We start from the raw sequence: 72,089 nt of genomic DNA on the forward strand, positions 1-72,089 counted from the left end.
AAGGAAGGGTTTGAAGAGAGCTGGGGTAGGGATGCTTTGAAGAGCACTGGTGATGGGTAGCTTGATAAAGCACAGAGCCGATGATGAGTAAGTAAGCCCAAGGAGAAGGAGCAGGCACTGCCAGAGGTATAGGTGGGCAGGCTTAAATGTGATGGTCGGAGAGCAGAGTATGCTGAGTATGATGGTTCATTTGTGTGTCATCCTGGCTAAGCTATGGTGCCCAATTATTTGGTCAAACACTACTGGAGATGCTGCTGTCAAAGTATTTTTTTAGATACTATTTTAATCAGTAAATTTTGGGTAAAGCAGATTATGGTCCATAAAGTGGGTGACCCTCACCCAATCAACTGAGGCTTTAAGCGCAAAGACCAAAGTTTTCAGAAGAAGGGATTCTCCTCAAGACCATCACACTGACAGCCTACCAGTGTCTCCAGCCTGCTGCCCTGCAGAATTCAGACTCAAGACTGAAGCACCCACTCTTAATTACCAGCCTACCAGGCTGCCTTACAAATTTCAGACTTGCCAACTGCCCTCCCCACACTCCCATGAGCCAGTTGCTTAAAATAAATCTTTCCCTCAGTATATCCACTTAGATCCTTTTGTTTCTCTGTAGCACCCTGGCTACCACCCGGATCAGAGCCAGGCTTGCCGGAGTGATTATAGTCCAAGGGCAGTTTTGGAGAGCCAGGCTCCATTCGCCATGTATTTGAGGACTAGATACTGAGTCAGATTCTGCAACCAGGTTCCATGGCCACGAGACTCTGCCCAGAGGACCTCACACAAAGGGAATCCCAAGGACTCTAAACTGGAGCTTCCATGCAGAAATGTGACAAGGATTCTGGGTGGAGCCTGGCTCACTCCCAGTTTTTTCACTTCTTGCATGGAGTTGGTTTTAATTGACAAAACGTCCCTCTACCAGTGGATGTTTTCTTGTTAAAACCGACACTTGCATTCTGTTGTGCAGCAAAAAGATTGCTTTTTTTTTTTTTTTTGGCAAGCAGGCCTTGGATTTTTCTGAGCTAGCTGTGTGAGAGACAGCCCTCCTGAAGGCCACTGTGCAAGTGAGTCCCTGCAGAAACATGCCTACGCTGTCAGGTGTGGGGAGAAATGTCTTTAGTAAGAATAGGTCACGGAATGAGACTTCCCCACTGCAGTGTGGATGGGCAGGCGGGGTTTCCACAAGGACAAGTCTTAAGAATTTCCGTAAAAATGCATGACTCCATCTGTCTCCTCTCTCTTCTTTGGCTTCAGATGAGCTGAGCCATTTAAAAATTCCCCAACGAGAGACCCTAGACACCAGAAGAAGTGATGAACAGATTTTCAATTTGGCCCGATTTACATGATTTTTTTTTTTTTTTTTTTGGCAGTGGAAATCATTGTCTGAACTAGAGGTTGGAGACGGGGAGTTGGTCTTCCCTAGAAGAGGCATATTCTTGATTGGTCTGGACAGACTGCTGGTGCTCTGAGTGAGCTCTAACCTCAGTTTCTGAAAAGGAGGAAGATGTGGCAAAGAGGGAGATGGAGAGGAAATTGATGATCTGAGTGGTGAAGAAACTGCCTGCTAACACAGGGGACATAAGAGATGCAGGTTCAATCCCTGAGTTGGGAAGATCCTCTGGAGAAGGAAATAGCAACCAACTCCGGTATTCTTGCCTGGGAAATCCCATGGACAGAGGAGCCTGGTGGGCGATAGTCCATGGGGTCCCAAAGAGCTGGGCACATCTGAGCATGCAGGCATACACACATGCTCGTGCTGACACTGTCCCTAAGCTGCCTCTGGGCCTTGACGCTGTGTCCTTTTCTCCAGCCTAAAGTGCAGTCCAGCCCCACCCCTGCTTCCCACAGTCCTTTATATAGCAGTACAGACCTTCTAGGAGGCTGCTACAGCTCAGTGTCAAGGATCTTCCAACTCTAAGGTGTTTCCCCAGTGCCTTGTTCAAACCTTTCATCCTACCCAAGTGCCCTCCAACCTCTCTCTTCTTGCCAAGTCAGATCCTGCCTCCTGGCCACAGAGGCTCAGCTCATGTCCCCCAGACTCACCAAGATAGTGAGAGGAAGACTACCCCCTCCTAGGATAGTGCTCTTTGGGAATAAGATTCAGTTTGATCTGGAGAGGACTCTGAATTCATAGTACTCATCGCAACATAAACCTCAAGTCTAGAAGAAAAAACTATTCCAGTCCCACAAGTGGGCAGGATGTCCCTGTCCCCTGAGAAGACCTGGAAAGACACCAACTTCTGAGGGCCTGTCTTGACTCCTTCCTGCAGCCTTGTGAGGGCAAACCCACCTCTGGAGCCTCAGTTCAGTTCAGTCACTCAGTCGTGTCTGACTCGTTGCGACCCCATGGACTGAAGCACATCAGGCCTGCCTGTCCATTGCCAACTCCAGGAGTTTACTCAAACTCATGTCCATTGAATCAGTGATGCCATCCAATCATTTCATCCTCTATTGTTCCCTTCTCCTCCCACCTTCAATCTTTCCCAGCATTGGGGTCTTTTCAAATGAGTCAGTTCTTCACATCAGGTGGCCAAAGTATTGGAGTTTCCGATTCAACATCAGTCCTTCCAATGAATATTCAGGACTGATTTCCTTTAGGATGGACTGCTTGGATCTCTTTGCTGTCCAAGGGACTCTCAAGAGTCTTCTCCAACACTGCAGTTCAAAAGCATCAATTATTCAGTGCTCAGCTTTCTTTATAGTCCAACTCTCACATCCATACATGACTCCTGGAAAAACCATAGCTTTGACTAGACGGACCTTTGTTGGCAAAGTAATGTCTCTGCTTTTTAGTATGTTGTCTAGGCTGGTCATAACTTTTCTTTCAAGGAGCAAGCGTCTTTTAATTTCATGGCTGCAATCACCATCTGCAGTGATTTTGGAGCCCCCCCAAAAATAAAGTCTGACACTGTTTCCACTATTCCCCCATCTATTTGCCATGAAGAGATGGGACCAGATGCCATGATCTTAGTTTTCTGAATGTTGAGCTTTAAGCCAACTTTTTCACTCTCCTCTTTCACTTTCATCAAGAGGTTCTTTAGTTCTTCTTTGCTTTCTGCTACAAGTGTGGTGTCATCTGCATGTCTAAGGTTATTGATATTTCTCCTGGCAATCTTGATTCTAGCTTGTGCTTCATCCAGACCAGTGTTTCTTATGATGTACTCTGCATTTAAGTTAAATAAGCAGGGTGACAATAAATAGCCTTGACATACTCCTTTCCCGATTTGGAACCAGTCTGTTGTTCCATATCCAGTTCTAACTGTTGCTTCCTGACCTGCATACAGGTTTCTCAAGAGGCAGGTCAGGTGGCCCCTCTGGGGCCTAGGCATCACTTAAAGTCCCTTCAACAGGGCAGAAAAAAAAGGGCCAGCGCTCTGTTCCGGGAGAGAAGGGAGAGCCGTGGGGAGGAGTGTTGCGGGGGGTCAGGGCCAGGGCAGGAGACGGGTCAGGGTTGGAGGGGGGGTGCTCTGCTGTGTCCCTGGAGAGGCAGGGCTTCCCTGTGGTGCCATGGCCACACTGAGTACAGAACACCCCTCAGCCCTCGGGCACCGAGCCCCTGTCTCACCAGCCGTTGCCTTCTCCCTTCACAAGGTAGACTGAGAGGCTCGTCATTAAAGTGGTATTGTCCAGAGAGAATTAAATGATAGAAATGATAAGACCAGCTCTTAATTAGAGCCCGTGGGGCTCCAGGCAAGGCCTGCAGGCAGTTTTTGAGAAAGGTCTGAGGGATCTCGGCACGCGGGCAGCAGGTGCCAGGCGACAGATTGGGCCGTGGGCACCACTCGGCCCTGTCATTTTACACATGAGAAAACCAAGGTCGTGGACAGGAAAGTTGCTCCCACTGGGTCTTGCGGGACCTACGCCCCAGTCTGGGGATCCCTCCACCTCAGCTCAGACTTCTCCCAGGGCTTCACATTGCAAGGATCCACCTACAGAGGGATGCTCTGTGGTTGGTACTTATGACAGCATTCATTCACCCAGTCATTCATTTGTTCAACACATATTACAGAGTGCCTTCCATGGGCCAGAGAGTGTTCTGGACACAGGATAGAGCTGTGAACAAAACCAGAAAAACAAACCTCCCCTCACAGAGTTATTATTGGTGCATATTTCTTCAGGTAGGGGGAGGAGACATAAATTGAGCACACATTAAATACTGTGTCAGAAAGTGGTAAGGGCAGTGGAGAAATGTAGACAGGAGGGGGCAGGGGCCCCTTTGTGGGCTCTCTCTGGTCAGAGAGTGGTAGGAACTCTTGGGCAGTTGTAAGATCGGTGACAAGATTCCCCTGGGCCAACCCCTCACACCAGCCTCCCTCTGCCCCCCACCCTGCCATGAAGTGGAAGGAGGATGGAGTTGGGGGCCACAGTTCACAAGACCATGGAGAGGTACCCAAGAGGCAGGGTCCTGGGGGCCAGGCCTGGGCTGTGGCATGAGCTGGCAAGGTCAGGGTGAGCTTCCCCACAGAGGGGAGGCTGGGCTGGGCACTGAGGATGTGGCCTCAGGGAAAGGGCAGAAGGAAGGCTGAAGAAGACGGTCCTGGTTGGCTGGGGAGCAGCACGTGGGAGGGGAGGAAAAAAGGGATGAGACAGAAGGTGAAGCTGAGAAGCAGTGTTGGGGGACAATGAAGAACCCACTAAGCAGGCTTTATCTCCCAGGCATGGAGGGCTTCCTGTGTTTACTGCTGGGGGATGATATCAGGAAGAAACCACCTTTAAAAAGGTCCCTCTGAATAGGTACAGAAGATGTTGGCACATATATACAATGGAAAATTACTCAGCCATTAAAAAGAACTACTTTAGTTTGCTGTTAATGATCAGTTGTGAAGGACTCTGTGTGACTCCTTGGACTGTAGCCCACCAGGTTCCTTTATTCATGGAATTCTTCAGGCAATAATACTGGAGTGGGTAGCTATGCCCTTCTCCAGGGGATATTCCTGACCCAGGGATCAAACCTGGGTCTACTGCATTGCAAGCAGATTCTTTACTGTCTGAGCTACTTAGATTGCCCCATTAAAAAGAATGAAATAATGCCATTTGCAAAAACGTGGATGGACCTAGAGATTGTCAAACTGAGTGAAGTAAGTCAGACAGAGAAGGAGAAATATCATATGGCATCCTTTATATGTGGAATCTAAAAAGAAATGACACAAATGAGTTTACAAAACAGAAAGAGACTCACAGACTTAGAGAACAAATGTATGGTTGCTGGGAGGAAGAATGAGGGGAAGGAATAGTTAGGGAGTTTGGGAAAGTCATGTACACACTGCTACATTTAAAATGGATAAGCAACATGGACCTATTGCATAGCACATGGAACTCTGCAGCCTAGATGGGAAGGGAGTTTGGGGGAGAATGGATACATGTGTATTATGGTTGAGTCCCTTTGCTATTTGCCTAAAACTATCACAAAATTGTTAATTGGCTATACCGCAATACAAAATAAAAAATTTAAAAGAAGATGCCTATATCCACTTGTACATTTCTTTAAAAAATAAATGAAAATAAAAAGGTCCTTCTGCCAGGTACAGGAGAGTTGTGTTGGAGCAAGAAGTCATCTACGATCTAGGGCAGTGATGGTGAGATGGAGAGAGGGGGTGGATGCAGAGGGAGAGGAAGGACCACAGGACTTGATCCCTGAGCTCCAGCTTCCTCCAGGCAAGGCTGATTGTCTAGGTTTTGGTGAGACCTGCAGGATCCTGTTTCACTGCTCTGTGCAGGTGGCAACTCTCCAAGATGGGAGAAGAGACCTGAGCACCCAGGGGAATTCTCCAGATGTCAAGTCTTGTGCTCTGACTGCCATATACACCTCCCAGTCTCTGCTTCTATTTCCACCTTCACTGAGTCTGGCTCAGACTTGGACAGCTTAGATCCAGCAGACCTGGGGAGGTGGGGGGCGGTCCATTGGCAGGAAAATCTGGGGTCAGCCCAGGGCTAGAAGAGATGCATGCGATCTATTCCTAGAAAACCAGCCAAGAAAGGAGTTTGGAGGCTTTTCATGTGTGGGGTCTAGCTACAGTGCTGGAAAGAAGCCCCAGGGCAGGTCTGAGTCCCTGCCAGTCAACAGGTACAGCTTGGGTAGGCTAGGACACCAGGGACCACTCTAAGGATCTGACTAGCCTGGGTCCCTTGGCTTGTTGCAGTCTGGCATTTTATTGTCATTGTTTAGTCATTCAGTCATGTCTGATTCTAGCCAGAATTGTGTGTGACTATAGCCTGCCAGGTTCCTCTGTCCATGGGATTCTCCAGGCAAGAATACTGGGTGGGTTACCATTTTCTTCTCCAGGGGTTCTTCCCAATCCAGGGACTGAAACTATGTCTCTTGTTTGGCAGGCAGATTCTTTACCACTGGGCCACCAAGGAAGCCCCTGTACACCCCAAATTTTAGGGGCCCCTGTTACCCCCAAATTTTAGGGGCCTCTGTCATACTTCAGGGGCCCCTAAAATTTGGGAGTGTATAAGACCCAACCCAGTGCTTGGTGGTCCATCCCAAGAGTCTTTGCCTGTAGCCTGCACCAGACTCTGGGTCTGGTAGGGGAATCTTGCTTGTGATTCCAAGCTTACTTAATGCCCCTGGTGGAAAAAGACAGGTATAACCAAAGCCACCACTGAACAGAACTGGGCTGGCTGTGATGGGGGCTCTGGGGACAGCCAAAATCCTAAAGGAACATCCCAGGCCTGTTAGAGCCATGGCTGCTGTTTGAGTTGTAGCTGCTGAGGCCTCCGGACTCACCTTGGCTGGGAGAGCCCTAAGGTGGGACCTAGACTCTTGTGATGGGGAGGCTAGATGGAAAACTGGAGACTGAAAATGAAAAGTGGCCCACATTTAATGCAGCGCAGGGGATAGACTTCTGCCACTCTCTTCCAGCCCACTGCCCCTTCCTTGACTCCCTGGGGTCTTAAGTGAACTATGAGCTCACGGAGGCCAGCACGGGACTGTCCAGACTGAGAGCCAGCCATACGAGGCTGGGATTCTCCTCTGCCTCAGCCAGGCAGCTGCGCTGGGCTGTAGTTGGCTTCCCCACCCTCTCTGAGCAGACTGAGGTGGGTGTGTACTTTGTGCTTAATTATAGTGCTCATAACTAGAGAGGAGCTGCTGGGAAGCACATGTCATTTTGTTTGGGGATAATACGCACAAAGGCTGCAAAGTATCTATTAGATCGTCCCGTCCTGCCTCTGCCAGACGCGTGTCAGATCACATGTGCTTTTCTCCTGCCTGTGACTCAGGGAGGGATGGGGGCTGGGCGGACCTCCTGAAGGCTGGAAGCCCCTCTGCTTTCTCTTGAGCTCTGCTCTCCTTTTCCTCATCTATCTACTCAGGTTTTCATCCATGCATCTGGTTCTGCTGGCCTTGCTCTCATGTCCTCCCTGTGAGCCTCAATTCTTCCAGTCCCTGTTTCTGGAGACCCCACTGTGTGGCAGGCCTGCTCCAGCTCAGTTCTGGGGGTTAAGACAGTGATACCCACCCACCCATCACAGTCCAGAACGACATGAGACCTGCCCACAGATGGTTCTGATTTAAGGCTAAATATGGGTGCACTAAGCAAGGAGGGAAGGGAGAGGTCACCCTGGGCTCTGCTTGTTGGGATGCTTCATGGAAGAGACAGCCTTTGAGCTGGGAGAATGTCACCAGGTGGGGAGAAGGGAGGCGCCTCACTGGAACCTGCAGCCCCTTTCTCATCCTATTGTTAATATCCTGGTCTCCCCCACACCTTCTTGGTCACGGATTGGTTCCCTCTAAATCTAACCTTTACCATCTCAATCCTTCACATCTCCCTCTTCTCCGTCCACCTCTGGCCCATTTTAGACACAGTGGGCCAGCTGGTCAATGCTGAAGCAGAGGTGGGAATCTGGAGACGAGAGAACTTAGGGCCATAGCTGTCTCCCATCTTCAGCTTCCTCACCTGCAGAATGAGGGGTGAGGGCTCATGAGGGCCATGACCCCTTCAGGTCTGACGTTCTAGGAATTTCTAAAGCAGGGAACCACTCGGCAGAACCAGGGTCCAGAGGTGGCAGCCTTGCATCTGTTTCTTCCTCTTCTTGACTTCAGCTACCACCTCTCTCCTGGCAGCTCACAGATCTGCATCTTCAGCACAGGTTCCCTGCCTGAGCAATGGAAACACATCTCCCGCTGCTCTCTGAGTGTGTCTCCGGAGGTGCCTTAAAATCAGCACACGCAAAAGGGAAGTTGCTATATTGTACACCCTCCTGGTTCACCTGCTGCCGGATATATGTGCACCATGCATTCACACACTCACATCCTTCTGGATCCTGTTACTTTCTTAAAACCACTTCACCAGGATAAAATCTCTGGAGAGCTAGACATTGTAGGGCATAGGTCTTTTGAGACCTGATGGTAGGCACATCTATCAAGACTCCCTGACTCCCCAGACACTGGACCCCAGCCAACCCTGACTGCTGAGCATAACTTTTCTGCGTCTTTGCATGAGTCCTTTCTCTGGTCTAGAAGATCACTCTCATACCGTGGTTTCTTCCAACTCATTCCTTAAAACCCAACTTGCCTCTTACCTCTGTGATGAAGCCTTCCCAGACATCACGTGTCCCAGCTGATGAATCATCGCCACTCCTTTTCTATCCTTGATCTTGTGAAGGCAGTTTTGAGCACTTCTCAATTAGTTATTATCAGTTTACTGTGATAAACAGTGGGCACCCCAACTCCCATTCATCTTTTGGCTCCAAATTTTTCTAGCATGTTGCCCAGCACTTATTGAGTGCTAAGGATTTTGTTCTTTAAATGGACCTGAGTCCTAATGATTGCCCTGTGGTGCTCACAATCCCTTGACATCATGGATCTGCCCAGAGTCAGGAGTACAGCTGACTCTGTACACGTGACAGCCCACCCCAGAGGATGCTACAGTGGGGAGCGGCAGTAAGTCTGTTTTCAACTTGATGCCTGCCCTGAGTTAGGTGTTAGGAGTTTTTTTTTTCTCAGACTGGGGTAAGCCCTTGAGCTGACCCAGTTCTGAGCATTTATCACTGAGTATCAATGACCACATATTCCACCTCTCCACCTTGTGCCTGGAGATGAGGGAAGAAATACAAGCTCATGTTACAAAGAGTATTTCTCTGGTTTATCAGTTCTCCCTCTCTCAGCCCACGCTCAGAACGATTTCTTAGTTCTCAGCTTTTCTTCCTCTGATCAAAGTGCCCGAGGTAGTGAGCACCAGGAGGGGAGCCCAGGCATTTCTGGCTCAGTCTCGCACTCCCCTCTTCAGCATTGTTTGAAGAACCTGTAGCCCAGAGTTCTCCAATCAGGTGGGCATGGTGGCCTAGCTGCAGAAGGGTCTCCAAAGGCTTGGTGAGGGGATGGTGGCCCTGGGATACCGGGGGCTCCTGCCTTGCCTCCACCTGGATGAGATCAAGGCTGCCTGTGTCCTTCCTTGTCCATTTTTTCCCATTCTGTTCACTCAATCGCTCTTTTTCTCTCCAATGAATTCAATGCAGAAAATCCATGAGCAGGATTTCTCTCTTCAAAGGATCAAATAACCTTTCTTTTTTTTTTCTCCCTTTTAATTTTTTTTTTCCCCAAACTGCAAAAGGAAAACATGCAAACAGACTTAGAGTTAAAGGTGAGAGAAAGAAAGAAAAGTTGCTGCAAAGTAATTTCAACTTGAGAAGTAGAGCGGTTGAAACCCAGAAAAAATGTGCATTCAGCAATATGGTCCGCTCCTACAAATTAATTAACCCAGAGCGCTGTGTAATTAGTGTGTGGGGTAGGGAATTGAGCAGCTCACAATATCCCTCACCCAGTGTGGAAACGTTTGCGAAATTTCCTCTTCCTTTCCCGAGAGACTTGAGAGAGTCACCCCGTTGGTCTGGTACCAGCAGGTGCCTCACGGCTGGAGACACATTTGGGACTGGGTTTTGCCTGTGAGGAGGGGGTCTTACGGCTGCATTCCCCTGATGTCTACCTTTGTACATGGCATAGCTGGGCTGTCACAGAAAGAGGAGGCAGCCAGTCAGTTCTTCTCCTGGAGAAATGGACCCTGAGGAGACCCTTCTGCCCATGTGCTACATCTAAACTCTGAGTTCTTGCTTTTTTTTCTTTTTTCTTTTTTTAATGTTTTTGGGGGTTGATTTACAATGTTGTATTAGTTTCAAGTGTGCAGCAAAGTTAATCACTTATACATATATGTTTGTGTGCTGTGCTTAGTCGATCAGTCATGCCCAAATCTTTGCGACCCCATGGAGTGCAGGCTCCTCTGTCCATGGGGATTCTCCAGGCAAGGATATTGGAGTGGGCTGCCATGCCCTCCTCCAGTGGATCTTTCCAACCCAGGGGTCGAACCCAGGTTTCCTGCATTGCAGGTGGATTCTTTAGCAGCTGAGCTACCAGGGAAGCCCATACATATATGTATATCCACTCTTTTTTAGATTCTCATCCTGAGTAAAGTTGATGCTGGTAAAGATTGAAGGCAGGAGGAGAGGGGAATAACAGAATATGAGATGGCATCACTGACTCAATGGACTTGAGTTTGAGCAAACTCTGGGAGATAGTGAAGGACAGGGAAGCCTGGCCTGCTGCAGTCCATGGGGTCACAAAGAGTCGGACATAATTTAGCGACTAAACAACAACTGAGTGAAGTAAGTCAGACAGAGAAAGACAAATAATCATACAATATCATTTACATGTTGAATCTAAAAAAGAGGGGGAATGGAGAGTTAGTGTCTAATGGGGACAGAGTTTCAGTTTAGGAAGGTGAAAAATTCAGGCGATGGATGATGGTGAGAGTTGCAGAATAATTGAATGTACTTAGTTCCACTGAACTGTACAAATATGATTAAAATAGTCTGTTTTATATTATGTGACTTCTACCACAATAAAAAAAAATTTAAACACTTTAAAAAGGCTACTTATGAACTTATCTACAAAATAGAAATAGAGTTAAAATGTAGAAAACAAACTTACGGTTACCAGGGTATAAGGAATGAGGGAGGGATAAATTAGGAGATTGGGATTGATGTATATGTATTATTGTATATAATTAGGTAACTAATTAGGACTTACTGTATAGCACAGGGGACTCTACTCAATACTCTGTAGTGGCCTATATGGGAATAGAATTCAAAAAATCAATTTCCCAATTTTGACATGAATGTGGATATTTATCACCTCTCGAGGAACTATGTAAAGTGCTTGCAGGGCTGTATTTGAAGACTCTGTGGCTGATATTGTCACAGGAAACTTTATGGTGGGGGCATGCTTCATGGGGGTCATTGCAGGGGTTGGCTAACCACCTTTTCCCTTTTTTCTGTACACTCTTTCAGCATCTAGTAAGGCCAATGGACTTGCTATAGACTTAATGTTTTTGTCTCCCAAATTCATTAACCCTAATTCTCAGTGTAATGGCATTTGCAGACAGGCCTTTGAGAGGTAATTAGGTCATAAGGGTGGAGTCCTCACGAATGGAATTAGTGCCTTAAAAAGAAGAGATATGGGAGAGGCGATCTCTCTCTGCCATGTGAGTGTAAAACAGGAAGTTAGCTCTCTGCAAGCATTTCCTCACTAGACACTGACCTTGATCTTGAGCTTCCAGGCTGCAGAACTGTGAGAAATCTATGTCTGTTGTTTAAGCCATTCAGTCTGTGGTATTTTGTTATAACAACCCAGACTAAGACAGAACTCATCCTCAGAGTGTTTTTAAATGCACAAAATAAAATATATAGGATTACAAAGGAAACTAATAATATTGACATACAGTTATCAAAATACAAATAAAACAGATATGTGGTATAGCATATATGTGCTTCTTTGTTATTAACTCATTAAAAAGCAGGATCTACTTATGGGTTGAATAACTGACATGTCATAAATAAATAATATTTTGAGAAATCTGCAACAATCATACTAAAATAACTGATTTCTACCATTGACAAATCATGTGTATGTGTTTGTGTCCTCAGTCTGACTCTTTGTGACCCCATGGATTACAGTCTGCCAGGCTCCTCTGTCCATGGGATTTTCCAGGCAAGAGTACTGGAGTGGGTTGCCGTTTCCTTCCCCAGGGGATCTTCCTGACCCAGGGACCAAACCTGAGTCTCTTGCATCTCCTGCATTGGCAGGTGGATTTTTTACCACTAGCACCACCTGGGAAGCCTGTTCACAAATCATAGCATTGCTAAAATAACTGTGGTTTATTGCCCACTTTTGTCACTGAAGGAAATGCTATAGTTCAACTAGAGGCTAGTGGAAAAGCAGGCAGACATTTTCCCCATCTGAGTTCATTGACCTTCTGACTTCTGTCCATGGGCCTTTGGATGAGTTTCTGCTGATGAATAAATGGGTTTCTTAGGAAAATGATGGAAACATTGGTGACATCTACTGAGTCCTTCTGTAAATTCCTATGCTTGTGGGGGTTCTTTGTCTCTCTCTGAAGGGGAACTGAAGGACTGATTTCTTGGAGTCAGGTGTCACTGAGGGTTGTTACTAAGGACTTGGAGAAGCGAAAAGACAGAGATGATAAGGGAAACATCACTATGACTTGTGCATGTTAAGAATCGCTGAGTTGGTGGCCTGTGCTGTGAGCAGAGGGGTGAGAGTGGACGTGTGCATGGCCGAGGAAGGATGTAGGGCCACATGCTTCCCAGGGGGGAAGCCTGGATGCCTAAGGGGTAAATTGGCAAAAGGGAAGTAGCGTGAGGCTAGACAGGGTACAGGGAGTGGGTGCTGGGGCATCTTGGCTCTTCAAGGTAGGCTATCTCTTTGGGCTGTGGGCAACTGGGGGCTCTCTGAAGCTCATCAGCATAAGGGACACTAGACTTGTGTTGCAGGCATATGGACTCTCAGATGCACCTAATCACGTGGTTTGAAGTCCTGCTCTTCCATTAGGTCTCCATGAGCCAGGTTTCAGCATTATCACGTGTACTTAAATCATTTTCACCTACAGGTCATTGACTTCCTCCATAGCTCCTTCCAGATTCAGGCTTCATGAACAAACATTTGTAAGCTGGTTGCTCATTTGCCATCTCTTCAGTGCTATGATAACTGAAATCATCTCTGAACAGGAAAATATTTTTATCTGTCTTAGTTGCTATTCAGAGGACCTGGGGTGGGCTATTGAACTTCTGTACTTGAGAAAGATAAGTTGCTCCAGGTAATGTTTAATTTTACTAAAGAAAAAATCCCAAAATGACTTTTCCCCTTAAGTTAATAGTTTTTGTCCTTGAAAACAAAGCCGACACAATACAGGTGACTAATACCTTGAAGTCTTTGTTCTCTGGGCCGAGTCTCAGAGCTGAATGCATCAGACAGGGCACTAAAACTTGCAGGCAGAGGTATAGAATCCCAATCTCTATCTTTTAACATGAATCCGGGCTCTTCTAGATACCAGGCCAACCACGTGCCCCTCTGGAGACTTCATGGTGAGAGATGAGAATAGATGAGAATCCCTGTTGCATATTAAAAACCATTGTGACTTCCCTGGTAGTCCAGTGGTTAAGAACCGACTGCCAATGCAGGGGACAGGGGTTCGATCCCTGACCTGGGAAGGTACACGCCGCAGAGCAACCAGTGTGCTTCAACGACTTGGCCTGTGCTCCACAAGAGAGACTACTGCAATGAGAAACCCGTGCACCGCAACTAGAGGGTAGCTCCCGCTGGCTGCAACTAGAAAAGCCCTCTTGCAGCAACAAAGACCCCTGCACAGCCAGAAAAAAATGAATGTTAGTTACATTGTATTTTTTTTTTGTACAAAGTCTTCAAAATTTGGTATGCATTTTATACTGACAGCACATCCCAGTTGAGAGTTGCCTCATTTCAAGTATTTTGTGGTCACGTGTAGTGAGTGGCTGCCACACTGGATGGTGCTTCTCTCTCTCTCTCTTTCTCTCTCTGTAATAAAATGTAGTTGACACTCAATATTATGTTAGTTTCAGGTGTGCCACATAATGATTTGATGTCTGCATACATTACATAATGACCATCACAATAAGTCTAGTAATCCTACTGTCTCTGTACAAAGTTATTACACTTTTATTGACCACATAGTGAAAAGTAAAAACGTTAGTTGCTCAGTCATGTCCGACTCTTTGTGACCCTATGGACTGTAGCCTGCCAGGCTCCTCTGTCCATGGATTTCTCCAGGCAAGAATACTGGAGTGGGTAGCCATTCCCTTCTTCAGGGGATGTTCCCGACCTAGGGATTGAACCCAGGTCTCCTGCGTTGCAGGCAGATTCTTTACCATCTCAGCCACCAGGGAAGCCCGTTGGCCGCATTCCTTATGTATATTACATCCCTGTGACTTACGGGATTCCCAGGTGTCTCAGTGGTAAAGAATCCACCTGCCAAAGCAGGAGATGTAGATTTGATCCCTGGGTCGGGAAGATCCCCTGCAGGAGGAAATGGCAACCCACTCCAGTGTTCTTGCTGGGAAAATCCCATGGACAGAGGAGCCTAGCAGGCCACAGTCTGTGGGGTCGCAAAGAGTAGGACATCACCGAGCAACTGAGCATGACTTACTTTTTATATAACTGGAGGTTTGTGCCTCTAAATTCCCCTTGCCTATTTTCTGCTATTACCCACCTCCATTCTGGCATCCACCAGCGTGTCCTCTGTAGCTATGAATCTGTTTGTCTGTTCTGGGGGGAGCTCTTCTCTGGGACTTGCTTTTCACCATGAGCTGTGTGTGCCGCTCCCTGGCTAATCTGTCCATGGGTCTCAGAGGTTGATCTGCTAGAGCAATGTTGTTGGTGTTGTTGTTCAGTCGCTAAGTTGTGTCCAACTCTTCGCGACCCCATGGACTGCAGCTCACCAGGCCTCCCTGTCTCTCACTATCTCCCAGAGTTTGCCCAAGTTTTAGTCCATTGAATTGGCGATGTTATCCATCCTGTTAGAACAGTGGCTCCAGACAAAGGTGCAATGCGATGCAAGGACCCGGGAAGAAGCTCAGTGGAAGGCAGAGGCATCCATGGCATGAATCCTTTTTCACAAAAGAGAGTGACTTGAGATTACCATCCCCTTGAGAAATTGGAAGATGCTTCTCCCAGAGATGCTCAGATGCTCTGAGACCTGGAAAGGTGTCTTCCTGAAGGCTGACACACATGGAGCTGCATGGAGCAGAGGCAAGAGATTTGCTCGTTCGTAGACACTGTGGGTGAAGCAGCCACGCCTATAATGCCAAGACCTTGGCAGGAAGAGAAGGGAAAAGCCAGTGTCTCCAACTTTCTCTAATAGCTTCTGGGTCATTGCTCCTCTGGTATTGGGTTGATAATCCTGTTGTTTACCTATTTGCTTGTATTCCATTGTGTTCCTTAAGTGGACTAGACGCAGTTCACAAAGATAGTTGGATTATGGCATGATGACATAAAAATGACAAAAAACGAAGCATAATAGATGGAAGAATAGGAAAGATGAATGGAACTAGGTGTGAGGTTGGTTCAAAATATACATCCCTGAATGGCTTACCTATTTGCTAGAGATGGGCTATATTGATCTGAGTCTCAGCTGTTCAACAGCCAAGGCAAAGGGAGGCACAATAAGTGACATGAATCACAGCACAGGAAATGAAAACAAACAGGAGCTGAGTTGGCACAAAGCCACACTGTAGGGCAAGGATGCGAGGACATAGGACAGAGCACAGTGGAAACCATACCGGTGACACCAAAGTCCTTTCACATCCTCAGAGCGATGTTCCTCCTGAATTCTTGAAAACAAGCTTCATCAGGGCCAAGCTTCCAACCTCAGTAGTAGCATCTTATACTCATGGGTATTAAACCTGAGTGTTGCTCTTCTGTCTCTGTTTACACTAAGGGTGCACCTCCTTGCTTTTCTAGAGAAGCCATTCTGCAGAGCCCACCTTATGCTCTCCTGACACTGGGCTCTCAGATGGACTGCTTAATCTGGGTCCATTTAAGAGATTAGGGAGAGCCACACATTTCCACAGCAGGGAAAGATCACCAGTGACTGTTTCCTTCCCCCCTGGGTGCATGAATACTTTTCCCAGACTTCTTTGCAGCCAGGCGTGGTCTTGACCCTGAGCTTGAGCAGAAGTGATATTCGTCACTTCTGAGCTGAAATGGTTGGGAAGTGAATGCATTCTTTCCATAATCCTCATCTGCTGGCTGAAAAATGAAGGCTACAAGGACCCAGAGGAAGGTGGAGCCACAGGAAGGAAGAAGCCCAGGCTACTGAGGGTATGGTGGAAGACACCCAACCAGAACACCTTCCCTGGACTGTGATGTGCACAAGGAACCAACTCCTCTTGTGTCAAGGCATTAAGATGTCTGGATTTGTCTGTTAGAGTAGCTAGCATTATTTGAACTAATACAGTTCTCCTTGGAAAATGCTCTCTAAACACAATTCCTCTCCACCAAGAGGAGTTGAAATATTTGAGTGACACCAAGTTCAAGGTTACGTTCCCTGACAACTACTAAGAGTGCAAATATTCTCTGTTGCAGGGAAGTGGGTAGGTGTAAAACCTTATGTTTTAATAGTCACCCAAGGTGGGAGTAAGATGAACACACTCTTGTCAAAATTGTGTCACCTTACAAGAACTCCTGCCTGAATAGAAAGCTCTTGTATCTCTTTTTGGAGATAAGCCAGGATGTACCTGTGTGTAAGACCAAGATTCTCCTCAGGAAGTCACTTTGGATCCGCCTTAGCACACAGTGAAAATGGTAACCAAGGCCACGTGATTTCATACAGTGTAATCTGCTGTAGTAATTTTAACCTGAAAAAAAATTTAAACAGCTATATAACCCTTTGACTGCTGCAGCCCTTGTAAACAAAACAGAACTTGGACTGTCAACTTGGCCAAGTCTCCTTCTCACTCTGGGCTTTAGTTTGCAGGCATGACCAATGACAACTGTATGTGGTGGGCCAGAACTACAATTGATAATCTATGTGTACAATGCCAAACAAAAACTCTCTGCAGCACACAATCTGTAGCATGTCGATAGGAACTAGAATTCTGTCCCCATCGTTCTTACATGGTGTAAGCACTAAACACCAGCTATGGTGGCAGAACAAACATTTCCAGGTGCCACACACATCACACAAGGCGGTTGGTGGTTTAGTTGCTAATTTGTGTTCGGCTCTTGCTACCCCACGGACTGTAGCCCACACAGCTCTTTTTGTCCATGGGATTTTCCAGGTAAGAATTCTGGAGTGGGTTGCCATTTCCTTCTCTACAGGATCTTCCCAACCCAGGGGTTCCCAACCATGATTCCTGCATTGCAGGCAGATTCTTTACCACAAGCCACCTGGGAAGTCCATCTCATAAGGTGAGACACTTGTAATATTTATGGACCAGGTCCTGGGAGACAAAGCCAGGAGGAAAGGGCAGTCCCTGACTCTCCCTGAGAAGAACTGCAGGTGCGCAGTTACACGCAGAGATCACGGAGGCTGGGGGCTTATGCCACCATCACATTAGACGTTGCGGAAGGATCCAGGTTTGTGAGCCTGGCTGGTGTGCATGGCAAATTTCTTCTTTATGGGTCTTTAGTGATGAGTCATCTGCAGAACTTTGTGATTTGCCCAGGAATGAGATCATAAGGGCTCCAGATTAGTGACCAGACCAACAGCATTGAAAGAACCAAGTGCTGAGACAGGTCTGGGCTCCTCGCTTAGGCCACTGTGTGGCCTGTGTAGCCGATGTCTACCCAAGGGACACAGAGACCCTGAATTTCCAACTTCACCCAGGCTGCATAGGACCTGGGTCCTTTGTGCCTATAGCAGGTAAAGCCAAACTCTGGCTAAAGGGTGAAAAATTCACAATGAAGAACCCAGATCTGATTTATTTATTTACTCTCAGTTGATGTCTTGGGCTTCCTTGGTAATTCAGATGGTAAAGAATCTGCCTGCAATGCAGGAGACTAGGGTTCAATTCCTATGTTGGGAAGACCCCCTGAAGAAGTGAACTGCTACCCACTCCAGTATTCTGGCCTGTAGAATTCCTTGGACAGAGAAGCCTGACCTGTCTACAGTCCGTGGGGTTGCAAAGAGTCAGATATGACTGAGTGACTTTTACTTCACTTCGATGTTTTAAATCATCCTGGAATCGAGCTCTACCATTTTGCTCTTCCAAAGAGGTGAAGGGAGAATATGAGAAGATGCTCCCTCACTATAGAGGTTGGGTGGCTGCAAAACTTGAGTCCTGGGGGCTGTGGGATCTGTAGTCCAAGTGCCTTTTACCCAAACTCAGGCTGTGACTGGGGACTGCTATGAGACAGAGGGCCTCTGTCACTTCGTAATTCACTATTCATCTATCCTCCACTGGCAGGACCATGAAGACACACATGTCCAATTATGAGGATGCTCCAGGAAGTTGTCAGTCAGTGCCTGTAAAACTTTCCATGTGCCTATGAAACACCTGGGCATCAAGATTCTCCCTTTCTTTCTTTTTATAAAAAAAAAAAAATCTATTTATTTACTTATTGGCTATGCTGGATCGTCCCTGTTGGTGGGCTTCCCTCTAGTTGTGGCGAGCAAGGGCTCTTGCAGTGCGTGGCCTTCTCATCACAGTGGCTTCTCTTGTTGCAGAGCACGGGCTCTAGGTACTTGGGCTTCAGTAGTTGCAGCACGTAGGCTCAGTAGTTGTGGCTCCCAGGCTCTGGAGCACAGGCTCGGTAGTTGTGGCACACGGGTTTAGTTGTTCCATGGCATATAGGATCCTCCTGGATCAAGGATTGAACCCACGTCTCCTGCATTGGCAGGCAGATTCTTTGCCATTGACCATCAGGGAAGCCCCAAGATCCTGCATTTCTAACTAACCTCCTGGTGAGGTTGATGCTGCCCAGAGGACCCCACCTGAGTAGGAGGGTCCGATGGGTCATATCATGTATGGAGTGATATTTGGACAAGCAGTGCTTCTGTGCAGCTCCCTAGAGACTGCCATGGAGGCTGGAAGAATCTGTGATGAGAAGGGTCTGAGTGTCGTCTCAGGAAGAAGAAAATGTCTGGGAGGATGGTTGCCCGGGGCCTGCGAAGAACACCCCTCCTGGGCCTCCATCTATTTACCTTGACTTTGTGCTTTCCATCTTTGCTTTTACAAATTAGGAAAAAGTGCAAGTGTTAGTAGCTCAGTCAGCTCTTTGTGATACCCTGGACTGTGATCCACCAGGCTCCTCTGTCCATGTAATTCTCCCGGCAAGAATACTGGAGTGGGTTGCCATTCCCTTCTCGAGGGGATCTTCCCCACCCGGGAATCAAACTGGGTCTGTGTTGCAGGCAGATTGCTTACCTTCTGAGCCACCAGGGAAGCCCTGGAGGGGCCTCATTATACCTCACATCTGAGCTAGGCATTTACCAATCTGAGAATATAAGCAAACTGGCAGAAGGCATCTGACAGAAAGCCCAGCTGCAGGGTAGGGGGCTGGAGTACATCCTCGGCCCTTTGCTCCCTACCAGGCATCTCAGGTCAAAGCCTAGCTCAGCCTGGTCCTCCCCATCCTCCTGGGATGCAGAGGAGGAGGAGGCCTCCACTCTTGAAGAGGCTTGGCTTCTTGTATCCTGACACGTGCATGTTTTCTGTTTTATAGGAAGAAATGTGTCTTGGCTGGAGGCCCACGTTTCATTCCAGCACATCCTTTTTTCCAAAAGAGCCGTCCCTGGAGCTGCCAACAGTGTTTACAAGAAAACCATCCAACAATAGTTTGGATCTGGGAGCGTGGCCTGACCACAGACGTGGCCTTCCCCACCCTGAGAACCATCCATCAGGAAGCCTGGCACGTGGTATAGTGTCTTTATTTCTACTCCAAAATGTAAAAAATGTAAAGCTGGTTTCTTTCTTTCTTTTTTTTCTTTCCAGCTGGGAAAACTCCTGTCAGTGGATGCAGTGTCCTTTCCAGATTCAATATTATGCAAACTGCATATCGGCAAATGGAGTAAACAAATATGTCCATGGAGCCTCCTGATGCATGGAGAGACGGGGCTGGGAGAGATGGGCCTGTCCCAGAACAGAGATGCAGACCCGTCGGTTTGCATGCGAGCTGCTCAAACTGCCGCTCAAACTCAGCCGGCTCTGTCGCCATCTCTCTCCTTCAGAACAGAGTCAAAGACTGAGATGATGCGCCGCCCAGACGATGAATGCCCAGCAGCAGGGGCATAGCTGAAGTCATAAACAGACCTAGGGTGGCTGCAGGCCAGATTGGAGCTCTCATCGACTGGGGTGGGGGGTTCACCACCCAGCCAGTCCTGCGCTGGCTCTAAGCCCCTCCGTCTTCAGGCCCACCCAAGGAAAGGCAGAGAAGTTGAGTTTTTAGCTCCATCTCCCCTGTCTGGCAGGCTGAGCAGGAGGCAGTACCCCACATGGCATGTTTCTGGCAGAGAGACCTTGGTCAAGTCCCTTTCGAACCATGGGCTTTAGTTTCCAGGCATGCAGAGTTTTAATATGGGTGTGATGGGTCTGGGCTGGCTTCAGTTCTGCACTTCCAGAGTGTAGGATGCTTCTGTGTGATGCTGGATCCCAACACGCTCCCGTGGCAATAACTCAGGGAGATTAAGTGCCTTTTAAATGTTCCCTTCTAAGAAGATGAGGAAACAGATTTAAGGGAATTAGACTGTTCTATTGAAAGGTGGGCAGAGAGTAAGTGGAAAAGCTAGCATTTAGACCTAGGCCATCTTTTCAGAAATCCCATACTGTCTTTTTTTGCAAAAATGGCATCCTGCTTCCACAAACACCTGTGCATTCAGAAACCAACCCCACAAACAAACAAAACCAAGGGACAAGGAGCACCCAAAGGGTCCATCGTCAAAGTCAGAAATGAAATTTTCATCCATCTCTCCTCCGTGTACCGCCTCCCCTGCCCTGGCTCGTTGAATGTTTTCTCCTGTAGCTTCTGTCCTCTTTGTCTGTGGTGGGGTAACGGTGGGGCTGGGGCAGGTGAGAAGCTGCCTGTACGCCCTTTTGGGTGAGCTGTATTTCCCACATTGTTTGGGTTTTTTTTTGGGGGGGGTGGTGGCAAGCAGAAATTGGCCTGTCCTATGCTGGTTTACAATGAAGCAAGAGTCCCTTCTCGCCATTAATTACCCCATGGAGTTTGGTGTCACAGAAACAGTTGCTCAGGCAGACTAGGTTCAGTTGCTACCAAATACACTTAAAGTCTCAGAATTACTGAGAACAAAGATTTGCAGCCATGCTCTCTGGATCCCTGATAAATCAGGCATGTCTGTCCATATTGTTTCAGAAGGGAGATGAGTTCTCAGGTGTTCAGAGGAAATGGCCCTGTAGCCAGTTTCATGTCCCGAACCAGGGTCCCTGGTGCCTGGGATGCCGTATTGCTGAGCAGATGGCAGTGTCACGGGCATGCTTCTGGTGGAGAAAAGATGGAGATAAAACCGCATACCCCCTCATGTTGACAGCTTTGGAAAGTCTCTGCCAGCTCTTCCAGAGAAGGTGCTGGGGTGGGAGGTCACTCAGGGCACAGGAGGAACAACCGAGGCCAGAGCTTCATGCGTTCAGCAGGTTGTGGATAAATTGGTTATCTGTGATCCGATTTCTGGCACCTAGCATATATCTGATATTTCATGTGGGTTTTGATCATTTTTTTAATTTTTAAAAATTAGAGTATAATTGCTTTACAGTGTTGTGTTAGTTTCTGCTGTGCAACAGTGTGAATCAGTTATAAGTACATATGTATCCCCTCCCTCTTGAGGGTTTTTATTACTGACTTGAGGAAGTTTTCAAATATTTCATCTTTGTAGAGTCTTATCAACTCCATTCTTCCTGGTAGGAAAGTGGAGAAATAAATTAACCAAAATATTCTTTGACCAATCACTGTGCCCATTCAGTGATTAGATGTCCCAAGAATATCCCAGGTAATGCATTTGGAGGGTTATTGTCAGCCTCACTGTTTTTCTTCTCCCTCTCTCACTCTCAACCCTTCTGAAATACAGGATAGGGACCCTCATAACAGAATTATGCCAATGAATGTATTTTATAAGTGGTTAATATGTGCAGCTGGTAAACTTACTTTCCTCACTGTACTGCCAAAGTTTGTGGTCTTTTGCACCTTTTTTGTGGCTTACCATGGCAGAATATGTGGTGGATGTGCCCCACTCTGCTGTATGTTAGCTGCTTGGAGATAGATGGCTTTTCAACTCTGTGTCCATGCCTTTCCCATGCACACAGCACGTGGCAGATAGATTCTGAGGTAAATGACTCTCCATGGTCCCTGTCTCCTATTCATGTCCTGTATAAAACCTTCCCTTTGAGTGTGGGGGGACCAGACTAGCTTCTAACCAATTGAATATGGCAAAAATGATGAATGTCATTCCTATGATGACATTGCATTATACCAGACTTCGTCTTACTAGTGAATTCATTCACTGTTCTGATCAAGTAAGTGGTCATGTTGGGAAAGTCCACATGGGCTTCTCTGTATGGTGGGTGACTTCTAAGACCTCAGGGCAGCCTCCAACCATTAGCCATCAAAAATTGGGGCTCTCAGTCCTACAGCCACAGGAAATAAATTCTTCTAGTAATCTGAGTAAGCGTGGAGTCAGGTTCTTCCCCAGTCAAGCTTTTGGATGAGAACACTGCCTGGTTAAAACCGCAAATGCAGCCTTATGAGATCCTGAGCAGATGACCCAGCTAAGCCACACCCAGATTCTTGACCTGCAGCAACAGTCAGATAATAAATGTGTACTGTTTAAAGTTGCCAAGTTTGTGATAATCTGTTATGCAGTTGTTAAAAATGGATACCACACACTCAGAATTTCCTGGCCACATGCATTGTGAGAGCAATTCAGTGCTGTTCCTCTGAAATCTCCTGTCTGTCATCTGAGACATGACCTCTGCACACTCTTGAAAATGAGAAACTAGGTGATTTCCTGGAGAGTAACAACAAATACCCCTGGACTTAGGTTGATAGTTGTAACATCTGTGTCTCTAGCTGATGTCCTTCCGGAATTCCAGACCCTAATGCCTGCTCATATATCTTTACTTGGTAGTTACCCTTCAAAATAAAAATGTCCCAAACTCTTCATCCTCCAAATAATTTTCTACTTCGCCACTGCTTTTTTGCCTTAAGAAAAGGCACACTACACTCGTCACCTTAGATCCTCACATCTTCCCAAAAGTTCCCTTGAGATGGCCCTCAGATCAGAGTCCCAACTTTATGTCTGGGGCGGAGAGACACTGTAAGGATCTGTAATTTCTGGGTCTTTATAAATTGTCCCTTGGGCTTCCACGGGTGTGGGTGGGTAGTGGAGGCATTGTCCCATCTCCAGGGCCAAAATGATTCTTTCATCTGGAAGGCAAAAAGTCCCAAGCTCCAGGCCAGGATAATAAACCAGACAAATTGAAAAGGTACTGAGTACTGGAGGCTCTCAGGGTTTTTCTCAGGTTTGCTCCAAACAGTCCTATATTCTCTGCTACGTATATGTGATTCCCTTCCTTGCCTTTCCAGTCTATTAAATCTATAAGCTATTAAGAATTCAGAGAAACTGTATACAAATTTCCTCCTATATTAAATGACACTAAAGTTAACATCCAAAGTTACCAAAAGATTTATTTGATAGGGAACATTCTCACTTCCTTACAAAGTTTCAGTGTAGATGCAACCATCCTTGACAAGTATAGGTTAACATGTCCCTCTGTCTCAGCAATATTTGTCAAGATGAAGAGTCCTACCAGTTGCATTGTCAAATGCTTCTAATGAAAAGGGTATATCTTTTCAGATACGAAAAGGCAGAGGTGCAGAAACAGACGCTGTGCATGTCCCTGCAAGAATGATACAAGATGACTGAGAAATGTCATCTGAGAGAAGGGGAAGGACCAGCCCTACATTAAAAAGGTAAAGAAATAGAAGAAAAAAAAATCATGAAGTCAGTGTGTAATTATAGTTGATACATGTATTGTGTTTTATAATGCCACCTGACCTGCCTCTTGAGAAATCTGTGTGCAGGTCAGGAAGCAACAGTTAGAAATGCACGTGGAACAACAGACTGGTTCCAACAGGAAAAGCAGTACGTCAAGGCTGTATATTGTCACCGTGCTTATTTAACTTATATGCAGAGTACACCAAGAGAAATGCTGGGCTGGATGAAGCACAAGCTGGAATCAAGATTGCCAGGAGAAATATCAATAACCTCAGATATGCAGATGACACCACCCTTATGGCAGAAAGTGAAGAAGAACTAAAGAGCGTCTTGATGAGAATGAAAGAGGAGAGTATAAAAGTTGGCTTAAAGCTCAACATTCAGAAAACTAAGATCATGGCATCTGGTCCCATCACTCCATGGCAAATAGATGGGGAAACAGTGGCTGACTTTATTTTTCTGGGCTCCAAAATCACTGCAGATGGTGACCGCAGCCATGGAATTGAAAGATGCTTACTCCCTGGAGGGAAAGTTAAGATCAACCTAGGCAGCATATTAAAAAGCAGAGACATTACTTTGCCAACAAAGGTCTGTCTCATCAAGGCTATGGTTTTTCCAGTAGTCATGTATGGATATGAGAGTTGGACTATAAAGAAAGCTGAATGCTGAAGAATTTATGCTTTTGAACCATGGTGTTGGAGAGGACTCTTGAGAGTCCCTTGGACTGCAAGGAGATCCAACTAGTCCATCCTAAACGAGATCAGTCCTGGGTGTTCATTGGAAGGACTGATGTTGAAGCTGAAACTCCAATCCTTTGGCCACCTGATGCGAAGAACTGACTCATTGGAAAAGACCCTGATGTTGGGAAAGATTGAAAGCAGGAGGAGAAGGGGACGCCAGAGGATGAGATGGTTGGATGGCATCACTGACTCAATGGAGATGAGTTTGAGTGAACTCTGGGAGTTAGTGATGGACAGGGAGGCCTGGCATGCTGCAGTCGGATACGACTGAGTAACTGAACTTCTGAACTGAATTCAGTGCTTGGATGATTAAGCAAAGAAACATCAGGATAGGAAACCTAAGATGGAGCCAGAAGCAAGGTCATTGCTGAACCTGTATGCTGTGAGCTCTACCATACTTGATGGATGTGGATATTGGGTCCTCAGCAGCCATTGCAGACTAGCAGTCTGGTGAGTCCTGCAAATTGTTTAGTTATGGGACAAGCTGAGCACCAGTGCAGACCAGTGTTCTCTGAGAACATCTTTGCTTCTTCCCTAAATGGTTGTCAAAGGAGAAGCTAAAACCACTTTAAACTATTTGTTTATAAAAATGTCTTACATTTTATGTGCAATTTATTCTTGAGTATATTATATATTTTGCGGACATTTGAGATTTATTTTCCCATTTTATTCTCTGTCTGATGCTGGCATAGAAAGTAGTCATTAATTTCTAAATAATTATTTTTAAAAATGTCTAATAACTTCTCATCTACACAGTCATTTAATCCTCAAACAGTAATAATTGCACCTTCTTATTTCTTGTGACTAAAGATATTTTTCTTTTCTTTTACCATATTACACTGTCTAGAAGAGCACTACCCAATAGAAATATAACACTTGGTAAAAGGAAGTAAACAGAAACATGAAAAATTATTTCAATAATATATTGTTTATTTTCTAAAAAAAATTTTTGTTGGGGTATAGTTGATTTACAATGTATTAGTTTCATATGTACAGCAAAGTGAATATGTTACATGTATATCCATTTTTTAAAGACTCTTTTCCAACATAGACTGTTATAGATTATTGAGTAGAGATCCCTGTGCTTATTAAATCCTTATTAGTGATCTATTTATATATATTACTGTATATATGTCAATCCCAATCTCCTAATTTATCCCCCCCTTACCCTTACCCCTTCATAATCATAAATTCATTTTCTACATCTGTAACTGTTTCTATTTTGTATTAGATAAGTTCATTTGTACCCTTTTTTCTCAGATTCTATATTTAAGTGATATCACATGATATTTGTCTTTCTCTCTCTGGCTTACTTCACTCAGTATGACAATCTAGGTCTGTCTATTATTTCGTTCTTTTTATGGCTAATATTCCATTGTGCAAGAATGGCTAATTATCCATTCTTCTGTTGATGGTCATTTAGGTTGCTTTCATGTCCTGGCTATTGTATTGTAAATAGTGCTTCAGTGAACACTGGGGTGCATGTATCTTTTCAAATTATGTTTTTTTCTGGATATATGCCCAGGATTGGGATTGCTGGATCATATGATAGTCCTACTTTTAGTTTTTTAAGGCACCTGCATACAGTTCTCCATAGTGGCTGTACCAGTTTACATTTCCACCAACAGCGTAGGAGGGTTCCCTCTTCTCCACACCCTCTCCAGCATTCATTGTTTGTAGATTTTTGATGATGGCCATTCTGACCAGTATGGAGTGATACCTCATTGTAGTTTTGATTTGCATTTCTCTAATAATTAGTGATTTTAACATCTCCTCATGTACTTTTTAACCATCTGTATGTATTCTTTGAAGAAATGTCTACTTAGATCTTCCACCCACTTTGATTGGGCTGTTTAGGGTTTTTTGTTGTTCTTAAACAGCATGAGCTATTTCTATGTTTTAGAGATTAACTTCTTGTCAGTTTCTTCGACCCAGAATAAAATTTCAACCTAAATAAATATAAAAATTAAAAAGTAGATATTTTACTCTTTAAAAAATACTAAGGGTTCAAATTCTGGCATGTATTTTATAGTTACAAAACACCTCAATTCAGATGAACCCCATTTCAAGTGCTCAGTAACCATATGTGGCTAATGGCTCTTATTTTGGATAGGTCTAGAACTTCTAGAATATGATAAACAGTGACCACGGTTGCAAGCAGCCTTGTCTTATTATTTCCTGTTGAACGGGAATATCATTTACTTATAACTAGCTATTATTGCCATTTGGCTTGGGGTTCCCTGGTGGCTCACCGGTAAAGAATCTGCCTGCGACGCAGGGGAAGTGAATTCGATCCCTGAATTAGGAAGGTGCCCTGGAGGAGGGCGTGGCAACTCCAGTATTCTTGCCAGGAAAATCCCATGGACAGAGGAGCCTGGTGGGCTAGTCTATGAGGTCGAAAAGAGTTGGACATGACTGAAGTGACATCACACATCCACACATTGCATTTGGCTTGGGATGGTTTTTTCTTTTTTATCATATCAAGAACAATCTTCCACTGCTAGCTTATGAAATATTTTTGTTGTGGTGGTTAGTGATATACATTCAGTTCAGTTCAGTCGCTCAGTCGTGTCCGACTCTTTGTGACCCCATGAATCGCAGCACGCCAGGCCTCCCTGTCCATCACCAACTCCCGGAGTTCACTCAGACTCATGTCCATCGAGTCAGTGATGCATCCAGCCATCTCATCCTCTGTCGTCCCCTTCTCCTCCTTCCCCCAATCCCTCCCAGCATCAGAGTCTTTTCCAATGAGTCAACTCTTCGTATGAGGTGGCCAAAGTACTGGAGTTTCATCATTCCTTCCAAAGAAATCCCAGGGCTGATCTCCTTCAGAATGGACTGGTTGGATCTCCTTGCAGTCCAGGGGACTCTCAAGAGTCTTCTCCAACACCACAGTTCAAAAGCATCAATTCTTTGGTGCTCAGCTTTCTTCACAGTCCAACTCTCACATCCATACATGACCACAGGAAAAACCATAGCCTTGACTAGATGAACCTTTCTTGGCAAAGTAATGTCTCTGCTTTTCAATATGCTATCTAGGTTGGTCATAACTTTCCTTCCAAGGAGTAAGCGTCTTTTAATTTCATGGCCGCAGTCACCATCTGCAGTGATTTTGGAGCCCCCAAAAGTAAAGTCTGACACTGTTTACACTGCTTCCCCATCTATTTCCCATGAAGTGATGGGACCAGATGCCATGATCTTCGTTTTCTGAATGTTGAGTTTTAAGCCAACTTTTTCACTGTTCCCTTTCACCTTCATCAAGAGGCTTTTTAGTTCCTCTTCACTTTCTGCCATAAGGGTGGTGTCATCTCCGTATCTGAGGTTATTGATATTTCTCCTGGCAATCTTGATTCCAGCTTATGCTTCTCCCAGCCCAGTGTTTCTCATGATGTACTCTGCATATAAGTTAAATAAGCAGGGTGACAATATACAGCCTTGACGTACTCCTTTTCCTATTTGGAACCAGTCTGTTGTTCCATGTCCAGTTCTAACTGTTGCTTCCTGACCTGCATACAAATTTCTCAAGAGGCAGGTCAGGTGGTCTGGTATTCTCATCTCTTGAAGAATTGTCCACAGTTGATTGTGATCCACACAGACAAAGGCTTTGGCATAGTCAATAAAGCAGAAATAGATGTTTTTCTGGAACTCTCTTGCTTTTTCCATGATCCAGCGGATGTTGGCAATTTGGTCTCTGGTTCCTCTGCTTTTTCTAAAACCAGCTTGAACATCTGGAAGTTCACAGTTCACGTATTGCTGAAGCCTGGCTTGGAGGATTTTGAGCATTACTTTACTAGCGTGTGAGATGAGTGCAATGGTGAGGTAGCTTGAGCATTCTTTGGCATTACCTTTCTTTGGGATTGGAATGAAAACTGACCTTTTCCAGTCCTGTGGCCACTGCTGAGTTTTCCAAAGTTGTTGGCATATTGAGTGCAGCACTTTCACAGCATCATCATTCAGGATTTGAAATAGCTCAACTGGAATTCCATCACCTCCACTAGCTTTGTTCGTAGTGATGCTTTCTAAGGCCCACTTGACTTCACATTCCAGGATGTCTGGCTCTAGGTCAGTGATCACACCTTCATGATTATCTGGGTTGTGAAGATCTTTTTTGTACAGTTATTCTGTGTATTCTTGCCACCTCTTCTTAATATCTTCCGCTTCTGTTAGGTCCATACCATTTCTGTCCTTTATGGAGCCCATTTTTGCATGAAATGTTCCCTTGGTATCTCTAATTTTCTTGAAGATATCTCTAGTCTTTCCCATTCTGTTGTTTTCCTCTATTTCTTTGCATTGATCGCTGAGGAAGGCTTTCTTATCTCTTCTTGCTATTCTTTGGAACTCTGCATTCAGATGCTTATATCTTTCCTTTTCTCCTTTGCTTTTCGCTTCTCTTCTTTTCATAGCTATTTGTAAGGCCTCCCCAGACAGCCATTTTATTTTTTGCATTTCTTTTCCATGGGAATGGTCTTGATCCCTGTCTCCTGTACAATGCCACAAACCTCAGTCCATAGTTCATCAGGCACTCTATCTATCAGATCTAGTCCCTTAAATCTATTTCTCACAATGCTATTGAAGTCACCCACTTATTTTTTAAGAAGCAATGTTATTTTTTCTCCTTTGGTTTAGTGATATGATGTTTTAAAATTTCCCCTAATATTTAGCTATCTCTGCATTCCTGAAATAATCATTACTTAATGATGGAACACACTTCTTTTTGCTTGGCAGGATTTGGTTTGCTTTGGTTTCACTTCATCAGGTCATCTTGCGTTTCACAAAGTCAGACTTTCCCTTGAAAAATGGAATGACTAATAATAGTAGACAGGCACAGGTAGGCCTTGGACTGAGTGAGAGGACCGCTTTTTCTCCTGAGGGCCAGGAAGCTGAGTGTGTGGGGCATGATGTCCAGGCAGGGTGTGCGGCTGAGTCTGGAGGCTCTGGGACTCAGTCACCTGGGCCCCGTGCAAGCTCCTTAGGGAACGTAGCGCGTGCAGGAGAAATGGACCATGTAAGGAAATGGCAGCCTTGGGAGCTCAGCGTTGAGTCATGTGGAGCCACAACCGCAAGCACCACACTGGGACGGAGCCGTGTGCCCTTCCTTCTCTGCATCCTGAGTCCTGGGGGACTAGCCTGGGTGGTGCATGCCTCCTGCACTCCCATGCTTGTGACAGTGGCCCAGGAGCTTGGACCAGCTGGTGCTCCTGGACCAACAAGTTGGTTCCTGGACCACTGATGAGCTCTGGTCCATGGGCAAGGATAACCTCTGTTTCTGGGTCACATGCTTCCACCCAATTCTGTATCTGTGTGATCTGAGAATAATAGCAGTACACTTGGCCCTCTGGTGGACTGGTCAGATTTCCTAGCACTTTTTCTGTAAAACTAGTAACCAGGACTCTTTGCACAGAGTAAGTATCCTTACGCTTCTTGGAATTTTCATGAACGTAGTGCCCAGAGAGAAAGAAAAAGAGATATTTTTATTATGAGGGGATGAATACTTAGTAATGATTCAAACTTGACTATTAAAACATAACTGTGTTAGTTTGCTAGGGCTGTCAGAACAGATCCCACAGACTGGGTAGACCGAACAGCAGAAACTTATCTTACAGTTGTGTAGGTTGGCAGTCCCAGACCCAGGTGTTGGCAGAGCTGACTTCTCTCCTTGGCTGCCTCCTCACTGTGTCCTCATGCAGACCTTACTCCATGTGTCTCTGTGTTCACGCCTTCTTGTCTTATACTGGGTTGGCCAGGAAATTCATTTGGGATTTTCATAAGACATGAGGGAAAATCCTAAACAAATTTTTGGCCAGCCCAGTACTTTTCAGGACACCAGTCATCTTGGATCAGGGCCCACACTTGTAACCTTACTTTAACTTAATTACCTCTTTAAAGACCCTGTGTCCAAATACAGTTGAATTCTGAGGTATTGAGGGTTCCAACATATGAATTTGGGGGGACACATCAGTATATAACAAGACTACTTTTTTTTTTTTAATCACCAAGTTGAAAAAATAAAAAATATCATTTATCAAAGCCTTTGGCTTCCATAGTCACATGAAATCAGACTGTAGTTTCTTTTTGAGTGAATTCTCCTTTGCCAAAGTTTAGATCAGTGTTAACAAACTTCTTCAAATAGTTGAGAAACTTTCATCTTTTTTAATATGCTGTGTACTAGTTTGTTCAGGCCCACAAGGCCTGCTGGAAACCCTTGGGACCAGATATATTTCAGAATTCAGAACCTTTGGCTTTTTAGAAAGGTGATAAGTGACATACACCATGTATTGCATGTCGCACCCAGTGGGATCTGGGATATAAGAGCATAATAAAGCCTCTGTACTACTTCATACCATGACATGAAAACAGTAATTGGAATGATTATTATATACATGTATCTATATGTATATATAGATATATGAATTAGGTCAAATTTAACGTTAACTGAGTTCCAGTCAGGTTTTGTCTTCAGATGTTTTATGAAATAAACTACAGAATGTTTGGAATTCTAGAACTGTAAATAAGGGATTGTGGGTCTGGGTACCACTGGGATTGTATCATTTCCCTGAGAACAGTGAAGTTTACCTGAATGCAGCTTGCTTAAATATATAAACATATATGCATGTGTGCAAAGTTGCTTCAGTCATGTCCCTATGGACTAGCCCACCAGGGTCCTCTGTCCATGAGATTATCCAGGCAAGAATACTGGAGTGGGTTGCCATGCCCTCCTCCAGGGAACCTGACCCAGGGGTTGAACCCATGTCTCTTATGTCTCCTGCATTGGCAGGTGGGTTCTTTACCACTCATGCCACCTGAGAAGCCATTATATATTTGTATGTATGTGTGTGAATATATACACAGCTGGTAAAGAAGCTGCCTGAAATGTGGGAGACCTAGTTTGCTCCCCTGGTTTGGGAAGATCCCCTGGAGAAACGAAAGGCTCCCCACTCCAGTATTCTGGCCTGGAGAATTCTATGGACTGTATAGAATGGACTCCATGGAGTCTCAAAGAGTCAGATACAACTGAGCGACTTTCATGTAAATACATATAATCTCTCTCTCTCTATACACACACACACACACACACACACACACACACATATATATATATAATCTATTGAACGCTTTAAGATTTGCCTATAATTATTGAACTACTTGGGCTGTTTGTTTAATGAATCAATTTTGGTGATTTATAGATTTTCTAGAAACTCTCCTCCTAGTGATTTTCAAATATACTAACAGGGCTGACATAGTACTCATTTAGCTCTTAAAAAAGTAAACTTCATATTTATGGTTAAATCACATTTTTATTCTTAACCATTTTCCACTTAATTGTATCTGCTATATATTTTTCTGCTTCTTTTAAGTCAGTACTTGGAATAATTTACCTGTTGTTGTACATTTCTTTCTCAAAAACATAATTTGTAATATTATCTTTATCACATTCTTATACAACCTTTCCTCCTATTATGTTCTCTTTCTGACACCTTGAGGTAGATGCTTAGTTTCTCTATTTTATTTCTTTATGAAGCAAGCAAATTGAGTCTCAGAGTTTTTCTCTGGGTGCTGCTTCAGTCTCATTCCATCCTTTGGTATGTAGCTGAGGAAGCAGCTGAGGCCAGTGGCTCCATGCTTTCCTGATCCTGTCTCTCCCTCAAAACTTCAAAACTGCCCTCCTCAAAACTTGCCACTATTGATTTCCCTTTTCTTTCCTATTTGTTCATCCTCTTACTTTGTGACTCTTTCCTTTGGCCTTTTCTTTTTTTTTATAATACAAATTTATTAATTTTAATTGAAGGCTAATTACTTTACAATATTGTATCAGTTTTGCCATACATCAACATGAATCCGCAATCCCACTGCTGGGCATACACACCGCGGAAACCAGAATTGAAAGAGACACGTGTACCCCAGTGTTCATCGCAGCACTGTTTATAATAGCCAGGACATGCAAGCAACCTAGATGGCCTTTTCTTTTGAACAAAACTAACAGAATCTCATTTTCTTCTATTAAAAGCCCAAAGAAGCCAAAGCCTTCTCTTGAACCTGTCCTCCCTACTTTTGCAGCTGAAATGTCAGGAGATGTGAGCACAGTGATCCCACCCGAAGGTGGGACGCCTGTAGGGATCACAGGGTCTAATGAGTGACAGTGGCTGTAGCAGCTGAAGTGGAGAGAAGTCAGTGAGATGAAGATGATGAGATGAAGAAATGAAGGAACCTGGGGCCCAGAGGGAGCGGGCACAATGCACCACACAATCATCAGAAGCAGTGGGTGTTTTCCGTTTGGTTTGTCTTTTAGGAAAGCATGTGTGTGTTAGTGGCTCAGTCGTGTCTGACTCTTTGTGATCCCTTGGACTGTAGGCCACCAGGCTCTTCTGTCTATGGAATTCTCCTGGCAAGATTACTGGAGTGGGTTGCCATTCCCTTCTCCAGGGGATCTTCCCAACCTGGGGATCGAACCTGGGTCTCCTGCATTGCAGGCAGATTCTTACCGTCTGAGCCACCAGGGAACCCCTTAGGAAAGCATGGTGTGTCTTAATTATCCTCTCTTGTTTTCTATTTTCTCTTTTTTCCCTCCTTTTTGAAGGGGTGGTGGTGTTTTGTTGTTTTTTGCTATTTTCTTGCTTCTTCCGTGTGGTTTGTTTTCTGATTTCCTCTTGGCAGTTTCTGTGAGCTATAAAGCCTTTTACATTCTATTCATGGTTACATTAAATAGCTTATATGTCACTTATTATCAGTGCCAGGTATATCTATGAATGTCTCTCTGTTGTCTAAGATGAAGAGAGATTCTTATTTTTAACTCTCCCCTCCTCTCTTTGGTTTCCCCTGCACCTGGCCCTCCATCCCCACTCTGGGCTTGTGCTGATAAACTGTTACTTTTGACTGAATTTCTTATAGTTAAATTGAATTTTTTTAACATTATGTATATTCTGCTGAAAGGATTAACTATGACATTTGCATTCTGTTTTGTGACCACATTTGTAAAAGTAACTCATTATATAGAATTGCTTTTTAGCGTAAATGCTTTTAGTGCCTCCAGTTGAAAGGCAGGAAGGAAAGGGCTGGGGATAAAACATTAGATGATATTATGGGTGAAAGACCCGGCTTCAGCCCATGGTTAGGCCTATTGGGTGCTCACTGGGAACTTGGGAAAGATTTCTTCTTTCATCTCATCACCCATCCTTGACCACTCCACTTACTCTGTCTGCAATGATAATGGACCTGCCTATAGGACCAGAGGTCAAAAATGATACCAGTATTGGATGGCTTTCTTGGATTGCAGCCACATCAGACATCTTTTCTGAGAGGCAGAGCCCCATGGAAGTTCTCTGGCTCTCTTGCTCTGGGTTTCCTTCCTGCCTATTCTTGTTGTTGTTCTATACAAACCATAATACCCTTCCAGCATAGCTTTGGGCTTAGATATTTGGCCTATGAGTGTAGTTTGTCAACTGTCAAAACATTTTCTGGGAGCATCCAGGTATCTTTCCCACCTTTCATAGGGTTGATACATGTTTGAGAAATTTCATGGAAACAATCTGCAGATGGGAGGTTGGCAGCGCTCTGGGTAGGGATTACAGGGCTGTGGACACAGAAGTGAAAGCCAACATCCTACATTGTCTCCATCCCAGTGGTAACCCTGCTGGTTGCAGTCCTTGTAGAGGACCCAGCAAATGTATGGATGTACCAGATACTAAAGACATTCACATGCTTCCCAGGGATGCCATCCTGGCCTCCATCCGAGTGTGACTGTGTTAATGAACTCCTCTCATTCAGTCTTGAAGGCTTCTTGGGGGTAAGGCAGCACTTTATTTTTCTCCAGAGAAAGGACTTGAGCCACAGGACATAAACTCGAGTTCAGATTTGGCTCACTACATGTTAATGTTTGAGTTGTTTTCAAGAATTTAAGAAAAGTTATAGGCTTGGATCCATTGAGATTGGTTTACTAGCTTGGGGGTCCTTCATTTTTACTTTTTGTGCTGAGAGAGAGAGTGTGTGTGTGTGTGTATGTGTGTGTGTGTATGCGTGGCATTTCTTTTTCATGAACTCATGCCTGCTATTTAACTGGAGAGTTGGTGGCTGCATTTTACAGCAATGCCCTTTCAGGTGTGGTCCACAGATGAGCAGCATCAGCACCACTGGGGGGCTCGTTTGACACGCAAGTTCTCAAGTGCCATGAATCAGAAACTGGGGGTGGCGCCCAGCAACCTGTGTTTTAACAAGTCCCCCAGGGGACATTAAAGAAAGGGAACCGCAGTCTTAAAGATGATCCTCTCTACCTTTCTCAGCCTGCACTTGAGGTACTAATACTCCCCCACAGGGAGACTGATTTACCCAAGATCCCGTGTAGGGTCAGTGGCAGACCAGAGATTAGAACTCAGGTGTTAGACATGAAGACAGCTGACATCACAACTGGAATACAAGAGGTATTCAGTACTGTGATTTTTCCTTCCTCTTGCTTCTGCCCCTGCCTAGGAGCAGCAGGACATAATCAGCTAGTGATGCTCTGCTGTCTCTCAGTGCTTGTCTCTCTTTCTCCCTTTAATTCAGACAGAACCCAGAGAAAGGTCCCCACACGTGCTGTTAACTCACTGTGCATCCAGGAGCGAGCCACTTTGCCCGTGTCCCCATCGCGATGGTGAAGAAGTGAAGGGTTGGCCGGCCTCCCTAAGATCCCTTCCAGTTCTGACTTCCTAGGGCTTCATGGCAGGCTCTGACACACACGTTTCCCTGGTCGGCTATCAGCGGCCATCTGGCAATTAGCAGTCTCTGAGGCAGCTAATCCCACTCTGAGCTGGATTAAAGCTGAAGTTTAAAACATGGAGATAGGCAGGTGATTTATGTTTGAGTCTTTGGGTCCTGCTGTCCCTGGCAGCCCAGTGATGGAGGACAGAAAAGCTGATTTGCTCCCTTATCTATCTCAGGAGGCTCAGCGAAGCCGGATCAGCTTTCCAGGGGGACAACCTGAGCTGGGGGGTGTGCTGGGCTGCAGGAGGTGCTGGGGAGCTCTGGGAGCCCAGCCCTTATCCATCAGGGCATGGCCGGGCTGGCCGGAGGAGACTGGAGAGAGCCCATTTCTGTGTTCAGTGCTATATTGCTAGAAGCATGTGTGATGGGGGAGGCAGGGGACAAAGGCCAGATCATTTTGAACCAGGACTCCCAGATGCCATCAAGGGCCCTGGGGTGGTGGCCGACAAGCCCTCTGGCTCCTGTGGGGGTGCCCTCTCATTAGGCAACATGGTCAGAAACCAAACCCGTGTGTTTGTTCACAGCCTGCAGAGATAATTAACTTATCTCCACAGAGGGACTTGATTACATTCCTAGCATGATCAGAATGAGAAATCTGAACCTGGAAATGCTGGTGGTGGTGGGACGTATTCGCAATGGTTGGCTAAGGAGCCATTTGTTCAGAAATTGGCCGAGTAATCAGACAAATGACTCTTTTCCTAATTGTTGATAGGAATCAGCTAGTATGGCCGAGCCAGGGACTCACACCTGAGACAGCCCATTACTTAAGGTGAGCATGCCTCCAAATATGTTAGGATGATCTAACAATAGTCCACATAACTTGAGTTTAAAAACAAGTTGTGCCTGTTGTGAATTTTGTACAGAATCGGGCACAGAGGAGCATGATTTGCTGCCTGTATTTCATGGCTGGCTTGCTACTACTGGCAGGAATTACCTTTCACAAATATTTACTTAGGTAGGTATCTTATTGAGTACCTACTGCATGCAGCTTTGTGCCAGGGGCTGAGGAGCTGAAGCAGACAGGCTCTCTGTCCTTGAGATGTTTACTCTTTGTCTTAACACAAAAGTTTTATCCAGTATCTTTGAACCCTGAATTGCGTGATTTTTTTCTGTAAGGGCCATAGATATTCCATTGATGGAGTGGACTGGAAAGTAACAGCTGAAACTTCCTAAGAGCTCACCTGTACTAAACATGGTGTTAAGCATCAGCCCGCTTGATTCTCACACCATTTTATAAAGGAGCTGCTATTATAATCTCTCTTTTATATACAAAGAAGGGCTTCCCTGGTGGCTAAGACGGTTAAGAATCTGCCTGCAATGCAGGTCACCTGGGTTCGATCCTTGGGTCGGGAAAATCCTCTGGAGAAGGGAATGGCTACCCACTTCAGTATTTTTGCCTGCGGAAACCCATAGACGGAGGACCTTGATGGGCTACAGTCCATGGGGTCAAAGAGTTGGACATGACAGAACAACTAAGCACCTCATACAAAGAAAAGGTGGAAGAGAGGTTAAGGACCTCCATCACAATGGTGAGTCAGACCCAGGAGGTGCACCCAGATGTGTGGGTTTGCAGAACCCATGCTTTTAACATTGAGGCTGCAGAGAGATTGGTTTACAAAGGCTGCACCTCTATCTTTAATCTCTCCTCTGCCACATCCACTGCGTGTAACTCCTCCCTACACACACTGGTTTCTTGTAGTTACTAGAGCCCACCAAGTGCCTTCCTGTCTTCAAGTTTTTATCCCTGCTTCAAATGCTTTTGTCTTCTCTGCATAACTTTCTGCTTCCCCTTTTTCAAATCTCTGATTAAATATCCATTCCTTACAGACAGCTCCCTTTAGCCATCTGATCTCAAATCACCCTCCCCACCTTCTTTCTTGAATCTTTTCTTCTATTTTGTTTTCATAGCATTTTACCTTTATCTGAAATTATTTGTACATTTGTTCACCTGTTTGAAGTCTGATGCTCTTACCAGATGGTAGGATGATACGGAATTCTTGGATCTTGCAGTTCTTGAAGCCCTTTCCTATGGGATTTCCCAACAAGTTGGTGGGATAGGCAGTTTAGGTGCTTTTATTCCTAGTTATTTCCCAAGGATGCTGAAGTTCAGAGATCAGAATCGATTTATTCAAGGTCACACCACATCTATGGCAGAAAGAGAATTTTACCATGGATGGGCCTTCTGATGCCTGGTTCATTGCCCTGCACCGAGAAGGATCCATTTCATGTGACAAGCAGTAACCAATCTCCAGGGCCCTGAAAAGCAAAAAGCCACGGAATTAACTGATAACACTGAATTAAAGTTTCTCATGGGTTCTTTCACCAGCTCTCCTTCTCCAACATATCATGTCAAGTGGAACAAAGTAAGATAGCCCCAGTTGATAAGAAATTTGATCTGGAGATTTGAGACAGAGCGCTTCATGAAAAAAGAAAGTATAGACAATTTTATTAATTAGTTTGTATGCCTTTTTCAGTCCACAGAGTTTCAATTTGGCTACAAAAAATACCTAATAAAATAAGATGCATAGATAACAAGTTGGAGCAAAAGAAGAGAGCAAAACAAGTTGGAAACAGTAAGTTTCCAAAAGTGCAAACTTAAAAGGCTAATCACCATGAACTACACAGTATTTAAGTTCTAAGTTTTCTAGAAGGTATTGTCAAAAGGAAAAACTTGGTTGGTTACATAATTCAAAATGTCTTTGCATAAAAACAAAAAAAAGGTTACTTAGGAGGAAAACAGCCATTCCATTTTCTAAATTGGAGGTTAATTTCTCTTGAAAGAAGAGCATCTAGTACAGTATTTTCCAACTTTTGTAAACCTGTGAGCTGTTTGATAGCAATAACAATCTCAGCCTTCTGTTGTGAATTATTGATGCACAGAAAACGGATGCTATGCTGTCCATAGCACCACCAACTTGGAAAATTTTGTGGTCTTTACTTTCTATGGGTGCGTGCTACATTGCTTCAGTCGGGTCCGACTCTGTGTGACACTATGGACTGTAGCCCACCAGGGTCCTCTGTCCATGGAATTCTCCAGGCAAGAATACAGAAGTGGGTTGCTGTGCTCGAACCCCTGTCTCTTGAGTCTCCTGCATTGGCAGGCAGATTCTTTACCACTAGAACCACCTGGGAGATTGTAGTAAAAATAGGTACTGTTTTCTTTTCTAAGTTACAACTTAAACCATCTGACTGCCCAGAGATGCTGCTAGTCACCCCTTCTGTAGATCATGAATCCCTTCTCATTTGGAACAATTGCAATAATAATTTAGACAGTCATCAACAGATGTTGAAACTGTTGAGTGAAAATTTGGTGAGGAAGAGGATGTTTGGTTAATCTCAAAGTATCTCCACTTATGAATTACAAAGGGAAAAATAGTAACTTTATAATGGATGCCACTTTAGTGAGATGATCAAAGTTATTATCACCATTTATGAGAGAAATGAGCATATGCTCCTGATACCAAGACACATCACCTCCATGGCATTCCTGCCAAAAATGTGCAATCTGAACATAATCATGAGGAAATATAGACAAAACTAAGCTACTCTACAAAATACTGGCTTGTTTTGAAAACGTGAAGGTCAGAAGAAAACAAAGACAGAGGTTCTCTTCCATATTAAGGGATACCAAAGAGATATGACAGCTAAATGCAATGTGTGATCCTGACTTGCACCCTGGACTAAAATTTTCTTTTGTTCTTCCTTTTTTAGCTATCTCATTTTTTAAACATACAAGGGCTGTTGTTGGGGCAGTTGAACCAATTTGAATAAGATCTATAAATTAGATAATATTAAACATTATTTTCTTGATTTTTATGTTCCCCTATTTTGTGAAAGAGTGCCCCCAAATAATATACACTGACGTTTCAGGAGTGAATGGGTACCATAAATAGGCAACTTACTTTCAAATGATCAAATACATGTATATATTTAATTATATATGGAATTTGAATGTATATAATTTATATAGAGAGATATATGAAAAAGTAATAAAAATGTAACAGCTGTAGAAAATCTAGAAAAGGGAATCTACAGTTCTTTTTATTATTCTTGCAAGTTTTCTGTATATTTGAAACAGTTTCAAAATAAGTGCTGACAACCACCCGAAGATTGACGGATCTGATTAGTTAATTTTAAGGACTCTTTGGCTCACAGACAGCAAGTCCACCTGTATGGGTGGGAGGCATATCTGTTGAACTGAGTGTAAACTTCAGTCACTTATTGGGCTGCATTTTCACAGACAATATTTAACCACTTCCAGGACACTTTCTTTTTAATTGACTTATTTTGTAGACTCATTCTATCTCGCTATTTAGGTCCTGTCTCCAGATTTTAGTTTGAGAGAATTCCTTGTTAGCACAGAGAAATGAATAGGATTCAAAGAGGATTTCAGTATTTCTCACCTTAAAAGATCCTGCTTAATTATTAGTGCCTTCCACTGCCTCCATATTACTGTTATTTATGTCTTGCTGGGAGGGTTTCCACAAGCATCTTTCTGTTCCTTTCATCACCTCTTTTTTTGATATATTTTCTTTTCCTCTGCTTTTCCTTCCAGTTTTTGTATTTTATTTTATACCGACAGTTTTATAAGGAATGGTTTTAATAGGTACATGTTGTAAAATGGAAATATTTTACTAGGATATTACATAAAATACACAGGAGAAACTAGGGTATAAATTATATTTTTTATAGTAAGATTTTACTGCAAATAAGTTCGCATATACAATCTTTTATTTATGATAAGAGCAAATTCTTTTTACTTATAGCTGCTTTTGAATTTGGTGCTTCAGTAAGGAAGCTTCTGTGCAGCTACATAAAAGAAGGTTCTATTTTGATGAGAAATGAATCTCTTATTTGGGGAATGTAATTTTTCCTGTTGACTTATAGAGGGAGGAAAAAGAAGAGGTGGTGTTTGCTGAGGGATGGGTTCAGTGTCAGTCTCTGATTGGAAGAAATGGCTATGCTGTTCCCTTACACTCCCTGCAAAGAAGTGTGTGTTGACAGCCCTCAGGGGGTCCTCAATCCCAGGGTAGCTCCACCTGCCCTTCGTCCACCACCACCACCCAGCTTACCCTCATCTTTAGTCACTTTCAGGCAAAGAGAAAAGAGTGATGAGGCCCCTCCTGGTTATTTCTGGGCCCTGCGTGTGATTGGGAATACAAGACCAAGGGAATGACGCAGCCTGTCTCTCTTTCTTGCTGACTTGCAGTTTCTATCTTATTGAAATAGAAAATTAACTGAAATGTAGTCTTGCCCCCTGAGAGGAGGTGTTCCTATTTTGGCAGGCCGTGAAAGATGTCCTATTGGAAACTGAAACACGACGAATAAGACGCTTTCAATTAATGGCCTGCATGCAAACATTTATTGAGTTCTCTTTACAGGATTCTGCTCCTTCCCAAAGCCTCTCCTCGTGATTCCCCATTTATGTTACTGGCACCCTCGTTTTTTCTGTTCCTTGGATGAAATTAAACAACTACACATTGTGAAATGCAAGAATTCGGGAAAGGATTTTTAAGAGAACCAGTATGTAGATGTATTTGAGTTTTAATTGCCTCTTTTTTCCCTTGGTCAAATTTCATGTTGTTTCTTCAACTCTCACTTTCCTTTCTTTTCTCCTTTCTCTTCTACCCTTTCAATACATTCTTTGCATAAAGTGGAGAACTTACTTAAAGATCCATCTCTGGAATTCATTTCTATGAAATGGTGCTGGCAACTTCTGCTTTTATTTACTTTCCAGGCAAAATCAAGGTTTTGTGCAAGTCTTTTTTATGTTTGGCAGCTCAGCAAAAGGAAATTGGCATTTCTTCTCCCTTTTTATATATCCATTTTTCCCGCCTGCTGATATGTGTATAGTTTACACCAGAAATGTTCAGTAGCTAACCAGTTAAGACCCCCAGTTTCTATGTTCTGGTCAGTTGATACCTTTGTGTTTTCCGGAGCTCTGATGGTGGAACAATGATGAAGCTAGTCTTTCATGAACAAAAGTCTTGGTAAGCAATTTAAAAATACCATGCAAGGGAAAAATCAATTTTAAAATTGCCAGAATTCTATTTCTCTAATAAACTGACCTTTGCTGTTATCAGGTTCACAAGTCTTTGTCAAATATGCACATACAGTTTTTATTGGATTGTAATCAGTGAGTAGATCCATTTTTATACTCTAACTTTAGTTTATCTGTTATAAACATTTATCCAGCTACCATGGTAATTTTATTTTTATAACAATCATTGAGCAGCTATTCTGTGTCAGCTACGCCTGCAATACAGGAGACCTGGGTTCGATCCCTGGGTTGCGAAGATCCCCTGGAGAAGGGAGAGGCTACCCACTCCAGTATTCTGGCCTAGAGAATTCCATGGACTGTATAGTCCACGAGTTTCAATGAGTCAGACACAACTGAGTGACTTTCACTCACCATATCAAAAAAGAGAATGAGACAGTATGGTGGGTGGAATACATTAGATGAGAGTTCAGGTCTTGGCTGCGCTCATTCTGTGCACTGGGCAAGTTACTCAACTTCTTTGAGCCTTAGTTTCCATTATTAATATTTTGAACTGACACTAATAAACAACATACTTTATCAAAGTTGTAAAATTTTAATGAGATATGGAGATTAAATGCAAAATGCATGTCACAGTTCTTGGCATATAACAAGCATTAAGTAAATGCTGATGAGTAAGATGTTGATCCGATTGACTAGGTGTGCCATGTCCTCAAGGAATTTAATAGAGAGAGACATATATAAACATACATGAAATGAGGAACAATAGATGCCATGATAAACATCCATATAATCATGACAAACCATCCATTGAGGTCCCAAGGTAAGCGTGGTTGATTTCACTTGGCAATGAAGGTATAGAAAATTAAGAAATTATTTTCAAAGAGGCAGTTAATTAGCTCAGTCTTGAAGGTAAAGTTGAATTACTGCACAGATATAGCCCTGTTCATTCTAAAGACATGTGAGCAAAGCCCAGCTAACATTCTTGGCTGGGTTGTGAAGTGTATGAGGGATTTTACCAAGTGGAAATGAAGGGAAGGATATTCCAGGTAGAGGCTACAGCGTAAGCAAGGCCACTGGATTATGGATGTTTATTCAGGAGAGAATGTGTTTCTATTGTATTGAATACTCTAGGAACACAGACCTGCAGGTGGGGTAGGTGCGAGAAAGGAGGTTGGACAGGCAGGTGGAACAAAGCACGCAGAGGCCCCAGGGGGCTACATCAGAACTTGCAACTTCACCAGGTTGGCGATGGGAGTGCCATACTCAGAAGACCCATCTGGTGGCAGAGTGGAGCCTGGACTGGAGAGGACAACCAACGCTGGTGGCAAGGAACAAGCCTATTGCAGTGGTCCAGGCCAGAGGGGATAGACCGAGCTAATGCTAGAATACTCCATCCACCATGTAACACAAACATCCCCTTGTTTATGGGCATTTACTTAATTTTAAACTATTGCTATTTTGAATGTTGCTATGGTTTGCATCTTTAGCTATATAAATACATTTCTTTCTCTCAGATATTTTTCTTTAAGATAAAGGGCATAAACAGCAGCATGACTCTTGACAGTTACAGGTAAATTCGTTTCAAATAGGTGTTTTATATTTTCACCAGGGTCCATTTTTGTATAGCCTTCACACCACATGGGTAACATTGAGCACCACCATTCTTTGTTATTTTAGGATGCATAAAGCTGTTGTTTTAATTTGCCTTTCCTTGATATCTACAGAAATTAAATGTTTTCCCCATTTGTCTTCTAATTATGTGTCCTCACTCATGAATTTCGTGTCCTGTCCTTTGCCCATTTGATAAGCAATTGTGTTAAATCCTTTTTTGGCTGGCCTCTCTTCTGGCAACTCTCCACATACACATTTCCCCACAGGCTCTCTTCCTAATTTCTTTTCTCTTTGATCTATTGAAACCAAATCCTTTTCCTGACTCCATATTACAATAGACATAACAATTCTAATTGCTCTATTGATTCATGGCCACTACAGTGGTGGGCACATTAGGAAGAACAAGATTTTGCTATGAGAGACCACGGTTTAAAAGCCTGGCTTCATGCTTTCTAGCTGTGTCGTTTGGTGCAAGAATCTTAATCTCTCTGAACTGGTTTGCTTACCTACGAAATGGGAGCAGCAGATTATGTTGGGATGGACTAGAAACTCCATTTGGCCATTGGTAGCAGAAACCCAAGTAGGAGCTTAAAAAAGTAATAGTCTATTTTTTCTTTCTTTATGTGAAATTATGTTGGAGGGGAGGAACCTAGAACTGGGAGAGCAGTTCCATGAGGCTTTTCCTCTGCCTTCAGTGTAGTTGTGGGGTGAGGTTGTGGGATTAGGTTATAGGATTGGACAGCCTTATTCCTTAAAGACTAGAGAAGTAATTGGACAGTGGTGGATAGTGGCAGATATGAACCTATTCATGTACTCATTGAACAAATATTTGTAAGTACCTACTGTATGCAGAATGATTTTTTTTTTTTCTGATGGGAAATATACCTGCTAGGTCAAGTAAGAAGATCTTATTTCATTGATGTCTAAATCATACAGAGTGAGTATTCCTCTTTTAGGAAAATCCAGACTTAGAATGTCTGCGTTTCAAGGTGACTCTGTGGCTTTCTACATACAAGTATCCTTGTAATAATCTCCCACCCCAGAAAAGGCATCCCTGTAGATTCACCAAATCCAGGCTAACAAATAGGCTTTCAGGATTTTTCAAAAGAGCAGTCCATATTCTCAATGGTTGATTAATTCAGAAATGGATGGTTATTCTCTGTACCTATGCATTCTGGTCTATTGGCTAGAAGAATCAGCCTCATGATTTTATAATCATATTATTTATACAGATGCTTCTGGAGCATCACAAGACTATGTCACAGACAGGGAGGTCTCACAGGTCCCCTGCCAGCTCAGAGAATCCTCTGGTTCCTATGATATGTTTATTATTATTATCATCCATAGAATCATCATAATTCTACTTCTGTCAAAATATATTCATTACAAATGAAATTTCTGTTCAGATCTCATAGTTCATGCCTGAAAGCAAAGATATTAGAATTAATGAGCATTTTTGCTGATGAGAAGAAAAATCACTGAAGGGTGATTGGACTTTAGCCTTTTAATGGGTCTGATATTCTTTTTTCATTAGGGTTGACAGGTACATATCTGGCTCTCTTATGCTGCATGCTGTAGTTTTAAAATATATTTTATGTGACATGAAGCTAGCTTTTCTTTCACAATAAAATAGCCCAATATCAGGGCTACATGTAAACAGAGCTCCATTGAACCTGGGCAGAGGAAAGGTGATAATGTTAGCCTAATTAACAGGTGGTATGTAGGCTTTGGGGGCTGCCTAGGTGGAACTTCAGTTCAGTTCAGTTGCCCAGTCGTGTCCGATTCTTTGCGACCCCATGGACTGCAGTACACCAGGCCTCCCTGTCCATCACCAACTCCTGGAGTTTACTCAAACTCATGTCCATTGAGTCAGTGATGCCATCCGGTAAAGAATCTGCCTGCCAATGCAGGAGACATAATAGAGGCAATTCAATCCCTGGAGGATGACATAGCAACCCACTCCAGTATTCTTGCTTGAAGAAACCATGGAGAGAGGAGCCTGGCGGACTACAGTCCATAGGGTCACAAAGAATCAGACACAACTGAAGTGACTTAGGGCTTTGAATGGTTTATTAAAATGTTAGCATAATTTAATTTCATTTTTTTCATGGAGTGGGCAACAGGGATTTACAAAGAGCGAGTCTACTCAGAGAAGCATGCAGCAATTCTGAAAGAATTGAAGACGAGCACTGCAGACAACCAGGGCAATGTTGATAAGCATGGAATACAGCCTCTAACACTTTTGACTTGCAGTTCAAATGGATATGGCTCTGCACTGGGACATGCTGTAACAGAGGGTCCAATGTTGAGTCAAGGGAAACATAATCCAGAACCTTCAGGACTTCCTTATTAATGGGTGGGGAGGAAAAGCATTCAATTTTTTATAGCCAAGGCTGTGAAATTATAGAAACCCAGGAAAAGAACTGAGGTATCAATTTGAATAGGTTTTTTCTGTCACCATTTTGTGGACATACTATTCCAATGGATGGGATGCAAGACTGGTGAGGGTATAGTTTGATGTGTGGTACCTCTTAGCTAGCATATTTCTAGTAGATGGCTGCCGATTTCTGTATGAACCTAATTGGCCTCTCTGAACTGGTTTTACTCCCACTCCACCAAATGGGTGTTTTTTGTATTTTTTCCCACACCAATCAATTCTTCAACTCTCTGGACATCAACTGGGTAGCCTACAATTCAATTCAATCTGACACAAACCACCCAGATTAAGGGTACAGTCCCATAAAACTTCCCAGGTGGCACTAGTGGTAAAGAATCTGCCTGCCAATGCAGGAGACTCAAGAGATGCAAGTTTGATCCCTGGGTCAGGAAGATCTCCTGGAGGAGGAAATAGCAACCTGTTGCGGTATTCTTGCCTGGCAAATTCTATGGACAGAGGAGCCTGGTGGTCTATAGTCCATGCGGGTGCCAAGAGTCGAACACAACTCAGCAACTAACCACGTACATGCACTCATAAGACTGCCTCCTTGCCAGTTGCAAGCTCAGATTGACATCTGTGCTTCTAACCAACTGCTTATAAATCTGAGATTCCCACAGCTTTCTGCTCAGATTCGATAAGTAGCCATAACAGTTTAAAAGCCTTATTATGTTTCCTGGTTTATCTGAAAGAGTATTATAAAAGAAATGAATGGCCAAATGAAAAGGTACAAAGGGTTCCAGAAGGGTCTCAAGTGCAGGAACTTCTGTCCTGTGGAATTGTGGTACACCATTTTCCTAGAATATGAATGCATCTGTCAATCCAGAATCCCTTTCAACCCTACTATTCAGGGTTTTCAATGAAAGTTGCCCTAGGCAGGCATGGTTGGTTAAGTCATTGGCCACTGGTGATTGGACTCAATCTCCAGCCCTTCTACCCTCCTGAGAAGGTAGGAGAAGGGACTAAAAGTTCCAAGTTTCTAATTAAGAGTTTATCTTTCTAATGAACAACCCCCATTCTGAAGCTGCCCAGGAACCCCCAGAACCAGTCATCTCATTAGTACACAGAAGACACTCATCACTCTGAAGGTTTTGAGGGTTTTAGATGTGTGCCAGGAAGCTGGAAGAAGATCACGTATTTGTTTTTGTTATATCATAGCCTCATTAGCCTAGGGACCAGGGGAAGTAAGGCTGAAGTGGGGAGGCACTTGGGGAAAATACCATCTGCATCGGAACACAAGGTCACAGGCGGGGATGTGGTGCTAGAATAAGATTGTCACCCTCATGTCCTCACCCTCCTTCACAATCAGTATCTACCATGTGCCATGTGCCAAGCACTTTCTGGGGGTGGCATGATGGATATAGAGGGCAGCCAGACAGTGTTCATATTACCAAGGACCTCATAATATTGGAGGTAATGGCTTGTAAGCAACTGTACATGATACATTGAGGAGAGCCACATTCAGAAGCTTGTAAAAGTGCTAAAGGAACACAGAGGAGAGAGCAATTAATTATGCCAGGAGGTTCGGGTAAGTTGTCACAGGGGACATAACATTTTCAGCTGGGCTGTGAAAGATGAGAAGGATATTATCAACTGGAGGCAAAGAAAGTATGTTCCAGGTAGAGAATACAACATGAGCAGAGACACTGAATTGTAGATGTTTATTCAGGGAACAGTGAATTTGATCAGCATGGTTATGGCATAAGGTGTCTAACAGGGAGCAATCATAAGTCAGCATTAATCAAACATTTATTATATGCTAGGGACTTTTTTGTGCATATGAATTTATTTAATCCTAAGAACAATCCCATGAGGTAGTTACTAATGTTATCTCCACTTTCTGGAGGAAAAGGAAGACATAGAGAGAGGTTAAGAAAATTTAGAGAAGTTAAGGAAATTTCTTAAGGTTGTAACCTATGGCCTGGAGCCAGGATTAAAGAGCACACGGCCTGGCTGTAATTGACTAGAAAATTACAGTAGGACTTTATATCTTAAGTAATGCACTCTTTCTTAATCTTTGTCCCTCCCAGAGTCCTCTAATGCAAGGTATACATCACAGTCCACTTGGATGCAGGAAGAATAGTCCTGAACTTTCTGTTCATTTTTATCTCATCTCTTTATTATTTTTAGTATGTTTCATGATGTACCCACTATGTTAGTGCATTCAAACATGTATTAACATATCAGTTCAGTTCAGTCACTCAGTCGTGTCCGACTCTTTGCGATCCCATGAACCACAGTACACCAGGCCTCCCTGTCCATCACCAACTCCCAGAGTCCACCCAAACCCCTGTCCATTGAGTTGGTGATGCCATCCAACCATCTCATCCTCTGTCATCCCCTTCTCCTCCTGCCCTCAATCTTTCCCAGCATCAGGGTCTTTTCAAATGAGTCAGCTCTCTGCATCAGGTGGCCAAAGTACTGGAGTTTCAGCTTCAACATCAGTCCCTCCAATGAACACCCAAGACTAATCTCCTTTAGGATGGACTGGTTGGATCTCCTTGCAGTCCAAGGGACTCTCAAGAGTCTTCTCCAACACTACAGTTCAAAAGCATCAATTCTTCTGCACTCAGCTTTCTTTATAGTCCAACTCTCACATCATTACATGACTACTGGAAAAACTATAGCCTTGACTAGACAGAACTTTGTTGGCAAAGTAATGTCTGTGCTTTTTAATATGCCATCTACGTTGGTCATAACTTTCCTTCCAAGGAGCAAGCATCTTCATGACTGCAATCACCATCCGCAGTAATTTTGGAGCCCAGAAAAATAAAGTCAGCCTCTGTTTCCCCATCTATTTGCCATGAAGTGATGGGACCAGATGCCATGATCTTAGTTTTCTGAATGTTGAGCTTTAAGCCAAGTTTTTCACTCTCTTCTTTAACTTTCATCAAGAAGCTCTTTAGTTCTTCTTCACTTTCTGCCATAAGGGTAGTGTCATCTGCATATCTGAGGTTATTGTTATTTCTCCCGGCAATCTTGATTCTAGCTTGTGCTTCTTCCAGCCCAGTGTTTCTCATGATGTACTCTGCATATAGGTTAAATAAGCAGGGTGACAATATACAGCCTTGATGTACTCCTTTTCCTGTTTGGAACCAGTCTGTTGTTCCATGTCCAGTTCTAACTGTTGCTTCCTGACCTGCATATAGGTTTCTCAAGAGGCAGGTCAGGTGGTCTGGTATTCCCATCTCTTCCAGAATCTTCCACAGTTTATTGTGATCTACACAATGAAAGGCTTTGGTATAGTCAATAAAGCAGAAATAGATGTTTTTCTGGAACTCTCTTGCTTTTTTAATGATCCAGCGGATGTTGGCAATTTGATCTCTGGTTCCTCTGCCTTTTCTAAAACCAGCTTGAACATCTGGAAGTTCACGGTTCACGTATTGCTGAAGCCTGGCTTGGAGAATTTTGAGCATTACTTTACTAGCATGTGAGATGAGTGCAATTGTGCGGTAGTTTGAGCATTCTTTGGCATTGCCTTTCTTTGGGATTGGAATGAAAACTGACCTTTTCCAGTCCTGTGGCCACTGCTGAGTTTTCCAAATTTGCTGGCATATTGAGTGCAGCACTTTCACAGCATCATCTTTTAGAATTTGAAATAGCTCAACTGGAATTCCGTTGCCTCCACTAGCTTTGTTTGTAGTGATGCTTCCTAAGGCCCACCTGACTTCACATTCCAGGATGTCTGGTTCTAGGTGAGTGTGAGTGATCACACCTTCATGATTATCTGGGTTGTGAAGATCTTTTTTGTATAGTTCTTCTGTGTATTCTTGCCATCTCTTCTTAATATCTTCTGCTTCTGTTAGGTGCATACCATTTCTGTCCTTTATTGAGCCCATCCTTGCATTAAGTGTTCCCTTGTATCTCTAATTTTCTTTAAGAGATTTCTTGTCTTTCCCATTCTGTTGTTTTCCTCTATTTCTTTGCATTGATCGCTGAGAAAGGCTTTCTTATCTCTTCTTGCTATTCTTTGGAACTCTGCATTCAAATGGGTATATCTGTCCTTTTCTCCTTTGCTTTTCGCTTCTCTTTTCACAGCTATTTGTAAGGCCTCCTCAAGCCGTTTTGCTGTTTTGCATTTCTTTTTCTTGGGAATGGTCTTGCTCCCTGTCTCCTGTACAATGTCATGAACCTCCGTCCATAATTCATCAGGCACTCTGTTTATCAGATCTAGTCCCTTAAATCTATTTCTCACTTCCCTGTATAGTCATAAGGGATTTGATTTAGGCCATACTTGAATGGTCTAGTTGGGGAAAACCAAAGTTTCCCCCACTTTCTTCAATTTAAGTCTGAATTTGGCAATAAGGAGTTCATGATCTGAGCCACAGTCAGCTCCCAATCTTTTTTTTTTTTTTTTTTTTGCTGACTGTATAGAGCTTCTCCATCTTTGGCTGCAAAGGATATAATCAATCTGATTTTGGTGTTGACCATCTGGTGATGTCCATGTGTAGAGTCTTCTCCTGTGTTGTTGGAAGAGGGTGTTTGCTATGACCAGTGCGTTCTCTTGGAAGAATTCTTCTAGCCTTTGCCCTGCTTCATTTGTACTCCAAGGCCAAATTTGCCTGTTACTCCAGGTATTTCTTGACTTCCTACTTTTGCATTCCAGTCCCCTAATGAAAAGGACATCTTTTTTGGGTGTTAGTTCTAGCAGGTCTTGTAGGTCTTCGTAGAACCGTTTAACTTCAGCTTCTTCAGCATTGCTGGTCGGGGCATAGACTTGGATTACTGTGATATTGAATGGTTTGCCTTGGAAATGAACAGAGATCATTCTGTTGTTTTTGAGAGTGCATCCAAGTACTGCATTTCAGACTCTTTTGTTGACTAGGATGGCTACTCCATTTCTTCTAAGGGATTCCTGCCCACAGTAGTAGGTATAATGGTCATCTGAGTTAAATTCCCCCATTCCAGTCCATCTTATTTTGCTGATTCCTAGAATGTTAATGTTCACTCTTGCCATTTCCTGTTTGACCACTTCCAGTTTTCCTTGATCCATGGACATAACATGGTTCCTATGCAATACTGCTCTTTACAGCATTGAATCTTTCTTCTATCATCAGTCCCATCCACAACTGGGTGTTGTTTTTGCTTTGGCTCAATCCCTTCATTCTTTCTGGAGTTATTTCTCCACTGATCTCCAGTAGCATACTGGGTACCTAATGACCTGGGGAGTTCATCTTTTAGTGTCCTATCATTTTGCCTTTTCATACTGTTCATGGGATTCTCGAGGCAAGAATACTGAAGAGGTTTTTCATTCCCTTCTCCAGTGGACCACATTCTGTCAGACCTCTCCACCATGACCCATCTGTCTTGGGTGGCCCCACATGGCATGGCTAGTTTCATTGAGTTAGACAAGGCTGTGGTCCATGTGATCAGATTGGCTAGTTGTCTGTGATTGTGGTTTCAGTCTGTCTGCCCTCTGATGCCCTCTCTCAGTGCCTACCATCTTACTTGGATTTCTCTTACCTTAGACGGGGGGTATCTCTTCACAGCTGCTCCAGCAAACTGCAGCTGCTGCTCCTTACCTTGGTTGTGGGGTAGCTCCTTTCAGCCCCTGCTCCTGACCTTGGATGTGGGGTAACTCCTGTCAGCCGCTGCTCCTGACCTTGGTTGTGGGGTAACTCCTGTCAGCCGCTGCTCCTGACCTTGGATGTGGGGTAGCTCCTTTCAGCCCCTCCTCCTGACCTTGGATGCGGGGTAACTCCTGTCAGCCGCTGCTCCTGACCTTGGTTGTGGGGTAACTCCTGTCAGCCGCTGCTCCTGACCTTGGATGTGGGGTAACTCCTGTCAGCCGCTGCTCCTGACCTTGGATGTGGGGTAACTCCTGTCAGCCGCTGCTCCTGACCTTGGATGTGGGGTAGCTCCTCTCAGCCACACCGTCACAGCTGCCACGCTCGTGCGCCATTGATATAAATATATAATATGTTTCATAATATATCAGTTATAAATAAAGAGGCATACACATTTCAGGGAGTTGCACTGAAATATTTTTCCTGGAAGAGATACAAATCAAGCAGGTTTAAAGACTAGTGGTCTAGGACTTCCCTGGTGGTATAGTGGATAAGAATCTGCCTGCCGATGCAGGGAGCAGGGGTTCGATCCCTGGTCCAGGAACATTCCACATGTCTTGGAGCAACCAAGCCTGTGAGTCACAACTACCGAGCCTGAGTGTCACAACTAATGAGACTCATGTGCCTAGAGCCTGTGCTCTGCAACAAGAGAAGTCACTTCAATGAGAAGTCCGTGCATCACAACAAAGAGTAGTCCCCACTCACTGCAACAAGGCAAAGCCTGAACAAAAGCAATGAAGACCCAGAGCAGCCAAAAATTTTTTTAAATGTATAAAAATTTTAAAAAGTAGACTAGACTAGTGATTTAGGCCAGGAATTTTCAAGTGTGATATCCTAACCAGCATCAGCATCGCCTGGGAACAGGCTAGAAATGCAAACTTCCAGGCCCCTCTCCAGACTTCCTGAATCAGATACCCTGAGAGGGAGGCCCAGCAATCTGTGCTTTAACAAATCACCCAGGGGAGGCTCATGGGTCTAGTCACTATAGCTTCTCAGGTGGAAAGTGAGAAGGTCTAATTTGAGTTCTAGAAGGATAATTCTAGTTGAAGACAATGAGATGCTAGAAACTAGGAGATTCTCTAAAAGATTATTCACATGGTCATGACAAGAATTGAGCAGACCCTGAGTCAAGTAAGACAAATGGATTTCAGAAATATTTAAAAGGGTAATGTAAATAAGATAATTTGGGGATGAGCTAGAGGGAGTTAAATCCAGACAAGGCATCAAGGATTCCGATGCACAGAAGTACTGTCGCTGTGTGTGCTTTGGCGTTAGTGAGTCAGAGCAGCTGACGGTAGGAACAGGGAAAGACCGATCCTGTTTAATTTGAAGTGTGTGGAGGATATTTAGGATGAAGAGGCGGTTGGAAATTTAGACTTTCCATTTCAAAAGTGGCATGAGATTTGTAAATGTATGCATTTGAGGGGGAACAGCATATAGGTAGCTGTAGAATCTTTGGACACAGATAAAAGGAGGAAGTTCCAGCTCTGTAAGGGAGTGTGAGGCAGAATCATCTGTGATCAAAGATGTCAGAAGCAAGATTGGGGGCCTATGTGAGGGGCTGATATGAGAGCAATTAAGGTAGGAGACAGGAAGAGGAAGCAGAGTGTGAGGAAGAACTAATGTATTAGAGTGTTGAATTCTGGGACCACATTGGGCCTGTGGCAGAGACTTGGTGTGTGTTGGCTGGCTGGAGAGTCTAGGAAGGGGTTTGCAACCTTTTGGTGCCAGGGACCCCTTTTCTAGATTTAGAGAAGGCTATGGATCCTTTTTCAAAATAGTTTTCTTAAATACACATGAATTTAAAAACATGGCATTAAAAAGGAAACCAATTATGAGAAAATATTATCAAAATATCAAAAGCAAATTTTAATATAGTAGGATTTGTATATTAACAACATACATTTTTTTCTTTTAAATAAATATTTATTTTATTAATTTTTATTGGAGTATAGTTGCTTTTTTATTGGCATATAGTTGTGTTAGTTTCCTATTAATGCATTAAATAATGACTCTCTCCATGGGATTAATAACCCTACATTCAAAGTTGTGATGAATGTAGATGATAATTTGAGAAATCTGCAACAACTGTTATGTGATATGAAAATACTGGTGATTGCTACTAGTGACAAAAACCACAGATCCTGCTAATACTTCTCTGGCTTTCTACTTGCATGCATAATTGAAGTTAATGCTAAATTCAGTTAAAGGTCAGGGAAAATAAATAACATATTTTTTTCCCCATGAAAGTATATGAACCACCTTAACTCTATCCACAGACTACTTGAGGGTACGTAGACTCTGTTTTAAGACCTCCTGTGCTAAATAGATAGAAGTATATGCATTTACCCATATATACATAGTCACCAATATGTTTGCACATAGGAATTAATTTTCTAGATAATTTTCTTATGTCTTGTTCAAGGGAAATTTTGTTTGAAAGATTTGGCTGTTTTAGATATTAAATAATTTGGGTGCATTTAGCTAGCCCCTGTGGAGAGTCATTGAAAAGAAATCAGTTTGTCTCTCTATAAAAACATTAACCTTGCTAATCTATCTTCAGCTAGAATGGTGTTTAGTATGTATTGACAATAATTCCCCAGTGCTTTAACTCCAGCTCTGATATTTTAGTCAGAAGTGACATAATTTGTAATGCTTACTATCTGTAAATGGTTTTATAAGTGAAATCATGGAATTTTAATCAAATTATTGTGTGTTATTTTGCTATTTTTCTTAAAATTTGAAGAAGCTTAGAGATCTGATTCAAATCTCACATTTTGTTGGTGAGGAAACCAAGACCCAGAAGTAGAAAGAAACTTTGTTCTCTTATCTACTGCTGCAGAACATTCCCCCACCCCCTGCAACATAACAGCTTAAATTTTAAAATATTTTTATTTTTTCTCACAATTTTGTGTGTCAGACATTCAAATAAGGCTTGGCTGGGTGATTCTTCTACTCCACAGAGCACTGACTGAAGTGACCATCTTTTATTTATCACAGTCCACCTTTGGGCCACAAACCATTTCTATTTCTTCCACACACAAAAACATTTACCATCTCCCAAGACCTGCAAAATTCTCACCTCATTCTTGCTTCAGGCTCAAGCTGAAGTGAGAATCTTGTTATATAAGTAAGTCTAGATGTTGATTGTGTTTTTAGTATGTTGAATAAAGAATCGTGTTATCTGCCCCTTCACAACCAACAGACAATGGTATTATAGGAAAAGGATAAGTATAACAGACATTCTCATCCAAACGGGTGGAAATAGGAGGCAGATAGCCATCACTGGTCCACACCAATTCAGAACTCCAACTACATATAAAATAGACCTGGGCACCTGTTGCCACTTCCTTGATTAGGCCCAGTCTTTCTGCCTGGGAATGACTCTTCTTGGCTCCTGTCTGTCTGCTTTGGGCTCTTGGTTTTACCCTCTGAGTCCTTTTCTTTTCTGTAACAAATGGCCTACGCTTGCTGCTGAGTGGCTTTCTCAGTCTGCTTCCTTTATGGGTACAAAGGTCTCTTTTCATTCTGGGCTGTCACTATTCAGCTAACTGCTTCTATGGAACAATTCCCTTAAAACTTACTGTGTTTTTGCAGACCTCTTTTTGGGGGTCAATTCCATTAGATAAAAAATCACACTCAAAATTATCTTCCAAGTAAGCTCCTCTCTGACTTATGGGTGACACAGAAGTGGTATGGGACAAAGCCTTCAAGATTCCTGAAGCCCTTTTATCTAGTGAGAAATTTTACATTTTACCCTTAGATTCTTAAAGGCTCCTTTCTTACCAAAGAGAATCCACTAGGCATCCCTTAAGATTTTTATCAGTCCTACTAGGCACACCCTTAAATCTTTCTGAGTCACAACAGAGGTCTTAGAGCAATACCCTTAAAATCTTTACCCCTTCTTACTTTGAGATTATTTTACCATCCAGAGATTCTGGGACTGGGAAACTTTTTTGTTTTGAAAACAGGAAGTCTTGGCCTCTTTGTATGTCCTCTAAAATCTGTTGGAAAATTGTGCATTTTCTCATTTAATCTGATTTCTTTCTATGGGCATTTTTATCACATAAAGTCGAAGTAGACCAGTTGCTACTTTTGATGTTGCCTGGAAATCTCTTTAGCCTTATCTATTGCAGCCATGAAATTAAAAGATGCTTACTACTTGGCAGGAAAGTTATGACCAACCTAGATAGCATATTGAAAAGCAGAGACATTACTTTGCCAACGAAGGTCCATCTAGCCAAACAAAGGCTATGGTTTTTCCAGTAGTCATGTATGGATGTGAGAGTTGGACTGTGAAGAAAGCTGAGCACTGAAGAATTGATGTTTTTGAACTTTGGTGTTGGAGAAGACTCTTGAGAGTCCCTTGGACTGCAAGGAGATCCGACCAGTCCATTCTAAAGGAGATCAGTCCTGGGTGTTCTTTGGAAGGAATGATGCTAAAGCTGAAACTCCAGTACTTTGGCCACCTCATGCGAAGAGTTGACTCATTAAAAAAGACTCTGATGCTGGAAGGGATTGGGGGCAGGAGGAGAAGGGGACGACAGAGGATGAGATGGCTGGATGGCATCACTGACTCGATGGATGTTAGTTTGAGTGAACTCCAGGAATTGGTGATGGACAGGGAGGCCTGGCGTGCTGCGATTCATGGGGTCGCAAGGAGTTGGACATGACTGAACTGAACTGAACAGTTCATTAGATATTTTTTTTTTCTATTTTTTACACTACTACAGGCAATAGTTTCACTAAATTTCTACCACTACCTCTTTCCTCCAGGCTAGGGAAACATTTTTCCCTTTGTCCCTTGATACTTTATCAGCAATCTCCTCCAAGCTCTTCTACCTTTCACCCACTTCTCCACTCCAAAGCCAGTGCCACATGCTTTATGATTGTGTTCTCATAGCACTTGCTTCCAGTATAAAATTCAGTTTCAGTTACCTATTATTGTGTAACAGGTTACTCCAAAATTTGGTAGCTTCAAAGAGCAACTCTTTTTATGTATAATAATTATAGAATATATCATTGTATAATTTTGAAACAGTGTTGTGCTTCACAAATTTGAGAAGGGCTCAGCTGAGTGATTCTTCTGTTCCACACAATGTCACCTGGGTCAGTCCCGCCCATGGCATTTAGCTGACAGAAAGGTTGGTATGGAGGGAAACTTCCTCATGCTGGTTAGTGAAATGGTTGGGACTGGAAACAGATCTTCCAGTTCCTACCACAGAGGTATTTTCTATGATCTCAGGTGGCCAGATTCATCTTTTAATTTTTAGTTGTGGGAAGATTTCTTATACTTTTATCCAAACCTTTGGGTAGAAGAGAAGGAGGAGTTTTCTGTCATAGAAAGCAAATCATACCTGATAGCCCTGAACCTATTTGTGTAGATTCATTCATGGGATTTCCATGAGGTGCTCCAGACTCCCATGCTTCTCAGATGCTCCTTGCATGCTAGCAGCACAACTGGGAATCATATGTGCATACAGTGCTTTTTATTCTTACTTTGTCCTTACTATCTGAGCAACAAGGCATTCAATTATAACATGTTTAATTCATTTGGCTCTTCCCTGCCTAACCTGCCTTCCTGGTGATGAAGCAAATTTTCTTTATTCATATGTCTCTAACTGTTATAACTTGGGCTGCCCAATAAGGAGCTATAATCCTTGCCCCTAGATATAGGATTCATAATCAAGAGGATATCAAGGCTTCAGTGTCAGTGGAGCCTGGTAGTAAGTTCTATCCTAACCTTGTACTGAGATTTATAGAACTCTTAAGCCCTTCCTTATTCAGTTGACCAAGTTTACAGCTGTGCTCTCAGCATCTGTATTGCCTTTCACTTTTGGTTCATTGTGCTTCTGTCTATTCTTATGTGATGGGGGTCCATCTTGCTCTCATTCTATCAGATAGAATATGGGGATTATTTAAAAACGGTGATAAAAGCACATCAGAAATCTTTCAGTGGGTAGGATTAATGTGGATTCTGGGAAAGGAAATCAGTTTGCTTCTTTGCTCAAAAAGCACAATAAGTAGAGGAAAAATGAATCAGAAGAATAAAAAAGACACAGGACATTATCTCAAGCAAAATGGACATGAAAAACAAACTGCAAAGCAAGTACTGTGCACAATTATTGACCAAAAAGGAAAGGCTGAGATTTGGAAAACAAATATTTCTCAACACAGATGTATACAGAGCCAGAAGGCATTTTAATGTTTTGTGAGTTTTTTTTTTAATATCATCTATGCCAAGAAAATTTATGATCACAACATTTCTCATGATTTTCGAAATGAGTAATATCAAAAAGGAGCTTGGCATATTAAATGAAGATTCTGTTTTCCACAATGGATTCAGCAAGATACCCTAGGATATCCTAAAAAGCAGAGAGGAAAATTGTGGGGATTCAGGGGTCTCTGCACTTAGATTTCCATCTTTTTTTAAAAAGAACTAACATATGACAGCCTGTGGGTTCAAATAGCACATGAATATGACCAACTGTAGAGTTTAAATGGTCAAAGCAATCAAACTCTGATGCATAATAAGCTACTTATAAGAATTCTAGCTACTTCTCAAAGCAGAGCTATTTTTTCCTTGACAAAAATGGTTTTGCGAGGCCTCAATATATCATAGACTATATGTGTATATCATATACCATATATATCTGTAAGTAGACTGTCACACTGAGGGAGCAGGCTGGATGCATGCCAGACTTGTAATCCAAAGAGCACCCCATTTTTGTTTCTAAACCCAAATGTATAGGAAATATCAACTAATTAGATTACTATATCACAGTGTCACATTTGAGACTGTTCCATAAGGTCACAGAATGAAGCTTTGGAAGACCCTTGCTGCACATGTGGCAGCCTGGAATTCAGAGGGATCAAGAGACCTTTCCAAAGTCACAGAGCAAGTCAGTGTAAGAGCTGAGGCAGAATCCATTCTCCTTATTCCTAAATTTGAATTTCCAAATCTGAGCCTCTCCTTACTCATGCAAACACAGTTTCTGTGTTTACTATTTTAAAATCTGATGTATCCCTTGAATTTTTATTCATATGGCTTTGCATTTTTCTTATTTTTCATGTTCTCCTTTATTCAATTGACACATATTTGAGCGGCTACTATGTTATTTGTGGCAACCCACTCCAGTGTTCTTGCCTGGAGAATCCCAGGGATGGGGGAGCCTGGTGAGCTGCTGTCTATGGGGTCACACAGAGTTAGACACGACTGAAGCGACTTAGCAGCAGCAGCATGTTATTTGCTGGGGATGTTTTATGCTGTGGGTGATATAGCATGTAAGTATTTTGTAGCCCACTAGGAAAAGGTAGTCAGTCAATTAATCAATAAATAAAATCAAAATAAAAGGGCCAAGAAAGGAATGGACAGAGGGGCAACTTCTCTAATACAAGACAACTTTGAAACAGAGATATGAAGGAATCAAGGAGCCAGGCAGGGTAGGATTTATGGATGTACTTACCTATATAGCCACACTTGATTTAATGCTCTGCTGTTGCCATCTTGAGATTCTTAATAATTTTTAACATAATAGATTTTCATTTTATACTGGGCCTGACAAATTATGTAGCTGGTTCTGGACTAGGAATGGGCCATGTGATAGTTGGGAGAAGAGCACTTCAGGCAGAGAACTCAGTGAGAACACAACAACTGAAATGAACAAGGAACAGAAGGCCAGTCAACGGGTAGGACAGGCAAGAGGGGAGAGTGACAGAGCTGACATCAGGGAGGTGGGGAAGGGTGGGCCCTTGGAAGGACTTGGCTGTCACTCTGAATAATCCTAAAGGAAATCAACCCTGAATATTCATTGGAAGGGCTGATGCTGAAGCTCCAATACTTTGGCCACCTGATGCAAAGAGCTGAGTCATTGGAAAAAAACCTGATTCTGGGAAAGATTAAAGGCAAAAGGAGAAGGGGGCAGCAGAGAATAAGCTGGTTAGACAGCAAAACCAACTCACTGGAGATGAGTTTGAGCAAAATACAGGAGATAGTGAAGGGCAGGGAAGCCTGGCGTGCTGCAGTCCAAGGGGTTGCAAAGAGTTGGATGTGGCTTAGTGACTGAAGAACAACAACTGAGTAAGATAGCAAAGCCATTGACCAGAGTGGTCACATAATTTGACCTTCATTTTAAAGCACTTTTCCTGGATTTACCCTTTTTGGTTATTACAAGTTCAGTGTAAGATTTACCTATTTCCAAAATATCAACTAGTAACAATTTTACCAAAAGTAAAATACTAAAATACTTTGTTAGTTACATAACTAACAAAGAAGCCTTTTAAATTTTTAAAATTCAAAATGTTAAATATTTATTAAATATATTAAAAACTTTCAATTCTCTATGGTTATATAGACTAAACCTTTTAAACAAATTTATTCCTTTCCTAGATACTTATAAAAAGAATCTTACAGCTATAATTCCTAACCACAGATATTCCTGTCCATAGAAATATCCTTTTCTTTATCTAGTTTTACTGGAAAAGGGACTGTATATGTCCTAGAGAATGTTTAATCTTCTGCTGTGTTTCAATTTCCTCCCTTGAAAGGGAGAAGGAAAAAAATCACACTCCATTGTTGAATAACACTACTATTTCATGAAAGAAGATGTTTCTGCCAAATGTCCAAGGGAAGGAATCTTACTCAATTCTATTGCTGGTTAGAGCATTTCTGTTTGAAAAAATTAAAAATTACAAATTTCTGAAATGAAATCTGAAGATTATCCAGTATTAAATACATAGAATTTTTAAAATTGATATAAGCACATGAAGAGAAAATTTGAAGTTGCTGAAGGATATTCTAGAGGGAAAGAGAGAAGTGCTAGATACACAAAATCTATTAGAGCTTTGTATTTGTAGTTACAGAAGTACCTTTGTAATGTGGAGTCCAGCATGACTGTCAAAGTTGATGGGAGGTTCTTAGAAGAGGAAAATATAAAGCATGTAGCAGCAGCAGCGTCCTTCCAGCACTTTACAGGTACTTCTGTACCTTTCATCTCATTTTATTCTCATCATTCCTGGAATTAAGTGAGTAGAGTTTTATTTCTAATATGAGATGAAAAAATGGAAGTCTAAAGGAATTTAAATAATAAACTCGCAGTTGATAGCAAACCAATGACAAAACAGGAATCTAGACATCCTGACATTCGGCTCACTGTTCATCCCATGTCTTCATACTTGCTCCCTTTATGCTAAGCACAGAAAGTGGGAACTGCATCTGCTTTGTGAGATAGACCAAAACAGAGCTATTGTACAATGATCACCAATGGTGGTACAAGGAGAAAAAAGGGTAGGATAAAATCACACACACACTGTTTAAAAGGAATGTAAATTGGAATTCTTCACAATTTAAAACTTCTGTCTGGAAGAAGACACTTGCAAGAAAATGAAATGGCAAGCCATGGACTAAGAGGAAATAATGGTGAAATAGAAAGGACTTGTATCCAAATGTTAATAGGTTAACATCCAACCAATGGAAAAATATTTGAAGACACTTAACCAAAAAATATGGATGACAAATAAGCTCAGGTGAAGTTTCTCATCTTCATTAGTCATCAAAAAATGTAAATTAAAACTGCAATGAGATACCACTACACACCTAATGCTTAGTCACTTCAGTTGTGTCCAACTCTTTGAGACACTATGGACTATAGTCTGCTAGATTCCTCTGTCCATGGGATTCTCCAGGCAAGCATACTGGAGTGGGTTGCCATGCCATTCTCTGGGGGATCTTCCCAACCCAGGGATCAAACTTGCATATCTTGCATCTCCTGTATTGCAGGTAGGTTCTTTACCGCTGAGCCAACTTGGAAGCCCACACATCTAATACAAATGCTAAATAAAAATATCAGACAATATCAAGAGATTATAAGCATGTTAAATGACTGGAATTCTCATTTACTCCTGGTGAGAATGCAAAAGTAATAAATTAACAAATCACTGTATAGCCCCAAAATGCCACCTCTGTATATGTACCCAACAGAAATGAAAATATGATCACATAAGAGCCTTCGCCTGGATTTCAGTAGCAGCTTTATTCAGTTTCTCTAAACTGAAAACAACTCAAAATGCACTTTAGCAAGTGGATAAACAAACTGTGGTACATCCATGTAAAGAATAGTATTCTGCAGTGAAAAGCACTGATGCATGTAATACCCTGGATGAATCTCAAGTGCATTCTGCCAAATGAAAGAAGCCAACTCAAAGGCTGCATACTTTATGATTCTATTTATATAATAATCTGAAAAATGCAAAAACAGATCAGTCGCTGCCAGGGGCTGAAAATAGAGGGAGAGCTTGGTTGCCAGGGGGCATAAGGACATTTTTCGAAGGAGGTGGAATAGATCTACATCTTGACCTTGGTAGCTGTTATGTTGTAATCTATGTGTCATACTCTTAGAATTGCACATCATAAATGGCCAATGTTATATGTAAAGTATGCCATGTTAAAAAGGAATATAAATACAGAAAAACTGATTGAAGTCAAAGACATGAAACTAGTTGATGTCAAAAATAAAATATGCCAGACAATAAGAAAAACTCAAATTGTCCTCAGAATCTTCTATTTGACAGTAAACTTAAATTAGCAGTTGAAATGTCCAGTTACTACCTTTGAAAGTGAAAATTAACCAAACATCTTATTGGTTAGAGTATGTGTACAATTTAGAAAACTACATATTAATGATAACCTAAGAAAGAAATAGAGCAATGAGTGATCTCCATAGCTATTTAATTTCAAATGAAATCATTAGCTGTAAAAGCTTTAACTTACTTATTTATTTGGCTATACAGAAATTATCTGAATAAACAAGCCTCCAGGATGTAAATTGGAAAATCTTTACTCAACAAAAGGCAAATAGAGAACAAAAAACATTACCTTTGAAGGCTATTCTTTAACTGGTCAAAAGGAGTAGATGCTCTCTGAACCTGGGGACCCATCACAGCTTCAGTTCTTGATATTGCGTATGGTTGTAGCTTATTTGCCTAAAGTATTTGATACATAAATATTTGACACAGTGCCAACATGGTAGATTTGCTCTAAGAGCCCTATCAACCTTTGTCATATTTCATTTCTAGTAGTTTTCATGATCTAGTGGAAAAGCCTGGTCATTCTATGGAATCTCTTTCCTTGTCTTGGCCTTTCACGACATCTCTGTTCTCTCATTGAAAATGAAAAGATCTCGAGTTTAGAGAACAAAGTCATGTTTGTGCACAAGGTAGAGAAACCTTGCTTTGTATTTTGTTGATGAGAAGGTTTGTTCAGGTTTTTCTGTAACATCTTATGGAAAAACCCAAAAGAACTTTTTGGCTAGCCCAATGTTTGGGCAATCAGATTTTAACAGGAAAAATAAGAGAATCAAAAAAGAAAAATGAAAAGAACCTTGAAAGAGCATTTCCACATCTACTAAACTAACAACTGTAAACAGACAATAGCAGTTCTCAGTCTGGCCGATGCCAAGAAGAAAGGGGCACATCAATTTTTGCTCACATGGCCTTAGACATTTCTGAAATTATTTGTGGTAACAAAATGGAAGTACATTGTGAGATCTGAAAAATGTACATTTGATTAAATAATTCTCCATTTAGGAATTTATCCAAAGGAAATAATTTGATGGGAGAAAAAATGATGCCTGACCCATATATCATCCCAGAATGAGCTAAAATAGCATTAAAATAGAAAGCTAATTAAATGTACACCATTAGGGGAATTGGATAAAAAGGAAAAGAAATTTAGTGGAATACAGACTTGGGGAGCCTCTTAGGCAGCTTGAGAATTAGCTTTAGCTACCTGTGGTCAGCACCTGTGTTTATACATCCCCTTTTTCCTCTGTATCACCTCTCCAATGATTATAAGTGCCATTTAGAAAACTATACCTTTTGTTTATTTTATTCATTATTTGCCTCCCTTAACAAAAGCCACCCCATGAGTGCAAGGATTTTTGCCTGTGTTCTTCAGTGTTGTCTTCTCTGTGCCTTGAGCAGTTCCTGCCACATGGCAGATACTAAATAAATATTCATTAAACAATTACCAAAAAAGAAAAAAGAGAATGAAAAGATACTCAGTAAGGACTTTTGAGTAGCCTAATTTTGATTCTGTTTTGGCTTTTATTTAGCCTTAAAAAAATTGTCTATTAAACACATGTTGACTAAGCCCTGCTTTGAACCAAGCATTGCAATAGGTGCTGTTCCATAGATGTGGCCCAGACAGTCATGATCCTGTAGTATCATATGGGGTATGCAGTCTGATGGGAAAGAGGGCCTTGGAGCGGGAATCATGAGGGGAATGAAAGGGGAGGAGAGGGAGCTGTAAGGATGTATTACACAAGGACTTCCTCTGCTTCCCTGGTGGCTCAGATGGTAGAGCGTCTGCCTGCAATGCAGGAGACCCAGGTTCGATCCCTGGGTCGGGAAGAGCCCCTGGAGAAGGAAATGACATCCCAATCCAGTACTCTTGCCTGGAAAATTCCATGGACGGAGGAGCCTGGTGGGCTACAGTTCATGGGGTCGCAAAGAGTTGGACATGATTGAGTGACTTTACTACTTTCTACTTTCCCCTGCTTAGGGATTAGCTATCCTCAGGAATCAAAGTCTTGGGGGGTAAGGAATGTTCCAGGCCTAGCAGACGCATACATGGAGGACCAGAGCCAAGACTCTGGCTCTTCTAAGGATAGAAGGAGGGAAGTGGTTGGGGGCATGTCCATTGCATGCTGAAAACCTGGAAGAGGACAGACTGGGTTGGGATATCATTTGGGTCTCTTGAGGGTGATGGGAAATTATTGAAAAATGTAGATGTAAACAGAAAAATGATGTGGTCGTACTTGAGGTTTGTGGAAGGGCTGTGGTTCCATGTAGAGTGTAGGCAGGAAGCATATAATACTAGAGACAGCTGGTCCCAGAGGGTAACACAAGCATAGGCTGTAGTGCCTGGTCCAATCCCCATTCTGTCTGCCTCATTAAGTGTATTTAAGAGGTGCCCCACTCCAGTCCTCCAGTCCTCTTGCCTGGGAATCCCATGGAGGGAGGAGCCTGGTAGGCTACAGTCCATGGGGTCGCAAAGAGCTGGACACGACTGAGCAACTTCACTATGCTTTTGTGTTTGTGTTTAGCTGTAAGCTGTGTCTGACTCTTTGTGACCCCATGGACTGTAGACCACCAGGCTCCTCTGTCCATGGGATTTCCCAGGCAAGAATACTGGAGTGAGTTACCATTTCCTTCTCCCAACACAAAGGGGTCTTCCCAACCCAGGGATCGAACCTGTATCTCCTGCATTGCAGATGGATTCTTTACCACTGAGTCACCAGTGAAGCCTGGTGCCATGGTTATAGGGCAGCTGCAAAATGCTGTTAATGTGAGGTGTGTTTTATATTCTTCATCTGACCTGGGAAAGGAGAGCCTCAAAATGAGAAGGCCTGCATTGTCTCAGTACTCATATGTGAGCTGAGAAATGGGCTTATTCTCCCTGATAATCCATCTGGAAATAATATAAAGACATTCGTTTGAGTCATACTTTCAATTCCTTTGATCAGTTTTCACAGGCATGGTGATGTAGTATATTAAGTGATCCCTGCTTTCTTGCTCTCACCATATAGATTAATTTGGTAGTAGAAACAGACGGTAGCTATGGAATTATGAAGATGCTAATGCTTGCAAAGTTCTTCCTGCTGTCCCACAAACAGGCCTGAGCCCCGGCAGCAGGCCCTGAGGGAGGCAGCGTCCCTGTGGAGTGCCCAAACTCACCCGGGTGATGCTGGCTGCTGGTTCTCCCGTTCTCCATTTCTAATCAGTTCCTCGCCTGCTGCGGCTTGGGGCCCAGCCTTTCAATTATTCAAGAATCGGAAAGTATTTGTTGCCTGATGCAGGATTTGCTTTTATTCAACAGAACAAAACCCTGGTAGGTGAGATTCACCCCATAGGGCAGCTAGGTCTCTGGATGTATGCAGATTGCCGACAGAGGGCTAGTTGCTCTGCGAAGGGGTTCGGTTCAAACAGCATATAGAGTGGATGGAAGAAGGGAAAAGAGACAAAGAGAGATGAATAGGGAACATCCTGATTTTGCCTTCTGTTTGTCCAGCTGGAAAAGCAGAGCCTGCTGAAATATACACAAACCTCAGGTGCTGGTTGAAAATAGAGGCGATTTTGCAGGGAGTGGTGAGAGCCCTGGGTCCTGCCTAGGTTCTGCTGGGAACCTGTGTCTCTGGGACATCATCTCTCCTCTTTGGGCCATTGTCTTCACCTGTGAAATGAGGAAGATGGATTATTTGGTCCCTAAGATTCTTTTACTTCTCTGACTTTGAATTTCAGAGTGATTTTCAGATCTTGGTGCCAATCCTTATTCGATCCTCTGCTTCTGCCAGACCTGGTTCTGTTATAATCTCTTCTGTTCATTGTCCATTCAATTCTTTATTCTTCCTTTCAACCAAAATATCAAGCTCATGCTGTGTATGCCAGGGAACCCCTTCAGGGGATGCCAGACTGTGGGTCTTGTGTGCTGCAGCAGCAAGATGAGAAAGGGCAGGTTGGGTATCTCTTCTTTCTCACTCGACTTTGAAGACTGCCTTAGTTCTAGAAGCCAGGAGACCTATTCATTTATGCACTTATTCATCCAACAAACATTGACTGAGCATAAACTGTAAGCCAGGTGGCATCTAAGGGAAAATCAAAGTTGAATCAGGTCAAGGGATTGCCCTCAGATTCACATGGTTTTGTCGATGAGACTGATATATTATAGGAAAACTATAGTCCAGAGAAACAAATGCATATAACTTTACATGTGCTAGAAATTGAGAGCACAAAGGAGCAGCATCTTTGAACACTGACCAGGGAGCCAATGAACACCTCTCAGAGGGCCTGGGAGCTGAAGTGAGAGTTATTTTTAAATAGTTGTATTACTTTATTCTGGTTATGAAAGTTGTATACATACATATGTATGTGTGGGATATATTAGGTATATATAATTGCAAAATACATTTGTATGAAACAAAATTCAGAACAGTCAAATAGAAAGTAAAGGTTAACAGTTATCTCATAAATTGAGGAATTTCTCATCACTATTCTTTTTTTCCTTGGTTTACCCTGTGTAAATTAGCAAAGCTGTAGTAACATAGAGCTTCTCAGGTGGCGCTAGTGGTAAAGAACCCTCCTCCAATGCAGGAAACATGAGGCATGGATTCAATCCCTGTGTCAGGAAGATCCCTGGAGGAGAGCATGGCAACCCACTCTAGTATCCTTAGGGCCTGGAGAATCCCATGGACAAAGAAGCCTGGTGGGCTACAGTCCATAGGGTTGCAAAGAGTGAGACACGACCGTAGTGACTTAGCATACAGGATACAGTAATATATGATGCCTGGAGGTGGGTGTTTGGGGAATTTTGATCTAATGCACCACAGGTATTCATTCAGTGATAACTAGCAAAATGTTAGGCTTCCTCCTACCTTTCTAATTATAAGCAATTAGGCTGACAGAAATAAAAATGATGGCTTTCTCTCTCCCCTTGGAAAAAACTAAATTAACAATTATCCCATAATTCAGAGAAAATGACTAAATTTTTTTTTTAATGTATACTTTGGTTTGCATTTTCATTTAATAGTATGTTATTGAATTTTTCATATCGTAAATAAAATTCTACTATATTATTTTTGAGTGTTTTATGTCATATTCTATTGTATAGATGCTCTGTTATTACTTTAGCCCATGTCCTACTGATAGATTTGGATTATTCTAATTTTTCAATATTATAAACAACATTGTGATAAATGTACTTCTCCTTTAGGACAAATTCTTAGAAGTTGGATATCTAGGTGAAGGAATATTTTAAATATTGATACCCATTGCCAGATTGTGCTTTAGTTGAAAAGCAGAGTTATATGTGTGTGCGTATACACTCACACATGCACATGTGCTTTGACTAATTAATTGAGCCCTTACTATACTCTAGGTATTAGATTAAGTCCTGTAGATACATTATGTGATTCAATGATTGTAATGCTTCAGATTCAGCTGAAGTCATATACTTATTAGAGCAGACACTTTAAGAAAACTAATCCAGAACCACATTTTATTTGCCAACCCAAGAACCTCAGTGGAAGCAGAAGGGCAAACATGGAAACTATGCGTGTGTGCTCAGTTACTAAGTCATGTCTGACTCTTCGACCCCATGGCCTGTAGCCCACCAGGCTCCTCTGTCTATGGGATTTCCCAGGCAAGAATACTGGTGTGGGTTACCATTTCCTTCTCCAGGGGATCTTCCTGACCCAGGGATCAAACCCATGTCTCCTGTATTGCGGGCGGATTCTTTACCACTGCATCACCAGGGAAGCCCATAAAATATGAGAGCGATAATAAAATCTTAGTTTTAGCCTTGCTAAGACGTGAGTCTTAGCTGTTTGTCGGAGTCCATGACCTGTAAGCATAAATCCAAATGGAGAGCTTGCCCAAGAAAAGTCTATGCTTGCTTCCATGATGAACATCCAACTTTTCAGTAGTCCTTTGTTGTCCTTGTAGTCCACAGCATCTTCAGTCCTTGGCTGCAGAGTTTCCTAGAAATAGGGAGACCCTCGGTCTACCCAGGACAGTCCTGCTGTATGCCTGTTGTCTTGAAGGAACTATTGATATTGCATCCTTTCATTCTCAAAAGTGTCCCACTTTGGAAAATAATTAACTTTGAGGAAATCTGTCAGACTAGACAGGGATTGTTAATGAGACTGAGGCAAGTTTGAGCAATGAGATGACCAACTCCTGCCCTTTCCCTTACACTACAGAACAGGCGCCTCTGTCCTTAACTTTATAAAGAAACTCACCTGCCCGATCATGCAACAGGATATCTTGGTCACCTCACTAATGCAAATAATAGCTAAGGCTCAGAGAAAAAGCAAAAAAAACAACAACAAAAAAATGTGTGTAGTCAAAATTAGTGGGTCCTATAATAAAATTCTTGCCTTTGTCTATGGGAAACATTCTAATTCAAAGCCTATCTTCTCTTCTTTTACTCACAGACCCCCAAAAGCTTGGGTATCTTATTTCCTACCCACAGGTGATTAAAAGGATAGGTTAGAAAGAGAAAGAATGCCTAAGGCAAACACTTCTGTATGAGCAAGCAGCGAAAGTAGCTTACTTGAGAGGAAAAGGCAGAAAGCTTAAAAAGAAATGTAAGAACTGCCATGCAAGTACAAACAAGCCAGCCTGGTGTAGAAAATCCATGCAGAGGGCAGTAATGGGAGTTCATAATGATGACCTTGAGTTATCAGGAAAATGTTTCCGTGCATTTGGTAGGCTGCATTTAAGAAGTTAGGGTAGCATGGATCATTTTCGATCAGATCTCTATCCTAGACACTTCATATTCCTTGAATTAGACATATAGTAGGTAAATCTTCAGTAAGCTGAACACCTTGATTATATGGAATGACTTAAACTTCTGAGAGTCCTGGGCAGCTAAGACTCTAATAGATAAAGAAAGGCACTTAAGTCATCTTTTCTGTCCTCAATGACTTCAAATTCTTATTGATATTACAAGTTTTCGTCCTTCCTAGATGTCTTTGCATTTTTATAAAGGACTTTAAAAGACCAATATGTCTTATAATCCTAAGGGAGTCGAGTTCTGGTAATATAATTCTAGACACTAAGAACACAGGAGGAAAATTTTAGGGTCCAGAGGACGTTTTTGGTTATCCATGCAGAGACCATCCGGGCTTTTCTTTGTGTGAAGATAGTCCTGTAAAAAGGGTGATCTTCTCAGCAGCTCGTGTCCTTGGGAATCATCAACTCCCACCTCTGAGGGACCCTCTGGGCCTGAACCATGTCCAGGGGACAAACAGCAGAGTGAGTCAAACATGCTCCCGGCTGAGCAGAAGGTGAAAGAGTCTGCAGAGTAACTGAGGTACTGCTGCTGCTGCTGCTGCTGCTAAGTCGCTTCAGTCGTGTTTGACTCTGTGCAACCCCAGAGACGGCAGCCCACCAGGCTCCCCTGTCCCTGGGATTCTCCAGGCAAGAACACTGGAGTGGGTTGCTATTTCCTTCTCCAATGCATGAAAGTGAAAAGTGAAAGTGAAGTCGCTCAGTTGTGCCCGACTCTTAGCGACCCCATGGACTGCAGCCTACCAGGCTCCTCCATCCAGGGGATTTTCCAGGCAAGAGTACTGGAGTGGGGTGCCACTTGGTACTAATCAGAAACAAAATTAGCAATCATTTAAGTGCCAAGTGGTCCTGAGCTCTCAGAGTCAAGACTGCTGGGGTTCTGAGAATTCTGGCTGCATATCCAGTAGGTTTCTGTTCATTAATTCCATCCATGGCAATGTTTAAAGTGTAATGAAAACTCAGTGGAAAAAATTAGAAGAGTTGGAGCTTTTCATAGTTATCCTCAGGACACACCAATTCTAAAACAGAGGAAGAAAAGATGGATGAGGCCCCCTCCACCACTTTGTTGTCCTACTTCATGGGTGTCCCTGCGGGAAACTCAACCTGGAAGGTAGGAGAGCTTCTGGGGGGTGGATAAAGGCCCTTGATGGAGGGAGGGTCCCTTCCCCTTCAGAGGATCAGTCCACTCTATTACCTAAACCCTCTACTGAACAGAATAGCTCTGACATTGGGGACAGTCACTGTGATGCATTTTTGCATGTCCTTCCCCAAAGAAATCCAGGTTTGCATTTCCTTGATAACTTTTGGTGCCCCTCCCAGAATGTCACTAGCTGGACACTCACTTTCTCTGGGAGGTGAAACTTTGGTCTCTGATATCCAGGCGGGAAAGACAGCCACTGGGTCTAAACAGCCCTATGTTGACTCCTCCTAGCACCTCTGTGCTTTTGGAGTGCTGGTTTCTCACTCTCTTCTGCTGGAGAGAAAAAGACTATAAGGCCATCAGTAACTGGTTCAGATATTCAGGAACCAAATAAATCTTATCATCTGGATCTTGGGGTGAGGTGGAGAGAGTGGCTACTTCTGCTTCTGGTGCATGATCTCAGGTACATGGACATCTTTATAAAAAACATGTTTATTTTCTGTGGTTAGTATTTATAATTTCCTCATGTTCAAAGAGTCGGACACGAGTGAGTGACTAAGCACAGCACACAGCACATATGAGCTAGAGGATTATTCTCCTGGAGCCTGACTGGGTTCACCTTTATATGACTCAGAGTCATGGCACTGTTCATGTGCTGGGAAAAGATGTACAAAGGGAGGGGTTGTAGGGGTGATGGGGACCCTTGGCACTGAGAACTGGGAAGGCAGTCCCCGGTGCAAGGGGAATGCTGACAACAGCAGACACAGTTTAATTTTCAGTTTCTGGTGCGTGTCTCACTCAGCTTCCATGCCTTTACCCCGTGTGTTATGGACTGAATTGTGTCCCTCCAAATTCATGGGTTGAAGTCCTACACCCCAGTGATGCAGAATGTGATTGTTTTGGGGATAGTCTTTGGAGCAGTACTTAAGTTAAAATTAGGTCATTAGAATGAGCCTTACTTCCATCTGACTAGAGTCCTTAGGAGAAGAGGCGATTAGGACATAAACATGTACAGAAGGAAGACCACGATAAGACACAGGGAGAAGATGGCCATCTACAAGCCAAGGAGAGAGGCTTTAAAAGAAGCCACCCTGCCTACACCTTGGTGTCAGACTTCTAGTCTCCAGAGCTGATAGAAAACACACTTTTGTTGTTTAAACCACCAGTCTGGGGTACTTTGTTATCATGGCCCTAGCAGACTAATATGCTATGCAGAATCTCACTTCTGCCCAGTCCCCCTCCCCCACCAACCGAGGGTCTCCAGTGGGGAGTAAGGTCACTGAGTTTGGTTTACCATATGCCACCTGACTTCAGAGTACTTACTACTTTAACATCTAAAAAAAGTCACATCTGCTGTTCTACTCAGAAAAGCCAAAGTTAAAATGTACTAGGTTTTATCTAGTTCAGGCATTTAAAACTCAATTGCTGTGACTAGTAACAAGGACTCTAAAGAAATTAAGGGAAGAGTGGCTGACCCCAAAGTGGAGGCTCCAGAAACAGTTTTTTTGTTTGTTTGTTTGTTTTGCATGGAACTAAACTTGATTTACAGTATCATATTAGCTTCAAGTATAGCACATAGTGATTCAATATTTTTTTAATTTATGCTTCATTTAAAGTTATTATAAAATAATGGGTGTACTTCCCAGTGCTGTACAATAAGTCCCTGTAGCATATTTATTTATCTAAAATATTTATTTGTTTATTTGGCTGCATCAGATCTTAGTTGCATGCCAGATCTTCATTTCGTCATGCAGGATCTTTCATTGTGGTGCATGGATTCTCTAGCCGTGGTGCAGGGGCTCACTAGCTGTGGCACTGGGGCCTAGTTGCTCCATGGCAGGTGGGCTCTTAGTTCCCTGACCAGGGATTGAACCTGTGTCCCCTGCATTGCTTACATAGTCGTATGTATGTTGTGATCTCCTACCCCTATCACATCCCTCCCCCTTTCCTCTCTCCACTGGTAGACACGTGTTTGTTCTCTATATCTGTGAATCTATTTCTATTTTGTTATATTCATTCTTTCGTTTTATATTTAGATTCCACATGAAAGTGATAAAATGCAGTATTTGTATTTCTCTGACATATTTCCCTAAGCCTACCCTCTCTGTCCATCCATGGTTGTTGCAAATGACAGAATTTCATTCTTTTTCTATGGCCGAGTAATATTCTGTTGTGTATATATGCATCTTCTTTATCCATTTGATGGGCACTTAGCTTGCTTCCATATTTTGGTTATTATAAACAGTGTAGCTATGAACACTGGGGTGCATATATCTTTTTGAATTAGTGTTTCCATTTTTTTTTTTTAATATACTCAGCAGAGGGACTGCTGGATCATATGGAAAAAAAGCTGCAAATAATAAATGTTGGTGAGGATGTGGAGAAAAGGGAGGCCTAGTACACTGTTGGTGGGAATGTAAACTGGTGCAGCCACTATGGAAAACAGAAACAGCTTTTGATGTTTCTTGCAGAGTCATTTACCCCCATTCCTAGGCCAGAGAAGAGCCTCGGTCTAGACCTGGGATATAATAGAAGGAATTCTAGAGTTCTAAGAATGGCCCAGGCTTAGTTGACCCAACAGGCAGCGAGGTGTACTATCTCCCAGGGAAAGTCCAGACTGAGATGATAAGGCCTAGTGGATGGGCACAGAGGCTCAGTGTAGGTACACACACACACACACACACAGTGGTGGGAGACTGAAACCTGTCTGAACGAAAGGGTTTCCCAAGGGGGAAAAATTC

General features: G+C 42.9%; 1 long non-coding RNA gene and 1 other non-coding gene across 2 annotated transcripts; one reads left to right on the plus strand and one right to left on the minus strand.

The window, feature by feature from the left end:
* Positions 1 to 13,202: 13,202 nt before the first annotated feature.
* LOC129623410 (uncharacterized) lies at positions 13,203 to 35,359 on the minus strand. The gene is made up of 5 exons (XR_008700511.1): positions 35,093 to 35,359; positions 16,564 to 16,683; positions 14,538 to 15,138; positions 13,743 to 13,846; positions 13,203 to 13,653 (listed from the first exon to the last, which is right to left on the minus strand). It is a non-coding gene; the product is annotated as an uncharacterized LOC129623410 (long non-coding RNA).
* A 27,838-nt stretch (positions 35,360 to 63,197) lies between these two features.
* Positions 63,198 to 63,269, plus strand: TRNAC-GCA (transfer RNA cysteine (anticodon GCA)). The gene has a single exon. It is a non-coding gene; the product is annotated as a tRNA-Cys (tRNA).
* Positions 63,270 to 72,089: the final 8,820 nt, after the last annotated feature.

Source organism: Bubalus kerabau, chromosome 11 (assembly GCF_029407905.1).
Source record: "Bubalus kerabau isolate K-KA32 ecotype Philippines breed swamp buffalo chromosome 11, PCC_UOA_SB_1v2, whole genome shotgun sequence".
NCBI lineage: Eukaryota > Metazoa > Chordata > Mammalia > Artiodactyla > Bovidae > Bubalus > Bubalus kerabau.